This window comes from Momordica charantia (genome assembly GCF_013281855.1).
Source record: "Momordica charantia cultivar OHB3-1 chromosome 4 unlocalized genomic scaffold, Mcharantia_2.0 BLBB01000004.1, whole genome shotgun sequence".
Taxonomy (NCBI): domain Eukaryota; kingdom Viridiplantae; phylum Streptophyta; class Magnoliopsida; order Cucurbitales; family Cucurbitaceae; genus Momordica; species Momordica charantia.
Window position 1 is genome coordinate 16,861,737 of NW_028275162.1, and position 72,089 is coordinate 16,933,825.

At 38.7% G+C, this 72,089-nt stretch overlaps 2 protein-coding genes and 1 non-coding gene across 6 annotated transcripts; 2 read left to right on the forward strand and 1 right to left on the reverse strand.

Moving 5' to 3' along the window:
- Positions 1 to 4,426: 4,426 nt before the first annotated feature.
- Positions 4,427 to 15,749, reverse strand: LOC111025314 (protein CROWDED NUCLEI 1). 2 transcript variants are annotated; one of them, XM_022303156.2, is made up of 8 exons: positions 15,125 to 15,745; positions 13,068 to 13,277; positions 12,674 to 12,927; positions 8,886 to 9,156; positions 8,703 to 8,786; positions 6,018 to 8,071; positions 4,985 to 5,189; positions 4,427 to 4,900 (listed from the first exon to the last, which is right to left on the reverse strand). In XM_022303156.2, the coding sequence occupies exons 1-8, from the start codon at positions 15,437 to 15,439 to the stop codon at positions 4,709 to 4,711; spliced, it is 3,585 nt and encodes a 1,194-aa protein (XP_022158848.2). In that variant the 5' UTR covers positions 15,440 to 15,745; the 3' UTR covers positions 4,427 to 4,708. The 2 variants fall into 2 exon arrangements, with proteins under 2 accessions (XP_022158848.2, XP_022158849.2); XM_022303157.2 differs by lacking the exon at positions 4,427 to 4,900 and having other exon boundaries at positions 5,044 to 5,184; positions 15,125 to 15,749.
- Positions 15,750 to 19,373: 3,624 nt separating this feature from the next.
- LOC111025315 (uncharacterized) lies at positions 19,374 to 22,194 on the forward strand. Of its 3 annotated transcripts, XM_022303159.2 has the most exons (3): positions 19,374 to 19,674; positions 20,450 to 20,605; positions 20,689 to 22,194. In XM_022303159.2, exons 1-3 carry the CDS (start codon positions 19,553 to 19,555, stop codon positions 20,831 to 20,833), a joined length of 423 nt encoding a protein of 140 aa, XP_022158851.1. In that variant the 5' UTR covers positions 19,374 to 19,552; the 3' UTR covers positions 20,834 to 22,194. The 3 variants fall into 3 exon arrangements, 2 of the variants coding, with proteins under 2 accessions (XP_022158851.1, XP_022158850.1); XR_002603504.2 differs by having other exon boundaries at positions 19,374 to 20,226; positions 20,450 to 22,194; XM_022303158.2 differs by having other exon boundaries at positions 20,450 to 22,194.
- A 9,678-nt stretch (positions 22,195 to 31,872) lies between these two features.
- Positions 31,873 to 31,979, forward strand: LOC148211942 (small nucleolar RNA R71). The gene has a single exon (XR_015790573.1). It is a non-coding gene; the product is annotated as a small nucleolar RNA R71 (small nucleolar RNA).
- Positions 31,980 to 72,089: the final 40,110 nt, after the last annotated feature.

Genomic DNA, 72,089 nt, shown 5'->3' on the forward strand with positions numbered 1-72,089 from the left:
TAGGGTTTGTTTTAAAAGCTCTTAAACCCTAGGTTTTAGATTAAAGGTTTTATTAGAGCATACGACGACTAGATCTAGTTTTCTCTCCAGAGAAAAAAAAAAAGAAAATAAGAAGGAAGGATTTTGATACTTTCTCAAAAAAAACAATAGGTTCTCTTTCCTAATGTTTTTTGTTTTCTTTTTCTTGATTGATAAGTACCGATTATGGTCACCCAACCAAAGATTGCTCCAAGTCAAGCACGCTTAACTTTGGAGTTCTTACGATTGAGTTACCGAAAAGAAGGGTGCACCTTGTTAGTAAAGGTATTGACGATCAATTCTTTTAAGTCTTTTTTTACCATTCTTCCATGATCTCAGGATCCCTCTCTGTGGTATCGGTTCATTCATGTACCCCTCCTTTCTACTCGAGCGTCACATGAATCTGGATTCCGAATCTTGAGCCTGTGGCGTTACAGTTATAGATTTGTATCTTGGAAATTGATATTTTGTTTATTCCCAAAATATTTGAAATTGTGTTTTGTATGATTTGATAAAGTTTTGTTCGAAATTAATATTTTATTGATTTGTGAAATATTTGAGATTATGTTCTGTATGATTTGATAAAATTTGTTTGAGTTTATTTAAATATTTTGAATTGATTTCATATTGAAAGTATGTATTTGTTTAGTATATTTATTTGAAAGATATTTTGATTGATTGATAGGGCTATCCGAATATGTCATTTTTGTTTTGAGGAATATTTTGCTTATTTAGGGTAGTAGCCTAATTTGGAATTGATGAATTTCTCTTATGGCTTATTTTTTGGAAGACACTTTTAGTGGTTTGGCATTCTTTAGAATGAAGATTCATGTGTGTTATTCACTCACGTGGTCTCACACTTAAGTAATCATTCAAATTGTTCTGGTCGATATTATTTCGACAACTCTATTCTGGTCGATATTAATTCTACAACTCTGATTGAAGCTTCTAATTGATTGGTTGGTGTTATCGACGGGTAACCACGTATGTTCTATAGGTTACTCAAATAATGCATCTTTCCACTCTGATATGAAAGTTTTGATTGAACAAAAGTTTGTTTTGAAGAATTTGAAGTTTGATCGAATGAGAGTTTGTTTTGAATCAATGGAACATTGGTTTGAATCATTGAAAGTTTGTTTTGAAAGAGTGAAAGTTTGTTTTGATTGATTGAAAGTTTTGGTCGACTGAAAATTATTCTGTCTTATTTGAAGATTTTATTTTCGAAGGTCTAATTTATTTGAAAGTTTTGAGAGTTGTATTAAATGTTTTATGAGGACTTTTATAAGTTTTGATCCGTTTGTATTTTTGTTTAAGAATTTTTTGAAAGGAAAACGAATTTAAATGTTTGATATGGAAATTGTTTATTGAGTATTTTTGTACTCCTTTTTGTTTTCTAAATGTTTTCAGATGAAGGTTCGAGTGGCTACTTAGATAGTGATTGAGAAGTAGTGTTCTAGCATGAGTTGGAAAATTTTAGTCTTTTCCAATATTTTATTGGTTAAATTATGAGCCGTTCTTCTAGTTTTTCCTTTGTTGCAGTGTTTAATTTTTTACGCTTCCGCATTTTTGTTAGAATGGCCGTATTAGAAAATACAGGTTGTTACAATAAGGCTCTTATACCATGTGTTGAATTGAGAATTGAAATTGAATAGAGCAAGATCGCAGCTAAAATAGGTTGAGAATGAAAAATAATGAAGAAGAAGAAAGGGAGGAATAGGACACAATGTTTTAAGTGGAAAATTCATAAATAAATTAGGGTAAAAACTACGGGCAATGTTAGAAGAATTCCACTGCAAAAATAGGAGTATTACAAACTTTAATTTCTCTCTTATAGAGAACAAGATCTCTCGTAAGAGGAAATTCTTTCTATTTTTATCTCATAAAGTCTCGCACTTTAGCTCACTTAGAATTGGAAATTTTTTTATAGACTGCCAACCATAGGTGCCCACCTATTTATTGTCCAGACATACGTGCCTTCAAGTAAATTTTTATAACCATAAATTTGCCACATATTAGTTTGAGGCAAAGTGTAAGATCTAGTGGCCTCACTTTTGCCATATATTGGCCTTGGACAAAGTGTAAAATCTGGTAACCATAAATTTACTATCTTGGCCTTGGACAAAGTGTATGATCCAATGGCCATAATTTTGCCACGTCATGGCTTTGGATAAAGTGTTTGATCTAGTAATGGAAGGATCATTGTTGAGCAAGTTAGCAAAATATTTAATATTGTTTAATTAACATATATTACTAAACACCTTGAATAATTTTTTTTAAGTTGAGATTCAAAATTTTCAAATTTGCTACTAAAACCATATCAAAAATAATAAAAATATGAAATACAACTCTTTTTCATTCAAGTATTGTTTTAAGATTCCAAACAAACGTATCCTAAAGGACTCAAGTAAACCGGCCATTGCCTAAAGAATAACTTACCATTTTTTTCTCTTTTTTTTCCCTTTTTTTAGTTCAACAATTTCACGAGTGAGGGATGAAATCATCCCATTTAAAATGGTAACAAGATTCTTATCTACTATGCTTAAATTGACCAGAATAACTTACATAAGCTCATTAGCCATCCATAATAAAATATTATTTTAAAGGGAAAATTGCACAAATCTTCCCCAAGGTATGATTATTGTTACAATTGCACCCCAACTTTTCATTGTAAAAATTAAACCCTCAAGTTTTCATGAGTGAGAAAATTATACACCTAAATTTTTCAACTCTAAAAATTAAATACTCAAACTTTGATGAGTGAAAATATTGTACAAACAGTTTTGAATGGCCAATACTATGATGCTTGCTCCATTCTGGATTGAATTTGCTCCGGCCTTCATCTTTCCAAATTACACACCTAAGTTTTCTAATTATAAAAATTAAACTCTCAAACTTTCATAAGTGAAAAAATTGTAGGTAGATAATTTCGAATGGACATTTCAATACGACAATGCTCTGCTCTGTTCTTGATTGGATCTGCTCCAGCCTTCCCCTCCAATGTCCTCCCCTAAAACTTCTCTCTATTCTCAATTGGATTTGCTCCATTCTCTTTGGGAATGTTTTGATGCTTCGTTTAGATCAATGATCCTTTAAATCAATTTCGGTAAAGGTGAATTCGGTATTTATCAGTGAACAAAATGATGAACTGTACAAGATATCACTGCAGCTCCGATGACAATGAAGGGAATAGTTTTTACAATTGAAAAGTTAGGTGTACAACTTTTTTACTCAGGAAAGTGTGAGGGATTAATTTTTAATTTGGGAGAGCAATTTTTCCACACGTAAACATTTAAAGGTTTAAATTTTACAATTGAAAGTTTGGAATCCAATTGTAACCATCATCATACTATAGGTGTGGTTCGGCAATTTTTCCTAATTTTAATTATCCACCTATACTTTTTAGCTTAATTATAATGTTCATTTGCTAAAATAAATTTTGTTGTTGACTTCATTAATCTTATCATCGAGATCACATGGTATTAACAGCTCCAGAAGAAAACAATACCAGAGAATAAAGTCAAGCGAATGGCATATAATGCACAAAAGTTGCTCCAGAGTCCAGTGTTGTCAAATTAGGCCTAGAAAGTAGATTCTAGAATTAATCTAACCTTTAAAAAATGAAACAAAAGAAACATAAAGAAGGAAATTTCAATTTTTTTAAAAAAAATTTGGCAAGGTAAGTTAATTATTACCATAAACTTTCAATTTCATCACATTGAACCCTATAATTGAATCAATGTTGCAATCTTACCTTTGTTCTAAGAATGGTTTAACTTGATTATTAAATTTTAGTGTGTAACTTCATTGTTTGAAGAATGGTTTAACTTCATTGTTAATTTTTACTATAAACTTTCGAGAGAATTTCGGAAAGTTAAAATTTTTACCTATAACTTCTTTTGTTGCTTCCTATTGAAATGAGTCAATGCATACAACATAAGGGAAGGAAATTACAATACTTATCAAAGCCTATGGTCCAATTGACTAGTTCTTTATCAAATTCAAGGGTAAGAATTGAATTTTCCCCCTTAAAAAGAGATGGTGTTATTGAAATTGGGAAGTTGATATTACAAGAAACGGTAAAGGGAGAATAAATCAAATACAAGACAGCATCACTTGGAAAACTCAAAATGTCGCAATAAGTTGATTACTGCTTATGAAAAATAGAAACAACTTTTAGGAATTCTTTTTTTTTTTTTTTATTTGTACTGCAAAGGGCACGTTGAAAGAGGAGGCAAGCACCCTCTGAATTTATTACCCTACCCAATAATGGATAATTCAGAAGTCGGTTCTAATCATGAATATCGTAGAATTATTGCATCAGTATCACCGTCAATACCTCCATGTAGGTCCAAAATAACCCTTTGTTTCACAATCTGAGTCAGCATAGAGACTGTATACAAGATGCCAATAGAGATAAATCAACTATACATAATCATTCATCCTATTAAATGAAAAAAAATATTAACCCATTATCTTGATCCTTGGATCCGGAAAATCATCTAATTTGTAAGATTTATCTGGGTAAGATATCACATTGTTGAAGAAACTCTAATGAATGTCTAAGTTGAATGCTAAAAAGAGTTCTGCCAATGATAATATTAACAAGTCTAAGGGGCTAAAGCATCATCTTCTCCAAATCCTTTTGTCAGTGGTAATTCACAATGGAGTGAAATGAAAAAAATTGGTTTCACTAAGTTGTCAAAAAGGTCCAGATTTTCTTTCTGATCGATACTTCATCAGGTTGCACTTCGTCGTACTCATCTTCTTCATCATCAATTTTGCTTCCATCTTCATTTTCATATTCCGATAAACCATTCACTTCATCGACTGTAACCGATTTCTCCGCAGAATCATTATCTACAGCAGTTCTCAGCGATTCAACCTGGTATAGAAATCACCAGGAAATAGTACTCAATAACTAAGAACAAGGCAACCCTGAAGATCAAATAGCAAACATGATTGTTACCTGAACTACTCTATCCTTGGAACTATCCATAGTTCTGACTGTTGTAAGCTGCACCGAGTCAGTTTTTTTTCCATTCCCACCATCAACACTTCTCATCAAAACCTCCCCACTTGGTTCCACTTTATCGTTAGAGGTTCCCTCGTTTTCTTTCTCCACCACTGTCGTCAGGTTTGCTGAAACAGGAGTTGCACTAGCTTCACCTGCACTGCACAAAATTTCCTAAATTTAAGGTGGATATAGAAGTTGAAGACATATAGGCAGACAGGAAGCGTTAAGGTATGTTGGGAGTACTTTCGGCATGACCAAGAGCACTTCGCACTCAAAATCAAAAATCATCTTGGAATTCTTTGTGCGAAAGTAATGGTAGAATATTTTTGGCTCAAATGCTTGACCAAGAAACACACAAAAGCACTTGCAAAATAATATAATATCAAAGTAATCAGTTGATAAGCACTTTCCACTAGATCAATGTCACAAGTTTTAGCTTTTGCAAATGCAGAGCTGCAGATCATAAAAAGAAACAAAGAAACCAACTGGAAGAGCATTGCCAGATTACAGCAAAATATTTTGTTCTTATAATATATGCAGTTAACCGTAAATAAATTTAAAAACTAAAAAATGATTGAATAGATGAAGTGTAAAGCAAGAGGTTGAGAAGACGAAATGTGGGATCAATAGAGCGCAAGAAAGAGAGATCAGGAGGAATATGTTGATGAAAAAACTAGGAAAAGAAAATGCAATATCAAAAATTTATAGGTGATGGCATCGGTTGGCTTTTAGTTAAGTAAGGATATAAATGTTTACCAGCAACTGGACTGCTATAAAACAATTGATCAAATTTTAAAAGATTCATCAAATGTCATTCAGTTTAATTGGTAGGTTAAATGGGTTGTTATCTTTCCTACGATCTCAAGTAAAACACACACCCTTAACTGCAACGTTTCTTCATGCAATGTACCCATATCAAACATCACAATGCAAAATTGCGTCACAGCAGGAAACCAAGAAGTAAACTCAGTCGTGGGAAACTCACATCTTGTGTCGCCTCAGATTATATCGCTTATCTCCTTGTACCTGCACAGGGGCAATCTTTTGCCGCCTTTTACGCTGCCGGCCTGTTGTGATACTATCAGCACATCCTTCGCTATCATCTCCATCCTGCTCACTTCTAGAATCCACTCTGGAAGATTCTGCCAATTGTCGCTTCCTAACATTGCCAGCTCCTTTATTTAAAGAATTTGAATCACTTTTCTGTACAAGCACATCAAGATCTGATTGTCCCGCTGTTTCCCCAAGAAATAATTTTGCATCTTGAACCGTCGCCTTCACAGAGCATGTTCTAGGCAATCCGGATTTCTGTTTTCTCTCACGTTTCTGCCTATCTCTCTTTGGGTCAGTTTGTTTGGAACCTTCTGAAAATCCTTCAAGCTTGCTGTCCAAGTTGCTAAAATCATCAAATATGCGTGCATGTCCATCCTCTGCCACTCTGATGTTATCACTGAATGAAAATATTTGAGCATCAGATGGTTCATTCTCATTACAGAGAGATTGTTGTGGTTCACTAGCAATGTCAGACCTTTTCAGATCGCCAACATAACCACTAGGCTTCTCGTCTTGTAAATCAGTATTGACATGTGCAGCCAACTTCATGGAAACAGGAGGAACAACATGTCCAATTTTCTTAATAGGAGATAGGTCTAAAATCTTTCGGCTGCACCTACTAAGCCAAGACATGCAACCTCCAGAGTCTAAAGAACCAAACTCGGTAGCAACTAATTCTGTTTGTAAAGTTTTTAGAGATTCGACATCTAGCTTTGCTATAGCGTCAGAGTCTCTGAATTCTTCAGGTATTTGGAGGTCAGGAACTATAATTTCCTCAATGGAAACACCACATTTCCCGCAATTCTTATGCTTATCAACAACAGCCAAAAAGGAAACCCTATCCAGAATAAGCTTTTCTCTGTGAATTTTAAGCTCCTTACTTAGCATGTTGAGCTTATCAATGTCTTGATGAATTTCAAGATGGTCCGCTACCAATTGCTTCCTATTCAAGGAAACAACTTCCTTTTCCTTTTCCAATTGATGCCTCTCAGATGATAACTCTTCCGTTTCCTTCTGAGCAATGTCTCTCAAGCAAAAAATTTTGTTGCGCTCTCTCTCTCTCTCTTCTTCAAATGCCAGCTCCCTTTCCTGCCGTTTTATTTCTAGTTCCTCCTGGATCTTCTGCAGGTGATTCTCAAGATCCTTTCTCTGCAATTCTATATCTTGAAGTAGTTGGTTATGCTTATTTTGGGCATGCTCAGATAAGGCCCGTTGCTCATGACTCGTAGTTGAGGCAAAAAATTCTTTTTCTTGATTGACATTCTCCAACTCTCTCTGCATATAAATTAGCATCTCAGTTTTCTCTTTCCTCAGCCTTTCCTCCTCTGTCCGTTGCAAGATCTCAAATTTCTTCCTCTCCTCCACAAGATTTCTTAGTTCATTATGTGTTTCTGCTCTTTTCTCATCTAAGACTTCCCGATCTCTCTCAAATTTTACCCTTTCCTGCTTTAGATCATCATGTTCTTTCATAACTATTTTGTTCTGCAGTCTGTAACTCTCAATTTCCTGCATCAATTGACACTGTAAACGAATGTGCTCTGATCTATCTTCTTTCAGCACCTGCAATTTCTCCCTCTCCTCGTGAATTTGCGGCTGCTTCCGAGTATTTTCAGTCCTTATTTCCTCAATATCATTAATTAGAGACTGTAAGGTCTCTCTACCAGCTAGCGTTTTCAACCTTTCCACCTCCACCTTTTTCTCATCAGCTTTCAAAATCTTATCTTTTGCCTTCAGTGTCTTTAACTTTTGTTCAAGATCACCCTCTTTCTCCTTTGCTCTAAGCATCTTTTTATCCAACGCTTGTTCTTGCTTCACCAACTTTTCTTTCTCATGATTAATTTCAATATCCTTCCGTTTGATTGTGTCTACCTTTGTACTGGCTTCAGTATCCACAGACTGCATTTTTTCTTCCAAATCTAACTCAAACTCTTCTCTCTTCTTCTGTAGGATAACTCTTTGCTCGTCAAGCAGCTGCTGAATCTCCATCTGAAATGGACATCAAAAAGTATGACATAAAGAATTATATACCTTCAATTTCGATTCCATGAGATTCAATTACCATATTTTTCTTCCAACACTCCGTATTTTCCATTTTTATACTGTGAACACTTTAACAGCAATAGTCAACCTTGAATGAAAATTTAAACAGGAAATAATATGCATGAAAATCATCTCTCATATAAAGAACGATACATGAGAAATCTAGACTTGAGAGTACAAGTCCAGTGAGACTTAAAGAGGAATGTTAAAAAAAAGACCAACACAAGGACAAGCATTGCCCGTGCATCCTCTCGTATATCAAATATCTTTAAAGATCAACAAACCCTAGCCAACATGTCACAATATGAAATAAAATTGAAAGATGCTACAAGTAGTCACATTTTTAAAATTCCAAGAAAACACTCACCACAACCGTATGACTTTAGAGTAAAACTTCTAGTCTGCTACCAGGGAAAACAATTTCAATTTTCTATTTCCTTTTCCCTCCCACTCAGTATTTTTAGACTACATCTGCATTCCATGCAAACTAATAAACATTTTGGCAGAAAAACATACATGAGCCCGTTGCATGTCAACAATTTCTAAAGCGGCTAAAATAGCATGCCTTCCGACTTACCATTTCTCTCCCACGAAGGTTTTCTTCCATCTGATGTAATTCTTCTTGCTTTTTCTCTAAGAGACTTCTCGTAAAACCAGCTTCCTGCAATCATTTTTGTTGGGGGGTGGGGGGATAAAAGATCATACACATTCCCATTGCAAAAAGAATCAAATAGAAGTGGCTCATTTAATTAGAATTCACCTTCTCTTTTGATTCTACATCTGCCAATTGTCTATTTACACCATCTTCCCTCGCTTTCAAAACAGAACTTGACAGATCAATCTTCTTCTTCATCTCTTCAAGATCCTTCTCTTTCTGCTTCATAATTGTGCCATTTTCACTTACCTTCTGCTCTTTATCATTAAGAAACTCACGACTCTTTCTCAATCTTTCTTCCCATTCCTGCAACTTCTGTTGCCACTTACGTAAGCTTTCTCTTTCTTTATGGGAAGTAGCCTGATGTGCTTCTTTCCTAAAGTAATCATTAAAAATAAATAAGGAAAAAACCAACTTCCTCATGGTGACTAGTGGCATATGCACCAAACTAGGCACATAATTACCTTCTTCTACTGCAATAAAATTTACTAAAAGATCAACATCTAAGAAGTACAAACACTTCGGTTTGGGGTAACGTGTCCGCACGGACACGTGTTGGGCACTCCGACACTCTGATACTCATAGAGACACTTGTTAGCTCAATAGATGTGTGTCACACACTAATTGTACACAGTGAATATGGATTCAACACTTATTAGACACGTTTCAAACCATTCTTAAGCATAAAAGATAGACATAAATAGTAATATAGGACAAAACAATAAATTTTCAGAGAAACACGTCAAACTCATTTTTTTAAGCATAAAAATGCATAAGCTTATTGACTTTGAGTTTCCTTCCAATATAGTATAAAAGTGATGTATACTTTAAAAAATGGTATATTTAAATAAACGTGTCCGTGTCCAAGATTTTAAAAGAATGACGTGTTACCATGTCCATGTCGTATCGGTGTCTCGTGTCCGTATGCTTGCTTCTTAGATCAACACTCGTCCACTCAACTTTGACTTTAGGGTGCATCCTTCCAGCCCCCAATGTGTGTTTTTTGATTAAATGGTGGGTATCCTTGTGAATATTTTGAAAGTTGCAAATATTAATTTGAAATACATCATTTTTTAAAAATATATATATATATATTACTCACTAGCCAGATCTTGGAAGGAAAGTAATTTTTGAACACTGTGAGTGCCAGGATGTTTGGCAAGCCGCAAGAGGGTTGTTACTGTCTCTAGTTAGGTTTCTATTGCAGAATATTTTTGTAGTTCCCTCTTGGTCCCAATCAACTCCAAAATTCCAAATGAAGAGCTTTCTCATTGTTTAGTTTGGGTGGATAGCTTTCTCATTGTATAGTTTGGGTGAATCATCCTAAACATGCAAACTATCACAATATTGCAAAATTCATTAGCTCCTGGGTAAAAGAAAAGTTTCAATGGCTCATTCATAACCTTGGAAATGCTATATATATATGGCTATATATAGTCCCCAAAATAATTCCTAAAGTAACCTATGGTAAGGGTTGGAACACTCAAGTCCATCAATGCCATAAACAACCTAACCTAAAAAGTAAATGGAAAGTCTTAAAACTGAAAATACATGAAAAGGCACTATAAATTCGAAAATGGGAGTTTTTAATCATCCAACCAAGAGTTTGGAAAGTTTGTAACCATCCAAGAGTATATGAAGCTTTGAACTTAAGTTCCACCATCTTGAATGAAGCTAATGAAGCTTAAGTTGCATTTGTGTTCATTGGTATGAGTAATACATTCCGGTTCATATCACCCGTCTTAACTAACAATAATTATTATCAATAAAGATCTCTCTTCTAGAGGACACACCCCATTTCATTTAGCCACAAGAGCAATGTTCTATTCTTCAAATTACCTAGGCCAAGACCCTTCTTGTTTGTTCTAGAGAGACTTTTCCAAACTGACTTCCTTCTTCTATACCATTCTTTGCCTAAAGGAAGTTTCTAAGTTTTTTCTCCAAGGAGAAATGTTGCCTTCTAGTAGAAAAATGGTATACACCCAAAGTGGGTAAAACAGACAAATTTGCTATTTGGAGGATCATTGGATTGGAAGTGAACCCCAAAAACCACTTTCCAAGACTTATCAGGGTCGTTTGCTCCAATGACTTTTTGATTCAGCAATGTTGGGATGAGGAAATTAAAGGCTGGGACCTGAAATTTAGAAGAAATCTCAGAAAAAATTGAGGCTAGCGAACGGCGCCATCTTTCTCACCTCCTCTGTAGTTGTGTAATATTCATGCAAAAGGATTCCAAAGTTTGGTCCCTACAGAGTGATGGTTGCTATTATGTGAAGTCAGCCACCTTAAATTTGTCAGCCAAAAATGTCGTCTTAAATCCAGCCACCATAAATTGCATCTGGAAGTCTAAACTGCCAAAGAAAGTCAAGGTTTTAATCTGGATTTAGGCGGAAAGCAAGCTCAACATAAATGGAAAACTTCAATGAAGGATGCCAAATTTCTTTTTCTCCCCCAGGTGGCATGTTCTTTGCAAAAAGGACCTTGAGAGTCATGGTCGCTTATTCCTCCAGTGCTAGTATGCCTTTACTCTTCGGGCAAAGCTTTTCAACACCTTAAAGGTGAGCTGGTGCTTTCCTTTTTGTCACGAGGAGTCCCTGATCCAGCTCTTGCTTGGTTCAAACTTCAAAGCTAGACACCCATGCTAGTATTCTGTCGAAAAATGCATTGTTGGCTATTCTATGGCATTTTTTCTTTCTGGGATAAGAAACAGTATATTGATTGTGTTCTTCCTGGCTTCTCCTAGTCCTAACAAAGCTTTTTGTAATTATAGTATTTCTCAAATCTTTGCCAATTGGGAAGCTTTTTTGTAATTCCTTGGCTGTGGGGATATCTCATCTCCCCCTCTTTTGTACCTACTCTTTGATAATGAAATTTTAGTTTCTTATCAAAAAAAAAAAAAAAATAATAGTATATTGATTGTGACAAGAAGGTGAAAACAGTTTGGCTAGAATGGAATAAAAGAATCTTCAAAGGAGATAGAAAACTTTTAGGATGTGATCAAGCTTCATTCTTCTTGGCATCTTCTCTCTAAAGCTTTTGTAACTATAATCTTTTTCATATTCTTGCCAATTGGGAAGCTCTTGTTGTAATCCCTTTGCTCTTACGGGATAGCTCATCTCCCTCTTATTGTATACACCTTTTGGAATCAATATATTTCTCTGTTTCGTCTAAAAAAATATTCTCAGCATAGATCCTAAGTAAAATATAAGCTGCAGTGCTTTGTAAGACGGACTGCACTAACATTAATCAATAAGCAGGAGCTTAGCAAGGTCCATACTTCATCCTTCAAGGTTTCAACGGGATGGAATAAACAGAATAGATTTCCTTCCCGTAAATTGCTACAAGGCAACTTCCCCATATCGACCCTTTGAATTGGATAAGGCTTGAAATAAAATTAACGTCAAGTAAGGAGAAGACTTCCGTTGACAACATCGTCAATGGAAGTCTTCTCCTTTGAAGCCGCCAGAAGACTATCTTTAAGCCAAGCAATTGTCCCTAGCTCCACCCACCACCCACCCACCCACGGACACACACAAAGACCTTCCTGCCATAAATACTCCAACAAAGGCAAAAAAAAAAAAAAAAAAAAAAAAAAAAAAAAGGAAAAAGGAAAGCTGGTGACCTATTCAAACAAGCCTCATTAGGTGGACTCTTAATCATCTCATGCAAAGTTTTATTTTAAATTATTTGTTAATAAAAATTGTAAGACGTTTTGATATTGGAATTACTTCCCCATCTATACTCTAAATAAGCTTCATTTTGTTCCTTTTGAGGATTCATCATCAACCACTAATACGATCTCTAAATATCCATCGAAAGGACTTCTCCCAAATCCTATCATATCCTAGATTAATGGTTCACATGCTCAAATAAAAGGAGGTTGAGAAGAATACCCTGTGACTAAGGATATTTGCTCAGTCTGAAGCACAGTTTCACGAGCTTCAACTTCATGCATCCTCATATCCAACTCTGAACTCTTCCTATTTACCTCAGCAAGCTTGGCTTCAGCAGCATTCAACTTTTTCTGCAACTCCAAAGATTTCTCCTCAATTCCATGCATCAAAGCATTTGCATCGGCCAACTTCTTCTCAGATGTAAGTTTGATTTCTGCACGTTCCTCATTTACTTCATAGAAAGCCTTTTTAAGCTACACCAACAGCAGACATGAAAATTACTTTCGACCATAGAATTCAAGAATAGAAAATTTTGAGACGGTAAATATGATAAAAAAAATAAATAAATAAGCAAATGTGGTAATGAGGAATGGATGAGGCAAGAGTAGCATACACTAGACACATATTGCTTCTCAGCAGCTAGAGCTTTTTTCAAATTATCACTCCTCGTTTCCACTTCAGATAATGCAATTACATGTGCTGATTGTTCACGTTTGAGGATCTCCTCAGTTTCAGCTAGCTCTTGCCCTAGTTCATCATACTTTGAAGCCCACTCTTTCTTCTCCATCAAAAGAAGTCCCAAATTGTGCTGGTAATCAAAAAGCTGCCGACAAATAATAACCAGATAAAGCTATGTAAGAGCACAAAATAAGATCTAACAGAATTATACATGAAGAGTTACAAGCAACGAAGTCGTTTAATCCTATCACATAGGATGATTATACTAAAGAGTAAAGACTACAACGTTATAATGTGCATGCACCTATAACATTCAAAATGGAAAAAAGAATCCTATAACTATAACTAGCTCATTCACTAAGCTGCTCCACCCAAAGTTATCATTTCTTAAGACCAGAAAAAAAATCCAGATTTACTCTTATTCAAAATGGAATGAGCGTTCCAACTTCAAATGTATGAAATTCAACATGATTAAACAACGTACCAACATAACTATAATTGGAATAATCTTTAAAATTTCAAAAAAATGTCATGAGAGAACTTGATTTCCATACTTTTTTTTAATGAAAAAAAATCATAGTTTCAGAAAGAATTCCCACACATTGGAATTCAATATGTCATTCCATGGTTGCTTAGCCTAATATATCAAAATCTATTTTAAAATTTTTTCTTTTACACAAGTACCCTATATTGAACTCGACGTATTTCTATCACATTTCCAAGCAACTAATGTGTTTCTTGCCATCTCCAATCACTTATAAAGGATCTCTTTTACGTCCCCAACAAGTATTTCTTAACAACTACTTAAAGCTAAACAAGCCAAGAGATGTCAAAGTTGTTAAACGGCTGTTTCATAAAAATAAGATGAATGTGAATTGATGAACAAATGATCTAGCTCCCATCCTGAACTGAATTGCGACAAAGAAAACAGAAGGATTGAAGAAAGGACAACCGAATGCAATTTAGTTCATTTCCTACAGGCCACTGTAGGCTTGAATTGAAAAGAAATCCTTGTTTTTTTTCCCCAATCAAAAATTACAATGAAAGTTACAAAAATACCTCCAATCATAGAACAAAAACAGCCCAACAAAAAGCAAAAAATTACAAGAAACGCTGAAAACTGAACCAAATGACAAAGAATTACAAAATTCACTCGAATCCCAAACACTCAAAATTCAAACCAAATGACCAAATAAAAACCTACTAGGCTACTAAGAAGCAAAATATTTCTTCCTAAACAAAACTACCAAAAATATGAAGAACTCGGCACCATAGCTTGGAACTTGGAAGAAAAAAGAAAAATCTCCAATTCAAGAAAAACCAACCGCAAAAAGATCAAGAACTCAAACCAGAAAGATACTAAGGAAAAGATCAATCCTTGTTAAGAACCTTGATATCCAAATAGTCTTGAACGGACAGCCAAACTAAACACCTTTTTCTTAAACAAGATACGAAATTTTCATTTTTTATTGATGAATGAAAATAATATTGTTGAGTTCATTTCCATACTTTTTTTTTTTTTTAACAAGAACCGACGGCCAAACCGCACTTAATATTGTTGTGTCACAGAAGTGAATGCTTGGGGACAACGGCTGCCAGCAAAGAGAGATTAACAAGCTTAAAGTGGGTTTGCTAAATCCGTTATGATGCATGTCCATATGAGCATGAAAGGTTAATAATCTTGTAGATTGCCTGATTTTTCCATTTAGATATTTAAATTGTCAATGGCTTGTGTTTGTTCCAAATGAAGCTTATAGATGAGATAAAAATTAAAGTACAATTCCTTTTCACTTGTGTACCACCTACTCAAAAACAAAAAGCCAAATCAATCAACCCAGTCTGGGAATGAAAAGTGAAGCCCAGCCGAAATACAGATTTCTCTTCTTCTTTGCTTGGCACAAACCAACCAAAGTAAAGGAATGCATAAGCCATCTAATTACAGTACAACCCCAATTAATCTAAAGATAGAAAACGAGTAACATAAATGCTAACCTCGGTTTGAAGCCTTGAGGCCTTCTCAAGAAGAGCCTCCCGATCCTTGCGCTCCATTGCGGCCGCGTCCAACAACCCCGCCTTCTTAAACTTCCTCCAATCATCCATGTCCTCAGTATCCACAGCCGCCGCGGTTGTATGCAATCCGTCGGTCAGAGACCCCAACGACGGTGGTGGGGCGTCTGTTAAAGCCACATCCTTATACCCCTTCCCCTTCCCCTTCCCCACGAGTATGGAGTTAGAAACCGCAAACTTTGCTTCGCTTCGAGGCGTGAGGGATACGGCAGGCCACCCCTTCCTCTGAGGCGTGAACATGATGGGGTTCTATGCAATGTACAGAAATTGAGTCCCAAATTCTAAGAAATGAAATCGTAAACAAGCCAATCTGAAAAGAAGAAAATTGAGATGCTCCGACAATTTCCGCAGAAACCCTACTTCCACCGTTCCGCTCAATGCAAGAGGATGAGAACTGTAATACCCATTAGCGGCTTTCAGCAGTGCTGCAAATCCGAAAAGAATACACAGAAATTGACCAAATAGGTAATTGACCCAAAATTTAAAAACTTCTTTCTTACTGGAAAAATTTTTGCATGTCAGATTGAAAGAGATGAGATAATAATGATGTTGTGACAGAGATAGATTTAGCTACATCTGGCGATAGCAATAGATATAGCGGATTCGCTAGCTAATTTCCAAGAGGATTTGCATATTACCCGTGTTTAAAATGTCGATGTCGATAGAAATGTCGATGTCTCGACGATCGATGGATATTTCGGGAAAAATAGTAGAAATTGTGGAAATTGATGAAAATTTTTTGAATTAGTAAATAAAACTTCAATGGTAGTTTAATTAGCCTATAATTGATTACCTTAAATCATTAAAGGTAAGAATATGATCATTTTACTTATGAAAATGTCGATGGAAATATCGAAAAACGATTTTTTCTGATGGAAATTATTTGAATATGTAAAGTAAACTTTAATTTTGAATGGTAGTTTAATTAGCCTATAATTGATTACCTTTAATCATTAAAGGTAAGAATATGATCATTTTACTTATGAAAATGTCGATGTGAAAATTATTTGAATAGGTAAGGTAAACTTTTGATCGAAAAAAGGTTTTTTTTGCTCACTAATCATTTTTTCAGAGATATATATCACTCTTTTAAAAATCTTTTCTAACCATAACATCATCAATTAAATCAAATGATCACTACCTCCACCAAGTTAACTTAAATTTTTATTTTCTCTCTTTTTTTTTTCATTTGAATCTTTCTAAGTATTCTCCCCTCTTTTTTTCCCATTCTTCATCTTATTCTCTCTCCCTCGTCTCTCTTCATGTTTACTTCTCTCTCTTCCATCTCTTTCTTACATATTTTTACCAACTTCAAACTTCCCTTTTTTTTTCTCTTCAAATCTTACAGAATTTTATCTCTCATCTATTCTTCTCTCTGCAATTAATTTCTTCACTCTCTAATAGTTTATTTTAACAGTAGATTGCAAGTTCATATGAAAAAAAATTTCAATTAATGGAATTTTTTTAATTAAATATCAATGAGGTTTCAAATTTATTAAAAATTAAATTTAAAAAAATCTCTTTTGAGGCGACTAAAAGTAGTATTTATTTTGTAATTTGTAAACTAAAAATTTGTTGGGTTATCCTGGACTTTGCAGCAACCTAAAGCAGTTCGTGAAAGAGTAGAACTTAGATTTTCAGAAATTGTCAAGCGCTTGGCACTTTTTCCACTAGTGTGTTTCTCTCGCAAAGCTAATGTAGCAAGCAAATGGGTCGTGTTTTACAAAGAAGCTTGATATTTGCAAACCAAAATCACAACTTTATCACTCATTTTTATCCATAAAACTCAATTGCAATTTGAATCATTTCATTTCATCGAATTCGTTTTGAAAGAAAAAGTCCCTGAGGATTCGACCTTGGAATTACTTCCTTGTACTACTTGTGACCATGTATGCTTGCACGTGGCTCTTATCTTTTGAGGTAGATAATATCCTGAACAAGCTTTTGGCATCATTGCTGGGGACTTGTTTTCAAAATTATTTTAGTTTTAGATGAAGTGTTTCATATTGTGATTGTTGCATACCTTTGTTCCGTGAGATTTAATTGTTATATCTAACCTTCAAGTTCTTTTTTTTCTTTTAGCAAAAAGACTTTCTTGCATGAGTCCCTAAGGTGGTTAAGGCGAAAACAAAGATCAAGAAAACAAAAGAAAAATAAAAAAAAGAGAATGAAAAAGTAGGAGAGGTTACTTGTATTGAACAAAGAAACCAGGAGGGGTGTTTGAAATGGATGCACAAATGATGTATAATCTAAACATGGAAATTAAAATGTCCATAGCTCCTATTAATCAATTTGGTTGTTTATATTAGGGTGGCATTCGCCATTCAATTGAATACTGTCCATCTAATCCTTCATCTTTTTATTATCTAGGTCGGCCAGAAAACAAGCAAAACTTTCATCCTTATTCAAATCCATACAACCATGATTGGAGGGATCATTCAAATTTCTTGTGGGGAGAGCGTCAAGTTGAAAGTATCCATCCACATGAGTATATCCCACTAGAATTCTCGACACAACCTAAATAGAGTACGAACAACTAAGGATCCCAAAGCAAATACAATCGTCAAAAATTTCGAGCCTTGAAAAGATGATGGTAGAATATTTAGTGAGAAATGAGACATCAGTACATAACTTGGCAATCCAAATGGAGTATATGGTCGATGAGTTGAGGAATAGTCCACTGGAAGTATTGCCTAACAATATGGAAGAGCAAGGTGAGACAATGAACGTATGGAGCAAGCTTGAATACGACAAACTTGAGCTTCTAGTGGACAATGATGATCCATTAGCCCCTGACGTGATGAACAAGGTAGGAAAGAATAAGGAAGTTGAACAAAAGCAATCGGTAGAGGTAATTGAGCATAAGGTTGCAATGGACATAAACTCATCACTTCTCGATATTGGACCACTTCTCTCTTTCCCTTGATATTCTTTCAAGATAAATCAAGACATAAAGAAGAGAGCGTTGGCCATACATTTCAAGGATTAAATAGAGGAAGAAATAGGAGAGCATGAGATAGGTTAAAATGAAGAATTCTATGCAAAAGAGACGACCACAATTCCACTTTTCAAAAATAAATTCATACAAGTAAGTCACCTCCCCTCGAGTTAGACCTTAAAGCACGACATGGCAGGAGTAGAAAAGAGGTCCAATGAGCTTGAGGAAATGAGTGAAAGTTGAAAGCCTCCAACGTTCTTTAAAGTAAAATCAAGAGAATGGAAGTTTGTACATTAGTTTCATGCTTGTTTACTTTTTTGCATTTTATTTCTTGAACGTTTTAATAATTTTATTTTCTTAGTATAGGATTGGAGTTCCCAAGAAAATAAGCAAGGCAGTGAGCGTTTTTAATAAGAAGAAACAAAACAAGATTTAAATATGGAATGCCTAGAAAAAAAACGCCACATGATGACCTTTTTTTTACTCATTAGCTTAATTGAGGGGATTTTATAATCTTTGTTTCGTTGTTGACAGCATGTTGTTTTGTTTATGTGTGCTTAGTCATGTTCTTTTCTAGGTAGAAATATTTGCTTTAGTTGGACAGCATACTGAGATATTTTGTAGATAACATATTTCATATTTAGTCTTGGAAGTTAGGGTGATATAAGCATTGACATTACATAGACTCCATGCTCCATATCCTACTTCATGTCATGTTTGCTACTGCGATTCTGAATCTACTATCTTTTTATTAAGCATTCCTAATCATGAGAAATCACGAGTCTTGATTACCTTGTCAAGGGAATTTTGTGTAAAATATTTTTTTGGTATTTTTGCTTGATTTTTATGCCATTGTTTTGCTTTTTGATGAATTCTTTGTTTCTAAAATTTATTTTCTTTTTATAATTTTAAAGGAGCAAGGGATAGGGGTGTTTAAAATTTTATCAGGAGGCAGAAAAATCGAAAAACTTTTAGGGTTTATTTTTGCTGGATTTTTGTATTTTTAGTTAGACTTTTTTTATGCTAATTTCAATACTAATTTTTATTTTGACGTTTGAATTTTGTAGGATCGAGAATTTGATGGGTTCAACATTGCGCTAGGCGCAATTTAAGTAGTGAAATCCGAATTTTTAATCCAAATTTTGGGCTTAGTTTTCTTCATTTTAAGTGGGCCTAAGGGTAGAAAAGAAACATATAAATACCCACATTCTAAGCCCTCTTAAAACCCACATGCAACAAAAGAAAAAAAATCCCTAAATCTCATTTATGATTTGCGTAATTATCTCCCAAAACCAAAGCCCCCATTCAAATTTCTTCTTCAAAATCTCCAAGATTCCCTAAATCTCTCCCTCTTGACATATTCAGGTTAGATTTCAAGGATTTTCTCTCTGTTTTTGGAAGAACAACCGAAACCCATGGATGGGTCTTCCTCCACCAAGCCGCACGCAACAAATGAGAAGGGGGAAAAGAAAGTCATTCCACCACCACCCACCCCATCGGGGTTAGTACCTCTTGAGCCGCCTCTACCACCCGAAAGGTATGGTAAATTTCGTTCCTAATGAACCCTGGTATCTTTCAATTTTGAAGAAATTAAGAGATTCAAAATTTGTACCATTCCCCAAGAATGATCCCACTAGGATTGTTAAAGAATATGAAATGAATGAATTAAGAGGGTACCATGACTAAGGATTGGGAGGGAAATAGCCAAGAAAAGGTTGCGCGAGAGGGTGGAGTGAAAGACCATGAGAACTTTTGTAGCCATATAGTGGATTTAAACAAACAATGACAAGAATCAGTGGAAAGATCTAGGAAATTGAGTGATGAATTACCAGCTGTATTAGATGGCATCAAAAATCGCCCTAAGTATGAAATCACTCAACCATCCCCCATATTAGGGCCTATAGAATCATCAATACCACCTCCCACTTCTTTAACTGTCAATGTGGGTGTATAAGGGGAAAAATAGGGTAGTGGCACTCTGAACATGATACCCAGTCCCTGGAACATTCAGATTCTGCAACTGTGGAGATTCATTGAGAAGAAGTGTCAGGCGCATTCTTTGACACCACACCACCAGCCACAATTCCGGGTATTTTTTTCCTCAAATTTTGCAGAAATTAATAATACTGAATTGCCTTTTGAGTTTTGATGGTGTATAAGAGGAAAGGATAGATTAAAAAATCGCCAAAATTCTCGAGCCTGTGGAGGAGGCAGTAGGAGAAAATGTAGTGGGTGAAGAGAATGATAGAATGAATGTTGAGGAGAGAGTAGCCTCTCTTGAAAAAGATAATGAGCATGAAAATTTTCCACAGGATGGAAAACGAGGAAGAGAAGGATGATGACATCTCTCAGTTTAAGGTTCGAATGCGAACTCCAGAGTACAGTCCACACCAAACTGAAAAAGACACCACAACTCCACTCAAAGAAGGAGCATCCAGTCCTGAGGATGCCCCACAAGATGCTTCAGAGTCCGTCTATTTTTCTCCTCAAGGTTTGTCTCATTCACTTTCGAGTTTTAGTTCTTCTGACTCGAACTTTGTTGCTAATGTAGAAAGCTCAAAGGAGGAAGTTTGCTTGGCCGGAGCAGTGAAAATTTTGAAAAAAGAAAAAAAGTCGGTCTGGGAAGCACCAGACACAATTTCAAAACCGTGCACCAGGGCTGTTGTAGCACATTTGGCAGCCCAGAAATTAGCTAGTGAAGGTCCCTCCAAGAAAGCCAAGAGGTCTAAGCTAGTTGAGGGATTTGCAACCCGACCCTTTCGTGGAACCCAATGAAACGGGGAGTGAGCCCATAGTAACTGACTAACATCCAACGAGAGCCAAGAGGGTATGAATAGAGGTAAAAAAGACGGACTTTATGAGTCAAGAGCTTCTAACTGAGAAGTGTTTCGATGAGGAACAAGAACTGATTATGGAGTTCATAAAGCTCCAACTTGAACGACATGGATGGGAGACCTTATTTGCACCTCCTCAACGCATTTATGAGAAATTGGTGAAAGAGTTTTACGCTGTGATGCATTCACATAGGGGACATTTCGTGCGCATAAGGGGTAAGTTGGTAAGTTTCTCGCCCACGACTATTAATGCTCACTTGGGTTTGCCGGATACCTTCAATGCAATAGGGAATGATCTTATTGTGCATCCCTCTAATGAGCAAGTTGAGGAGGCCCGAAGGTTTGTATGTAGGTTGAAGAAATTGTGGATCGTATCACCGACTGGAATTCTGTCCTTGAAGCCACTCGATCTAAATTAACAAGCCATTGTTCGAACCTACATAGTCAATAAAAAGTTGATTCCGACCTCGCACGACTCTTCCATCAAGAGGAATAGGGTGATGATGATGCATTGCCTAATGAAAGGAATAGAGATCAATTTCAGCTAGCTCATTAGAGATCAGATTCGGGTTCGTTCAGAGAGACGGTGGTAGGTCTTCTTTGCTTTCCTGCACTAATAATTGAGTTAACTTTAAAGGAAGGAGTTGAATCTGACAATAAGGATGTGGTGACACCCAAGAAGCCGGCCACATCAATGAAGCGAGTTCGGGGGTATTCTTTGGTTGGCGAAGAAGATTTTCCTACCACCGCGACCACTCCTGAGACTCAAGTGTAGTTCCTCAAGAGAAACATAATGAGTTAATGCAAAAATACACTCGTTTATTGGCCGTTTAACATGCCACATGTGAGTTCCTCAAAAAGATTTATGGAGTTGAAGCACCTTCCATCCCAAATGATTTGAGAGCCGATCTTCCTTCGTCCTCACGGCCATCCGCTTCTACTGTTGCCTCTTCTGTCGATGATTCTTTCTTTGACGTTTAGGGGAGTATAAACCTCCTATCACTTTCTTTTCTAAACTTACGATTGTTTACGTTTTGAACTTTTAATAGCTTTGAATTTGATTAGTGAGGTTAGCTTTTATTTAGGTTAGTTTTTGTTTGGATGTTCCTGTTGTAAGACGCTTGTTTTTTCTTTAGCATGTACTTTGAGCTAGTTATAGGTTTGTCCTATGCTTATTCAGTGACATTTTTTATGAATTAATTATAGCATGCTCATTTCGTAAATGAATTGCTTTCCTTTTGTTCTTTGTTTCTATATATATCATGTAAACGAGGATAATTTAAGGGAATGAATAGGTTAAATTTCTTAGTCTTTTGATCAAGCCATATTTTATTTTCTACTTTTTGTGTGGTTCATAACGATGTGTTCTGTTTCTTTTTATTCTAAAAGTTAAACTTTTTCACTATCATATGAAGTCATTGTCCTCTTTGTGGCAAATTTTTGCATCACTAAAAAATTCTTTTTCCCAGTGAGGATATTGTTTCCCTTAAGTTTGGGGGGACAGTGCGTGTCTTTTGTTTTGAAAGATCATGTTTTTTACGTTTGGTAAAAAGAGTCGAAAGAAAATGCAAAAAAAAAAAGAGTCTTATTGTAAAAAGAGTCATGTGCAAGAAAAATGAAAAGAAAAGATGAAAAAAGAGTTCAATGAAAAATGAAGTGAAAAAAAGAGTCTTTAGAGAAAATAAGAGTGGGAAAAAGAAAAATAAAGTGAGGGAAAGACAATAGTTATAAGAAACAAGATCGACAAGAAAATTCACTTAATTTTCGCAAGTCTCACTATAGACACTCGTTTAGTTTTAAATGAATGGTGTTAGCATCGTTGAGGGTAGTAGCGTCCATACTAGGGTGACTTCGTGAAATCCATTGTTGACCGGGTTGCTACCTAAAAAGTTTCTATGAGTGGCTGTGGTTGGAAGTTAATGTTAGGACGCTGAAAACCTCAAAACCTCATGGGCTAGTAGCCGGTCTATGTGTCTTCTTGATGTTAAATTTTGAAACAAAAAGGAAGAGTGAAAACTCCTTGGTTTTTTATAAGTTTTTCGTTTTAGAAAGAAAAAGGATTTAGAATCGTTTTTTTTTTTTTTAAAACAAAGAATGGTTTATAGCATATTGGTTTGAGATTAATGTTAGTAAGTTTAGCTTGTGGAATCCTTCCTGAGATAAAAATGATTCATTTACTTGAACATTTGGATTGTGGTTCATTCATCTTCTTAGCATGTTGTTTGTTTGGGATTGCCGTTGTTATTTTTGAATGTGAAAATGACTTTTTTCCTACTTATTTTATAAAAAGTGTTTACATATCTTTAAAAAAGGATGGGAGGAGAATATTTCTGGGTAAATTACATATGGGATGTTTGGAGATAAATTGAGATAAAATGTGGTCAAACTTGGCAAAAACTCAAAGATTTCCACCTTACAGGAACTATGCGCCTGGCCTTTTTGATGGCAAGTTCGAACCAACTTGAAGCCCTATATAAGGAGAGCCTCTCTTGGCGGTTCAAAAATCAATTAGCATCTCATTCACTTCATTTTCAGTCCTAGATGATAGATTAATTTTGTTGTACTTTTGTCTCTTTGTCATTTTTATTATTTTCGAAACCCTATCCTTAATAAACAATTCTTATATTTTGTTCTTGCTTTAATTCAATTTTATTCAGATTGTACTTCATCTATTTAATTCCCTTAATATTGGTTATCAAGTTTTAAACTCCCTTCAAGCTCGAAAGAGAAGGAGGTTAAGCGTGCTAGAACTTGTGTTCCTTGTTATTATTTGAATTAAATGAATGAAAATTATTTCTTTTATTTCTTCAAGCGCTTTCTTCATTTAATTACGCAATAATTTAGTTTTCAACCTTTCCTGTGGAATAACTTGGCAAAAATTATTTAATTTTAGCACGGTCGAAAAAATCTCAGTATGCGCCTGATGCATTTCTAGGTTAGTTTCTAAAAACTTTTCTTTAAGTCGTTTTTAGGTTGGCCATTGGGGAATTGATCTATTCACCAAACCTAATACTTACAAGGTTAAGTTAGGTAAAATAATAGGAAACTAATATGGGATGTGACTTAGACCCTCTAACCCATAAAAGCAAATGAGTTGATAATTACATTCTAGGATTGTTACTACACATAGAAATATGATAGTAGGTTCTCCTAGGCTCTATAGCAACCAAAAACGGTTCGTGAAATAGAACTTAGATTTCTAGAAATTGCCAAGTAGCGCGAAATTTGATATGTGCGACCCAAAATCACAACTTTATCACTCATTTTTATCCATAAAACATAATTGCAATTTGAACCATTTCATTTCATTGAATTCGTTTCGAAAGCAAAAATCCTTGATGATTTGATCTTGGAATTACGTCCTTGTATTTACTTGTGACCGTGTACGCTTGCACGTAGTGGTGGATCTAGAAATTTTGTTGACGGGGGGCTTCATGTTAATTTATGATAAGTAATTCAAAGAATTCATAAAGCTAGCAAGATCTTTTTTGTAAATATGCTTTACGAATTTAGTCTGAATATTAGAATTGTAATAACAATTTTAGCTTTTAGACCAAGATATGCCGATAAATTTATTAGGTAAAATATCTTGAAGAACTATTATTACTTTTTTGATGACCTTATCCATTCTTTTTATAGTATCTCTCAATTTATATTTGAATTAAATCTACAAGAACATTAATAAAAATAAAATTAAAAGATAAAAGATAAAATAAGAATTATTCTCCAAATAGTAAAATTAGTTTAGTTTCATAGTACATGAATTAAAAGTTTAGATTCCAAGATTTCACTAACTATTACGTTTAAAATAACCTCAAATAGTCAAACTCATACTATATAAAATGTGAACTTAATAAAAATAAACCTTAGACAATTAATTTCTAAAGTATTGACTCTTTTAGATTATACAAAATTGAAATTAAAATTTATATAAAATATCAATACTTGAATTTAGAGAAGAAATATTACCTATATGACAATGTCTAATTAAAAACAACAATAAGCCTTGGAATTGCTACTAATAATTAGATCATAAAGGTTCCACCAACTTATATATTTTTTTCTTTTTTTTTAAATCGACATATTTAATTGTCCAAAAAAATTGACATATTTATATAGAAAATTTGTAATTTCTCATTTTTAATTAATTTTTTAAAAATTGACCTAATTGATGATTTCTTTTATGTCTTCAAAAATAAAATTGATGAAAAATTTTTCTTTTGTAAAACTCACAAAAAAAAAAATGAATAGAAAAGCACCAATTATGGAAGAAAGAAAATAGAAATTACATTAAAAAAACAAAAAAAAAGCGTGGATGTGCACAGCGACGAATCCAGGATTTTACGTTTGTGGTACAAATGCATATAAACATAAAGAAAAAAAATATATTCATTTTAAACTTGAACTTCTATTTCTACCTTACAAATTGTTGTAATTTTCACTTGTGTCGCAAATTTTATCTTTCGATAGGTTTTTCATTTGAAAATTTGTTGAAAAAAATATTTTTATGTGTCAAAAGAAAAAAGATATTAGTATAAAATAATTTATAGGATTTAAAAAAAACGACACTAGAGTTGTTTTTTATCTTAAATTTGTAAGTTTTGGTAGGATTATTTAGTAGTAGATTTTGTGTATTAATCCAACTTAATTTTGAGAAACTTGATTTTTATGAAACTAGTGAGTTTTTGTGGATTTTTTTTAATTTAATAGAGCTATAAAAACTATGTCATTTATATAAGTTTAGGATTATAACTTTAAGTTTATTAAAAACAAAGAAAATAAAAATGCATTAAAAAATAAATAATAAATAATAATGAAAGAAAAGAAAAAAGATGCATTAAAAATTGTGCTAAAAACACAAAATAAAAAACTTAACGAATAAAAATATAAAAATAAAGAGAGCACTACCTATAATCGAACTCATAACATCAGAAAAACAAAAATTAATAAATAAAGAAGGAAAAAAAATAAAAATAATATAAAGAGGGCGCTAGCTATAATCCAATCCAAAAGGTTGAAAAAAAACATAATAAAAAAAGAACAAAAGAGAAGCCGAAAAACAAAAACTAATAATAGTAAAAGAGGAAAAAAAGAATAATAAAAGAACAAAAGAACAAAAGAGAATCCGAAAACAAAAAAAAAACAATAATAATAAAGAGGAAAAAATAGGAGGGAAGCGGAAAAAAATAATAATAAAAAGAAAAAGTTAAAAGGGAAATAAAAGAAGAATGGAACAAAAGGGAAGCTGAAAAACAAAAAAACAATAAAGGAAAAAAGTATAAGGGAAGCCTAAAAAATAAAAAAATAAGAATAAAAAGAAAAAAAATAAAAGGGAAAATAAATAAATAAATAAATGGGAAAGAAAAAAAGGGCGCTTGCCAGGAATTAAGCTTGGATGCAAAGGTGGGGCACCATAAACCATGAATTGGTAAATCACTCAGCCAAACAATGATTTCTTTGCTACATAATATGCTATATTGTATTTAATAAAAATTCGGGGGCACGTGCCCCTGGTCCTCACGTGGATCCGCCCTTTGATGTGTAGGTTCGAACATAGGTGAGGAGGGATAGTGAGGTGATGTAAAAACAAATTACATTAAAAGAAACAAAAAAAATGGAGGTTCGAAATGAGCTCAGGAAAAAAAAAAGATGATGCAAAAACAAATTTCATAGACATTAATGCATTTGTATATACTATGCCTCTTCTCCATGTCTCCATTCTGATTGATTTGAGCCTCCCTTGGCCCTTTGTACATCTGTCCCTGCTTGCACATGTCTCTTGTTGTTTGGGGAAGAGAATGTTACAATCCTCTTATCTTGGACCCACGAGTAGGAGGACCCACCCATACTAGTAGAGAGTAGGTTGTGACGCTAGTGTGCAAGTGTCAGCGACAAGATCGACTGTCAAGGGCCGAGAGTGAAGTGCATGCGACCAAGCTCACCTAGGGACACGGAGGACCCCTATTGGTGCTCCAAGATGACTCATGAGATGCCCAGCCGGACCACCACACTAGCGTTGACAGAGGCTAAGTATGAGGGCCGAGGTGAACCTGGCCGAGGTCCGACCTACCGGGAAGCTCGGTAGGGCCGATGTGAGCTACTGTCGGCGGCGTGATTGTCGGGTGTAACCGTCGGTCCCGAGATTACCGGGTGTAACCGACGGTCCCGAGATTACCAGGTGTAACCGTCGCGAGATTAGCGGGACTACCATCCATAAGTAGAGGACCTCACTCCACGATCAGGTACGATGATTTCTGACCTCGAACTAAACTGGGAATCCGACCTATACTGACTTGATCGTCGGAGTGCTCACCTTTTTGTGCAGGTCCGCCCAAGTATTCAGATCGGTCCGGAGGCCGAGTTCGATCTGCAATCTGAAATACACTGTTGTGCATATCCTTGCATAAACATTTGGCGCCGTCTGTGGGGAGACAATCTAAGTCATCCCAATCCTTTTAAACCAATACGCGAGCGAAAATGGTTCAACCAGCAAACTCGACCAATACGGCAGATCGAAGGACTCTAGCTGCCAGCGATGCCCACCAGAGGGAGGTCGGAGCAGCAGTGGTAGAGGGGCAAGGTCACGACGGCCTAGCAACAGAACCCCTCTGTCCTATATGCCCAAAGTGAATCATCAAGCTTAAAAGACCAATCCCTACGGTTAAGATTTACAGTTTTTTCTAAAATGTTTTTTATCTCCCTATTAGATATTTCGGCTAACCCATTCGACTGAGGATGATATGCTGTTGCAACCCTATGACGCACATTGTATTTAGCCAGCAACTTTTGCATATACCTATTCACAAAATGAGCCCCCCATCGCTTATCAGAAAACGCGGGGTTCCATAACGCGTAAAAATGTGCTTTTGCAGAAAACGAATGACAACTTTGGAATCATTGGTAGCAGTTGCAATGGCTTCTATCCATTTCGAAACATAATCTACTGCTAACAATATATAAAGCTTACCATTAGAAGATGGAAATGGACCCATAAAATCTATACCCCACACATCAAATATTTCAATCTCCAGGATCGGGGTTTGAGGCATTTCGTGGCGTTTAGATATATTACCTGTCCGTTGGCATTTGTCACAAACCTGGGCAAACTTATGTGCATCTTTGAAAGAGTGGGCCAAAAGAACCCACTTTGCAAAACTTTAGCTGCGGTTTTGTGTCCTGCAAAATGTCCTCCATATGGAGACATATGACAAGCGTCTAATATCGCCTCGTGCTCTTCTTCTGCGACACACCTGCGTAAGATATTGTCAGGTCCTAGCTTATATAAAAAAGGCTCATCCCAACGATAACATCGAACTTCATTTAGAAATTTCTTTACCTGTTGCTTGTTGAACTCATAAGGAACTATTCGACTTACCAAATAATTTGCTATATCGGCATACCACGGAACTGAATCAACTCGCAAGAGTTGCTCGTCAATAAACTGTTCACGTATAACAGTTCCATCATCACAGAGCGGGGATTCCAATCTAGACAGGTGATCAGCAACTTGGTTTTCAGTACCCTTCCTGTCCCTAACTTCAATATCAAACTCTTGAAGTAACAAAATCCACCGTATCAAACGTGGTTTAGCATCTTTTTAAGCAAATAAATATTTTAAAGCAGAATGGTCAGTAAAAACAATGACTTTTGTGCCTATCAAGTAAGACCTAAACTTATCAAAGGCGAACACAACTGCTAACAGTTCCTTTTCAGTAGTAGTGTAATTGAGTTGTGCACCGGTCAGAGTCTTACTAGCATAATACACAAGATGCAAGATCTTGTTTTTACGTTGTCCTAACATAGCTCCTATTGCATAATCACTGGCATCACACATGAGCTCAAAAGGTAAATCCCAATTAGGTTCGATAATTATAGGGGCTGAACTTAGAGCAACTTTCAACATTTCAAATGATTTTAAACAGTCATCATAAAAAACAAATGGTCTATCATGTTCTAGCAATTGACACAAGGGTTTAGAAATTTTAGCAAAGTCTTTTATAAAGCGGCGGTAAAATCCCCCATGCCCTAAAAAACTTCTAATCCCTTTGACATTTGTAGGAGGAGGTAGCTTTGAAATGATGTCTATCTTAGCGTGGTCTACCTCTATTCCTTGCTTGGAAATTTTGTGACCCAAAACAATACCCTCTTGTACCATGAAATGACACTTCTCCCAATTTAGGACTAGGTTTGTTTGTTCACATCTCTCCAATACTCTCTCCAAATTAACTAAACATGCGTCAAAAGAATTTCCAAAAACAGAAAAGTCATCCATAAAAACTTCTAGAATATTTTCTACCATGTCAGAGAAGATGGCCATCATACACCTCTGAAAAGTCGCGGGTGCATTGCATAGTCCAAAGGGCATTCGCCTGAAAGCGAACGTACCATACGGACACGTAAATGTTGTCTTCTCCTGGTCTTCTGGAGCAATAGTAATTTGATTATAACCCGAATATCCATCTAAAAAACAATAGAAATCCTTACCTGCCAGACGGTCGAGCATCTGGTCAATAAACGGGGGAGGAAAATGGTCTTTCTTTGTTACCTTGTTGAGTTTGCGATAGTCAATGCAAACTCTCCACCCGCTCACAGTTCGGGTTGAGATGAGCTCATTCTCCTCGTTGGCCACCACGGTTATACCCCCTTTCTTTGGTACACACTGTACTGGGCTTACCCAGCTGCTGTCGGATATTGGGTATATAACACCGGCGTCAAGCCATTTAAGAATTTCTTTCCTTACAACCTCTTTCATCTTCGGGTTCAACCGCCTTTGACTCTCAATAGAGTTCTTAGCATCTTCTTCCAATAGAATTTTGTGCATGCAAAAGGCCGGGCTTATTCCTTGGATATCTGCTATCGTCCATCCAATGGCCTTTTTGTGCTTCTCCAAAATCTGCAATAAAGAATATTCATTAGTAGGTGATAAATTGGAAGCTATAATAACTGGTAAAGTGTCGTTATCCCCTAGATACGCATATTTCAAATGCGACGGCAATGGCTTCTGCTCCAAAGTGGGTGGTTCCACTATGGACGGAAGTAACGACTTGCATTCTTCTTTTTGTATTTTTTCAATAGGATTAGTCACATCTTCTGGTCCTTCTGCTATCTTATCAAGCTCTTCTTCAATCTCTGTAACTAATAAGTCATAAAACTCATCAAACATAACAGGATTCAAGCTATTTATAGCAGAGCACTCTTCAAAGTCTCCTGGTAATTTCATGGCGTCTAGAACGTTAAATTTAACCTCTTCATTATTTACCCTCATTGTAATTTCTCCCTTCCTCACATTAAAAACTGTATCCCCAGTGGCTAGAAATGGTCTTCCCAAAATAATGGGAACGTCTAAGTCTGCCTCGCAATCTAGAATGATAAAGTCTGCAGGGAAAATGAATTTGTCCACCTGGACTAAAACATCTTCTATCTTTCCCTCGGGTCTTATGATAGATCTATCTGCTAGTTGGAGAGTAACCGTAGTAGGTCTAGCTTCTCCTATGCCTAAAGATTTGAAAACTGATAATGGCATAAGATTAATGCTAGCGCCTAGATCACATAATGCCCTACCTAAGTTTTTTCCTCCTATGGAACATGGAATGGTAAAACTGCCAGGATCGTTACATTTCATGGGTAGCGGGCTGCCTACAGCTTCACTACTACATTTTGTCATGGCTACCAGTTCATGCTCTCCTATTTTTTTCTTCCTAGAAACTATATCTTTCAAAAACTTAGCATAATTTGGCATCTGTTCTAGAGCATCTACTAATGGTATATTTATATGCAAGAAGATGTGACTAATCTTTATTTTCTAAAATATCTAAAAATTTCTAAACTGGGAATCATTATTTTTCTTAACTAATCTTTGTGGAAACGAGGGAGTAGGGGTAAAAGAAGGCTGTACCTGTGGAGGAACACTCGGGGTGTCCTCATTACCTTTTCTAATATTTTCTTTTTCTGGTATCTTTACAGTTAGTTCAGTGGACGGAATCTGTACATCTGTTGTTGGCATTGTTGGTCCATCATATGCCAGTCCACTCCTGAGGGTGACAGCTTTGCACTGTTCTTTCCCTTCTCGTCTTGGTAATTCAGTATGGCCTGGAAAAGAACCTTGTGGTCTATTCTTCAATTCATTGGCGAGCTGTCCCAATTGGGTCTCAAAATTTCTCATTGATGCCGCTTGGGATTGTATCACTGCGTCGGTTCGGGCCATGTACTCCTTCATCATATTCTCAAGATTTGAGTTGTTATTTTGAACTGGTGGAGTCTGTGTTCTCTGATTGTACTGCTGTTGCGGTGGTGGGATGTATTGCTGTGTAGGTGGAACATAGGGCTGCTTGTTCTGCTGGCTCTGCCCTTGATTAAAACCGCTCGAACCTCTTTGACCTCCCCATGAGAAATTAGGGTGGTGCCTCCAACCTGGGTTGTAGGTGTTCGAATATGGGTTAAAGTTCCTATTGTTCCCATGTCCTACATAAAAAACGGAAGCAGGGTTATGTGGACAATTATCATAAATATGGTTTTCACTGCAAAATGAACAAATGAGATCGTTGACTTGGCAAACAGGGGCAGGAGTGCAATAATCCGACTGCACAGGTTGTATCGGCGTGGCTAATGGATTTTTTATTCCCAATGCCATCTCTTTCAGCCTCTGGTTCATTGTAACCATCTCTTTTTGCATCGAGGTCGCAATGTCCAGAGCCAAAACTCCAGCTGGATCTTGCTTCTTTGGTGCTGCCCTAGATCTTTGCGAACACCATAGTTCGTTGTGTGAAGCTAAGTCATTTAGGATGTCAACTATCTCGTTGAATGTCTTCTTTGTAAAGGCTCCATTGGCAGCATTGTTTAGCATCATCTTAGTAGGATGATCTAAACCTCTAAAGAAATGTTCTATCTGGATGCATGCCGGCAAGCCATGGTTCGGACATTTCCTGATTAGTTCTTTAAATCTTTCCCACGCCTCGTGAACAGGTTCACGATCATACTGTCTAAAGGAGATGATCTCCTCTCTGATATCAGCGTGGCGAGTAGGTGGGAAGAATTTTGTTAAGAACTTCTCCACTAACGACCCCCATGTGGTGATGGATCCCGGTGGAAATGCATTGAGCCATGCTCTAGCTTGGTCCTTCAAAGAAAATGGAAAAAGTGTTAGTCTCAGAGCATCGTCTGTTATACCAGGTAATCGAAATGCATTTGCAATTTGAATGAATGATTTCAGATGATCATGTGGATCCTCATGTTCCTGCCCTCCAAAATGTCCAATTATCTGCAACATTTGGAACATCATTGGTTTAAGCTCAAAGTTTGCGTGGGCTGGAATAGGGTTGACTATCCCTGAATCAAAGTTCTGAAAAGCCGTGGCGGCATATTCTCGCATTGCCACGTCTCTGTTGTCCGCCATCTAGATATGGTTGAATTCATCATTTCTTGCATGATCCCTCATATTACCGTTAACAGCAGGTGGATCAACCGGATCACGAGGTGGAATATCTGCCATTGATGTGCTCGTACTCTCTACCTCACTTTCAGGACTGATTTCACCTTCTCTCTCTTTTTGCTTTTCTAGTTGTTTTCGAAGTCTTTGCTCCTTTCAAGTTTTTCGAAGGGTCCGCTCAATCTCAGGGTCAAGGGGTAGAAGAAAAGATCTTGTGCTCATGCACTTTAACTTACCCTTGTGAGATAAACGACCAAAAATATAGAACAAAAACGGTGGATGGAAATTACACCCAACAACAATTCACAAAAATAAAAACTAAAAGAATTTGAAAATAATTTTAAAACTAAAGTCCCCGGCAACGGCGCCAAAAACTTGACTGGCGGTTTGCTGAACGCACGCACTAAGCGTGGTAACAATTATATAGATGCAAGCGCACACCTGTCAGAGTAATATAAAATGGATGGAGTATCCAAGTATCGATCCTCAAGGACTTCTAAATAATTTCCAAACTCTAAAGTTTTAAAGAATAGTGAATGTTGGAATGAGTGATTCTTGTAAAATGGGAAGTAGTCACAAATAATGGTTTTGGATTTGGGATTTGGACTTATAATGATAAAACCTAGCCCGAATTACTTCAAGTTAGCCAACAAAGAATCAAGGACATGCTAAGGACAATATGCATTTTACTTTAGAAACCAACGACTACGCTTCTCACTTGACTTATGTCTAAGCAAGTTCAAAGTCCTAAGACATTCCCTAATATGTCTATTATGAGATATATCTTAGTTTTAGGATGGAAATAGTCGCAACCTCGGGTTAAGGTCCTATGTCTAGGCTACTTAAGCGGAACCCTTATGTCTAAGGCGCTCCTCTCCTCGGTTTAACCACTCAACAATGCAAATAAGCAACCTTTTCAGTATTGACTTGTTAAGACTTACAGTGGCCTTCTCTAAATCGTAACTTTTTGGGAAAACATGTTGAGCAATGAATGGAAAGCAAAAACACTACTTCTTAGCAACCCTTTTTAGACATAAAAGGCTAACTATCCATAACCGGGCTAGAGACGGGAATTTAGAAAGACATATTGAAGAAAATACAGCAAGTAAAATGGTTGAATGTGGAATGCATGTGTGAAAAACAAAAGTTAACTAACGGAGAGTTTTTATCGGGGTTGAGAGCTTCGCCCTTCTCTTTCAAGCAAGGGGGAGTGTCACGTGCTCTTTCCTCCAAAAACACAACTCTCTTAACTAAAAATAAAGTAAAGGCAAAGGGAAGATAAGCAAAGTGCTAGATTTTTATATATTTGAATAAGTAGAAAATAACTAAGTACAAATGGAAACAAAACAAAGCTCAATAAAGGAATGTAAAGTATTCGGGATTTAAAAACCAAAAGCAACTAATGAAAGCAACTCAAAAGTACTTAGAAAGCAACAAAGAAACACTAAAAATGATCAAGAGAAGGAAGCAAGGCTGGATGAATTTGGTGGAGAAGTTGCTGGAATTTATAGCTGTGCAGAATTGGTTAGGTAGGTCCTAAAACGATGGTGAATCACCCATTTCCAACTCCTTTGACTGACTAAATCGTGCTCAAACTGATAGTGGAACACTTCTTCTACACGTATGCATCGGTTGGAACCACCAAAACGCATGGGAAGACGCGTTTCATTAAGGGCAAAGTTGGAAGAAAAACTGTTTTTTTGCAGGCACGCAGGCGCCTGGCGCCTCCCATGATGCTTTTTTCGTCTTTTTGCTTCTTTTGATTAATTTCCACTCCCAAATGGTCCTAAAATGTCATAAATACAATATAAGCCAACCACAAACCATAATATATGAATTTTGCATGAATTGGAACTCAAACGACCGAGAAAAATCCGAAACAAAGCTGAAACATAGTAAAAACAGCATCTAAAACCTTCTTTTTACGCATGTAAACAAGCGTAATCACCCTCCGCAGGTCGGCACGAATCACCGCGCCTGTCCTACCACCTGCGCACCCTCCAAGGACATCCAAGGCCACCCGTGGCCGAGGTGGAACCTCTAAGAAGGGCGCCCGGGGTCCAGCCCCGGCCCCGACAAGTGAGAACTTGGACGCACTCCAGAGAGAAATGGAGGCAATGCGCACGAAAATGCGGTCCATGGAGGAAATGTATAACGAAATGATATTAGCCGCAGGCGCAGGGTCCCGATCTGAGAACCGAGTGACGCGCGTTGGCATACGCGAGCAAAGGGGTTCCCACCTCGGCCCAGTCGAGGAGGAACATCCCGAAGACAACGAGAGCGAGGGACACACTCGCCAGAGAGGAGACCTCCGTGAACACCTCAACAGAAAGAGAGGCTCATCTCTCCGAGAAGGACAGTCACCATCCCGCTCACACAGGAGCTCCAACCAGCAGGCTGAATCCTCTCGCAACCCAGTAACTCCTGCATGAGTGATTACAAGGGAGGAGATCGACCAGCTGAGGGGCCAGCTCGACGCTCAGGTGGAGGCCTTAAAGCCAAAATGTGAGCAGAAAGAAAGTCCACTGAACGATGGCGACTTGGGAGAATCGCCTTTCACCTCGGATGTTTTGGAAGCACCGATCCCTCCGAAGTTCAAAGCTCCTACCGTGAAACCTTATGATGGGTCGAAAGACCCCAAGGATTATGTTGAGGTCTTTGAAGGCCTCATGGATTTCCAAGCGGCATCAGATGCAATCAAATGCCGCGCTTTTCAGATCGCGCTTATTGGCAGCGCGCGATTGTGGTATCGGAGACTGCCAGCCAGGTCGATCTCGACCTACTCTCAGCTGAGAAGGGAGTTCCTCGCCCAGTTCTCTTCTCGGCATTATGACAAAAAGACAGCGACCCATCTCGCCACCATCAGACAGAAGGAGGGTGAGACGCTGCGAGAATATGTCACAAGATTCCAGGAGGAGCAGTTGAAGGTCGCACACTGCTCCGATGACTCGGCCATGTGCTATTTTCTCACCGGTCTAGCCGACGAAGCCCTCACGGTGAAACTTGGAGATGAGGCCCCGACCACCTTCGCCGAGGTGCTTCAGAAGGCGAAGAAAGTCATCGATGGACAGGAGCTCCTCCGAACCAAAACCGGCCGACCAGAAGGAAAGATCGGCCGGGGCAGAAGTGGAAAAGATATAGAAAAGGCAGGTCCCAAGTCCAAGGACAAGGGATCCTTTTCCAGCGGCCGAGCTGCGTATCGGAGGCCGGAGAACGGACCTACCAGGAGCCGACCTTACGAACGCTTCACCCTGACCACGATTCCAATTTCCGAGATCCTAACGAACATCGAGGAGTCCGGAATGGAAAAACTACTCAAGCGTCCTGAGAAGCTTCGGGGAGCCCCGGAGAGGCGCAGCAAGGACAAGTATTGCCGCTTCCATCGGGAGCACGGCCATAACACGTCGGACTGCTGGGAGTTGAAGCGCCAAATTGAGGATCTAATTCAAGATGGCTACTTCAAGAAATTTGTGGGAAAGCCCAGGACCAGCTCGGCAGAGAAAAAGGAAGAGCGGAAGCGTTCAAGGACGCCGCCCCGGCGCACTGACCGACTTGCGGTCATCAATACCATTTTCGGAGGGCCAAGCGGGAGTCAGTCCGGACATAAAAGAAAGGAGTAAGCTCGTGCAGCCAGGCGCGAGGTGTGCATCATCAGGGAGCAGAGGCCGACCTGTCCAATCACCTTCGACAGTGCAGACTTGGAGGAGGTCCACCTGCCCCACAATGATGCACTTGTGATCGCTCCCTTGATTGATCATGTGGTGGTCAGGAGGGTGCTGGTAGACGGAGGCGCATCTGCTAACATCCTGTCCTTACCGACCTACCTCGCCTTGGGATGGACGAGGTCGCAATTGAAGAAAAGCCCGACACCGCTGGTTGGGTTCTCTGGAGAATCGGTCATCCCAGAGGGTTGCATCGACTTGCCGGTCACGCTTAGGCAGGACCAAACTCAGGTCACCCAAATGGCCGAGTTCGTGGTAATTGACGGTAGATCGGCCTATAACGCCATCTTTGGGAGACCCATCATCCACTCATTTCGGGCCATTCCCTCGACACTTCATCAAGTTTTGAAGTATTCCACCCCCAATGGCGTGGGCACAGTCCGAGGAGAACAGACCAATTCGAGGGAGTGCTATGCCTCCGCACTCAAAGGCTCATCGGTCTGCACCATCGAACCTCTCGCCAGTGGGGATGGGACGCTCGAGTTCAAGGCCGACCTGCCGAGGAGGGAGTTTGCCGCACCCACTGAGGAGCTCGAGCTTGTTCCTCTGCTTAGTCCCGAGAAGCAAGTAAGCATAGGAACCAAGCTGGGGACCACCGACAGAGAGGAGCTAATCCACTTCCTCAGATCCAACTCGGACATCTTTGCGTGGTCCCATGAGGACATGCCTGGCATTGACCCGAAAATTATGACGCATCGCCTCAGCATAGATCCGTCATTCCGACCTGTAAAACAAAAAAGAAGATCTATAAACAAGGAGAGAAGTGACGTAATTGTTGAGGAAGTTAGCAAACTTTTGCAAGCTAAATACATAAGAGAAATTCCGTATCCCGAGTGGCTCTCCAATGTTGTATTAGTTAAAAAATCTAACGGAAAGTGGAGAATGTGCGTAGACTTTACGAACTTAAATAAGGCATGCCCGAAAGATTGCTTTCCACTGCCGAGGATTGATCAGCTCGTGGACGCCACAGCCGGGCACGAACTGCTCACCTTCATGGACGCCTACTCTGGGTACAACCAAATCAAGATGTATGTCCCGGATCAAGATCATACCGCATTCATAACAGACCAAGGTCTGTACTGTTACAAGGTCATGCCCTTCGGGTTAAAGAACGCAGGAGCGACCTACCAGAGAATGGTGAACAAAATGTTCGCCAAACAGATCGGCCGGAATATGGAAGTGTATGTGGACGACATGCTTGTCAAGAGCAAGCAGTCTAAGTCGCATCTCTCCGATCTGACCGAAGCCTTCGAAGTTCTGAGGACATATCAAATGAAGCTCAACCCAGCTAAATGTGCCTTTGGAGTCTCTTCGGGAAAATTCCTTGGCTTCATGGTGAACAACCGGGGAATCAAGGCCAACCCCGAAAAGATTAAAGCCGTGCTCGAGATGGAGGCACCTAAGACGCTGAAGCAGCTTCAGTGCCTCAATGGCAGGATTGCGGCCCTGAACCGATTTGTTTCAAGATCGACAGATAAGTGCCTTCCTTTCTTCAAAGTCCTACGGAGGAAAGGGCCGTTTGAATGGACAGCGGAGTGCGAGCAAGCATTTCAGCAGTTGAAAAGCTACCTCTGTTCGGCACCTTTGCTCGCCGAGCCCATGCCGGGGGACAAGCTCCAATTGTACTTAGCAGTGTCTGACAGCACCGTCAGCTCGGCCCTAATCAGGCAAGAGGAAGCGCGGCAAAGCCCGGTCTACTACACAAGCAAGGCTATGACCGAAGCCGAGACCAGATACCCTCAAATGGAAAAGTTGGCTCTTGCTTTAGTCACCTCGGCCCGACGGCTTAGACCATACTTCCAAGCTCATACTGTGGTGGTGCTCACTAACTTGCCCATAAAAAACATCTTCCATAAGCCAGAAGCTTCTGGACGCCTGATGAAGTGGGCAATGGAGCTAAGTGAGTACGACATCCAGTTCGAACCCAGAACTGCGTTGAAAGGACAAGCAGCGACAGATTTCATAGCCGAGCTCACACCACCTTCCGAGCTGAGCGAGTCCGACCTACCGTGGACAATCTATGTCGACGGATCCTCCAATGAGAAGGGGTGCGGGGCCGGGGTCCTCTTGCTCGGACCAGGAGGCGAGCAATTTGAGTATGCCTTGCGGTTCGGCTTCCGGACTTCTAACAACGAGGCTGAGTATGAAGCATTTATTGCCGGCCTGCGAATCGCTAGAGCATTGGGGGCCTCTTGTGTTAAGGTCTTCAGCGACTCCCAGCTGGTTGTGAGCCAGATCAAGGAAGAGTACCAAGTCAAAGACTCCCGAATGGAGAAGTATTTGGGCAAGGTCAGATCGTACCTCGCCCAGTTTCGAACTTACGAAGTAAGCCGGGTTCCCCGAGCAGAAAATTCTAATGCTGACGCCTTGGCCAAGTTAGCATCGGCGTACGAGACCGACCTGGCCAGGTCGGTCCCCGTCGAGATCTTAGATAATCCCTCGATCTCAGAGCTAGATCTGATGGAGATCGGTGCTCCAGAGTCCTCATGGATGGACCCGATTGCGGACTTCATTAGGGGCAACTCACCACAAGACCCCAAGGAGCGCAGAAAGTTGGCAAGGCGAGCAGCTCAGTTCGCGGTCCGAGGTGGAGCATTGTACCGACGCGGCTTTTCCCTGCCTCTATTGAGATGCCTAACCCCTGAAGAGGGCCTGTACGTCCTCAGAGAAATCCACGAAGGAGTGTGCGGCAATCACTCAGGCGCCCGGTCGCTGTCAACCAAAGTGATCCGACAAGGATACTATTGGCCGACCCTCAGCCAGGACGCCAAGAAGTTCGTTAGAACTTGCGACAATTGCCAACGCTACGGAACCATAATCCACCAACCTCCCGAGCTGCTCAGCCCCATCTCGGCCCCGTGGCCATTCGCGCAGTGGGGGGTAGACATCATTGGTCCTTTCCCTTTGAGCAAGGGCCAGACCAAGTTCGCTGTGGTTGCTGTGGATTACTTCACAAAGTGGGCCGAGGCCGAGGCGCTCTCCCACATAACGGAATCCAGAGTCACGTCCTTCGTATGGACAAATATCATATGTCGCTTTGGTATACCGCAGGCCATTGTGACAGACAATGGAAAGCAGTTTGACAACGCCAAGTTCAAAGACTTTTGCAGCAAGCTTGGCATAAGTCACCTTAGCTCGTCCCCCGCACATCCGCAAGCAAATGGGCAGGTGGAGGCAGTCAACAAGATCATCAAGCGAGGCATCAAACTTAGACTGGACTCCAAGAAAGGCAGGTGGGCCGAGGAGCTACCAGAGGTTCTATGGTCGTACCGGACCACTCAAAGAGAATCGACGGGTGAGACCCCGTTCTCCCTGGCCTTCGGCTCCGAAGCTGTAGTCCCGGTTGAGATCGGCATGCCATCTGACAGAGTAGAGCATTACGAGCCTACGGCAAATGAGGAAGAGCTGCTCCTCAACCTCGACTTGTTGGAAGAAAGAAGAGCAATGACCCAGCTACGCCTGGCGGAATATCAGGGCAGAATGGCCAGACATTATAACGCCCGCGTTCGACCTCGGGCCTTTCAGGTCGGACATCTGGTCTTAAGGAGGGTCCAAACCCATGTGGGTGCCCTTGATCCGACCTGGGAGGGCCCGTTTGAGGTCAAGGGCATAGTCCGACCTGGGACGTACGTATTGGCCGATCTGAAAGGAGACGTCCTCGCGCACCCGTGGAACGCGGAGCACCTGAAACGTTATTATCCTTGAAATGCCAAAAGGGTTTTCAATGGATCTGTAAAAACTGTTTCAAAAGAATTATGATTGGAATAAATGTGATGATTTAATTTCATGATTCCGAGTTCGACTAGAAATTAAATGGGGGCCACGGACTCCCACGCGATCACATTCCAGCAGTCGGTTAAAATTCAATCCTCCAAAACTTAAGGGTACGAGGTGCGATGCCAAAACCACTGATGAACTTAAAATTCAAACCTTCAAGGTAAAGGGACGATGTGAAAAGTTCAAAATGATCAAGGAACCTGAGGGTATGATGTACGATATGAAGGACAGCTACGGACTTAGGGTTTTAGCCTGTTGACGTTTTTAAGTTAAGGGTGCGATGTTAAAAAATCCAGAGTTGGTGCAATGCATTGAATGCTAGACAGATATTCAAATTCAAACTTTCAAATTATTTTAATTGAAGGCGCGACCTCAAAAGTAAGAGGTGCGAGGTGACATTGGCTGCAGTTCAAAGAAAAAGCAAAGAAAGGAAAGATGTTGCCAACAAGTAAAAACAAATGGGAGCTTCTTCACTGAATGGAGAGCAGAGCCAAGGCTTATAGACCTCGCACCTCTGCCCTGACACTTACAAACAAAAAACAAAAGAGAAGAGAAGAAAGACAGCGAAAAGCCTCTTGAAGGGTGGTCGCCTAAGAGCCTGCTTGAGGAACGCCCTCTTGAGTGGTGCCGACCTGATCCTCTTCGAGGTCGGAGTAGTCAGAGTCCAGATCTCTGACGTACTTATCCACCAACGCTTGGGGGCTAGGGATGCCGCTGGGCCCACGCCCACTGCTCAGCATACCTCTTCTTCAGACCACCGAGATCGATCTGAAGGTCAGACATGTCGGAAGCAATGCCCTTCATGAGAAACTTGAAGCCCGCGTCAGAGAAGTCTTTGGCAAATCCATCGAAGTCAGGATGTTGCCTAAACGATTCCTCCAATAGGGCTCCATTGCTGAGACGCTCTTTCACCGTCTCCAGCTCGGCAGTCGCATGCTTCAGCTCCTCCTCCTTCGCTTCAAGCGCTTGGAGCATGTCGTCCTTCTCCTTGAGGAGTTGGAACTTCTCCTTCTCCAAGCCCTTGGTTATAGCATGGGCAGCTCGGAGCTGGGCCTTGCGTCTGTCTTCTTCCTTCTTCAGCAGCTCGGCCTTGGTCTCCACCTCGGCCTTCAAAATTTCCACCTCAGAGTGAGCCTTCAGCAGCTCATCCTTCATGGCGGAGGAAGCAGCCTCCAAGGCAGCAGAGAACTCCTCTTTCTCCCTCGCTGCCAGAACTTCCCTCCCATCCAGCTCGGCCTTCATGGCCAGAGCCGATTGAATGGAAGCAACGAACGCCTGAGAAAAGGTACAAATAAGAAGTTAGACCGAGCTACCTGTTAGGTAAATTGAGCAAAAACACCAATCTTACCTCAGCGGCGTAGTCAATGGTCCTCTGCAGAACGGACCCCCGGGTCACTTACAAATTTGGACGCCCTCCTTAGGCAGCGGTCCAAACTTGCGGCCGAGATGCGGGACACCTGGTCCCGCACCCCAGAACTTGACGGCTCAACTCTGAACCGTGCCGTCACATCGGACGTCCCGCCCATCCTGGCCTCAGGATCGTCCACCCGATCTGTGAAGCTCGCAGGCAAGACCCCACGAGCTCCGACCTCCAAGGGGGAGGTGGTCTTCTTCTTCTTCCTCCTTCGCTTCAGAGGGACTTCCTCCCTCACCTCCTCGCCCAAGGGCGAGACGTCCACCGCCTCGGTCTGATCCCTGGGGCGCTTCTCCCTCGAAGAACCCCAGAAGACTCCAGCTCGATCACTGGGGCTGGATCTTTCGAGGCTGGCCCTACCACAGCAGGGGTGGCAGGTTTCGAACTCTGGGCGGCCTCAAGAGCATGGGCTCGGCCCTTGGACTTGCGCTTCACGTTGCTTGCAAATCCGCAAACCATGGCTGCAAAATAAAAACAGGGGTCAACACGAGGTTAGAGGAAAAATGAGGGAAGCAAGCTCGGCATACCAAGTTCGGAGTTCGGCCTTGAGGATTCAATGGGACGAACTGCGGGGTTGTAAACTAGCAGCCCGGACTCAAGCAGCAGCTTGTTGGTCACCAAGGTTTCGACCTTCCTACCCCTCGGAAAACGCTCCTTGTAATATTTCAGCGTGTCGAAGGAGGCTTGCGTAAGCTCGGGGACTGGTCGGACTAAAACTGCACAAAGACAAAATTTGAGTCAGACCTAGATAACACGAAAGAAAGTTATCACAAGAAGTAAGAACTACTCCGTACCTAGGTTCCTAAACCTAGTGGGAACGTCAAAGAAGGAACGACCTGACTCGTCCTTTGCAAGCCATTCCCCAGAAGCGTAGAACCACTTCCTCACCCATCCCTTGATGGAGGTCGGCCCCTTAACTATACCGCATGCGCCTTTCCTTGCGCATATATAGAACCGACCAGGCTTCTTAGCTATCCTTTTCGCTTCGAAGCACGCGAGGAGCTGGTCTACGTCTAACATCTCGGCCTCTTCATTATCCCGAGCTCATAGCCAAAAAAGGATGGCCAAAGCGAAAATGACACCCCACCCATTGGGGGCCACTTGAGCCGGAGCCAGCCCAGTTCGGAAAAGAAACTCTTGGACGAAAGGGTGAAGGGGAAGTCTGAGGCCGTACTCAAACATTTTGAAGTAAAGAGTGACCCATCCCTCTAGAGGATTGTCAGCTCTCTCCCCCTCCTCCGGAATCCTAAGGAGGATGTTCTCAGGGATAGCGAACCCCCTACGAAGGGATCCGAGGTAGTGCTCAGGTATCTTAGAAGGGTATTCCAAACCCTGACCCGAGGTGGAGGCATGACTATCCTCCCCGTCATCGGAGAACCTAAAGTTTTCTATCTCCTCGAGCTCGGACTCTAACCTACGAGCTAAATCCTCATCGGATCCTAAGTTGCTGCTAAACGAGGACGACATGGCAACCACGTTCGAAAGAGAAAGTGAGGGAAGAGACCGACCTACCAAGGGTTCGAGCTACCTTCAGATCGAACTCCAAGAATTCAGGGAACGTAAGGTATGACCTGAAGGATTGGGGGTATTTATAGCTCGTCGGAAAAATTTCCCCACCGTACACGTGTAATCAACGAGCGGCTAGGATCCTCCCTAAGATCCGAAGCGTCGGAATATTTGAATATTCCAACGATAAATCTACCGCAACGGTTATATTTTCCCACAAATAGGAAGTCGCCACGCGTCCAAAGCACGTCGAATGAACTTCTCTGCCAGGTCGAGATCGGACCAGACAGAGAGGGGGCCAATGTTTGGGGAAGAGAATACCCTGGACACGTGGATGACCCCTATTGGTGCTCCAAGATGACTCATGAGTCATGCCCAGCTCGGACCGCCGAGATCACCACCACTAGCGTTGACAGAGGCTAAGTATGACGGCCGAGGTGAACCTGGCCGAGGTCCGACTTACCGGGAAGCTCGGTAGGGGCCGATGTGAGCTACTGTCGGCGGCGTGATTGTCGGGTGTAACCGTCGGTCCCGAGATTACCGAGTGTAACCGACGGTCCCGAGATTATCGGGTGTAACCGTCGCGAGATTAGCGGGACTACCACCCATAAGTAGAGGACCTCACTCCACGATCAGGTACGATGATTTCTGACCTCGAACTAAACTGGGAATCCGACCTATACTGACTTCATCGTCGGAGTGCTCACCTTTTTGTGCAGGTCCGCCCAAGTATTCAGATCGGTCTGGAGGCCGAGTTCGAGCTGCAATCTGAAATACACTGTTGTGCATATCCTTGCATAAACACTTGTCTTTTGAAGTAGAGAATATCTCGAACTGGACCATTACAATCTAGTGATTAGAAGAAACTCATCCTTCAAGAATGTCACATTGGTTCCCCTTATGTTAAAGGTCATAACTTCTGGCTCACGCTGACGACTTCCCTTAGCAGGATGTAGTGCACCAACCCACTGTGGAAAATGAATTCAACATCTATGTGGTCTATTGAATCTTTGAGGCCATTGTATTGCTTTATGGTCAACAACTTGAACATTGAAGGTATCTTTTCCATCAAGATTTCGTTGCTAAATGGAGAGTTAGCCTATTCCATTATTTCCTCCAAGTCGCGACACGCATTATCTCAAGTTTTTCATATATTCCCCAAGCTCATCTTCAAGTTTGTTCCTGCGTCATCTCTATGCCTCCTTTTCGATGTCAGTCAGGAGCTTTTGTGCTTGACACTCAAGAGGTTTCGTAGGTCCAGGTGATATTTTCCCTTTCTTGTTGTGTAGGTCGTCAAAAGGGGTGAAGTTGGACTGCCTATCTTAAGTTCGGGTTTAGGTACTACTACGTATCAGAAACCAAATCATATCCAACCGATTGCCAAGCGCAATGGAAGTTTGCAGGATTAGAATCTTTGATGGTTGCTTTTAATTAAAACTAGTTTAGTACCACGTGCAATGCACCTAATAAAAATTTTAATTTTATTTATTATAAAATAATTTATTTATTTTTGCAAAGGAAAAATAAAATAATTTATTTAACTAAATTAGTATGTTATTCAAATTATAAAAATATCATAAGTTTGTTAAATATATTTTAATTTTTATAATTAATATAATGGTAAGACTTTTAAAGATTATTATTATTGATAATCGATCCATTACTTAATTTTACTATTTATAATTAATTAAAAGCTTCGTAAGGACATGATTTTTTTCAAAAAAATAAGATAAATTTGTGATTATGATCAATAAATTATTATTCTTTCACCAAACCTCTTAAATAAAAAATACATTAATTTTAAAAGAAAAAGAAAAAAAACTAAAGTAACAAAAAAAACATATAATACTTAAATAAAAAATACATTAATTATAAAAGAAAAAGAAAAAAACCAAAGTAACAAAAAAAAAACATATAATACCCTAGCTATGGGCTCCTTCCTTGAAATAAAATTGCTCACTTGATAATTGATTGACTAATATTATTACTGAATGAGGTAGAAATTTATATCATTTGCGTCGCACAAAATCAATCAAATACCGCCAAAACAAAAGAAAAATTTTGGCACTGTAATCAACAAAACAAAGGAAATTATTGTAACTATATATCAAAAACCCAGATTTCTAACGTGAATGACCATGGGGCTTCGGTCACTAGCTCGCCCATCATTAGATCACCAGTTTTCTTGACAATATGTCTATAGGAGTCTTTATACTTTCAACTTCATGATTGTACTCTAGAATCACCGTTGCAGAGACAAAAAGTCATGGCTCCAACAAAAAATACTTCATCACAATGTGGAATTGTAACGACACACAACTTAGGATTCAAGATATAGATCCAACACGTCTTCTCTTGCAACTTGAATATGTCACTCGTCTTGAGATGTCTTTCAAGATTGATTTTTTTTAGAGCACTGAGAAGAATGAATGGAGGTCTTAGTATGTGCGCAAAATGGTGGAATAAAGCTTAATTTATATAAGTAATAAATGATTAAAAGTTACAAAACTTTAGAAATTCGATCATGAATGTTTTTGCATTCCAACCTTTTATATTCCATATATTTAGTATTATTAATAATTAATTATCTATATATTTATAATAGTTTGCTTAACTTCTATTATAAATAAATATTTTATTTTATTCATTATTAAATTCAAATGGTGGTTAGCAAACTTCTCCCATTTTTAAATAAATGCCCCTTTTAAAATATTTAAAATTAAAATTAATCTTATTTTATAGATTAAAGTTAATTTTAGTTATTGGTTTGTAATTAAACAAAAATTAAAAGGTTATAATGGTCCTAAAATGTTTGTTAGAGATGATGCCTTTTTAATATATGGTGTACTCCATTGGATCTTTCCAAGATCTACAACGAATCAGCGTGTGGGTGCCACTTAGAAGAAAGAAGGAAATTTTTGGCGATGTGAACCTCTAATTCAAAAACACCAAAACCCTCCACTACTACAAATTGAAGTTTTCGTGATGCTAGATAATAGTAAAAAAATGTTGGAAATAAAAAAAGTCACAAAATGTAAAAAATGCGTTTCTAGTGGGAAAAATAGAGTTTTTTCGGATTTTTAACTTTTCGTGACGTTTTTTAACCGTCACGAAAAGTTGGACAAAAAATACGTTTTCGTTACGTTTTTTAACGTCACAAAAAAGTGAGGCGCTTTTGCTGGAATTGTTTTACTTTTCGTGACGTTTTTCTAACCATCACAAAAACTTTGAAACTTTTAAGAAAATGTTGGGTTTTATGTCCTAAAACTCATAGTTTGTAAATGTCATATATACTTTTATCATTAAATAAAGTTGTTATTGAAGGTTATAATCAATAAGTAGTTATCAATCCAATAAAATGTTCTTACTAGATCTAAATCCAATAAACTAAGGATCCTAGACTGTTACATGAGACTCAAACTTTATGTAGAGACATAATTATGGTTCAAGTTTGAATTAACAGTCTAAATGGTCTATAGTATAGGAATAAGGTTGAACGCCTTATTCTAGGGACACTATGGATGCGGCCCACTTTATAGCTAGTACAAACGATGTGATCTTAATTTGTTCATGTGAAGACATGCGAGTGGGGGTATCCCGTGCAAAGAGTTTGCATAAGACCGGACTATGAGATAATCACTTTTACTTTATAACACCGTTTACTATCTGAAACTGACTATCTCGACTTTGATGTTCTTACTAGATCTAAATCCAATAAACTAAGGATCCTAGACTGTTACATGAGACTCAAACTTTATGTAGAGACATAATTATGGATCAAGTTTGAATTAATAGTCTAAATGGTCTATAGTATAGGAATAAGGTTGAACGCCTTATTCTAGGGACACTATGGATGTGGCCCACTTTATAGCCAGTACAAACGATGTGATCTTAATTTGTTCATGTGAAGACATGCGAGTGGGGGCATCCCGTGCAAAGAGTTTGCATAAGACCGGACTATAAGATAATCACTTTTACTTTATAACACCGTTTACTATCTGAAACTGACTATCTCGACTTTGATGGCCTAGGTAACTCGATCTTAATCCTGAGCTAACTATGAACTTCTGTTTACTCGAGATTATCTTTAGATCTGCATGGGTGAGAGCAGCTCAACAATGCTGGCTCAATAAGCCTCCCATTTCAGGGGTAAGACTAGGTAGATAGTGATTACGCTTGTTTACATGCGTAAAAAGAAGGTTTTAGATGCTGTTTTTACAATGTTTCAGCTTTGTTTCGGATTTTTCTCGATCGTTTGAGTTCCAATTCATGCAAAATTCATATACTATGGTTTGTGGATGGCTTATATTGTATTTATGACATTTTAGGACCATTTGGGAGTGCAAATTAATCAAAAGAAGCGAAAAGACGAAAAAACACCTCAGGAGGCGCCAGGCGCCTGGGAAGCCTGCAGAAAACAGTTTTTTTTCCAACTTTGCCCTTAATGAAACGCGTCTTCCAATGCGTTTTGGTGGTTCCAACCGATGCATACGTGTAGAAGAAGTGTTCCACTATCAGTTTGAGCACGATTTGGTCAGTCAAAAGAGTTGGAAATGGGTGATTCACCATCGTTTTAGGACCTACCTAACCAATTCTGCACAGCTATAAATTCCAGCAACTTCTCCACCAAATTCATCAAGCCTTGCTTCCTTCTCTTGATCATTTTTAGTGTTTCTTTGTTGCTTTCTAAGTACTTTTGAGTTGCTTTCATTAGTTGCTTTTGGTTTTTAAATCCCGAGTACTTTACATTCTTTTATTGAGCTTTGTTTTGTTTCCATTTGTACTTAGTTATTTTCTACTTATTCAAATATATAAAAATCTAGCACTTAGCTTATCTTCTCTTTGCCTTTACTTTATTTTTAGTTAAGAGAGTTGTATTTTTGGAGGAAAGAGCACGTGACACTCCCCCTTGCTTGAAAGAGAAGGGCGAAGCTCTCAGTCCCGATAAAAACTCTCCGTTAGTTAACTTTTGTTTTTCACACATGCATTCCACATTCAACCATTTTACTTGCTGTATTTTCTTCAATATGTCTTTCTAAATTCCCGTCTCTAGCCCGGTTATGGATAGTTAGCCTTTTATTTCTAATAAGGGTTGCTAAGAAGTAGTGTTTTTGCTTTCCATTCATTGCTCAACATGTTTTCCCAAAAAGTTAGGATTTAGAGAAGGCCACTGTAAGTCTTAACAAGTCAATACTGAAAAGGTTGCTTATTTGCATTGTTGAGTGGTTAAACCGAGGAGAGGAGCGCCTTAGACATAAGGGTTTCGCTTAAGTAGCCTAGACATAGGACCTTAACCCGAGGTTGCGACTATTTCCATCCTAAAACTAAGATATCTCTCATAATCGACATATTAGGGAATGTCTTAGGACTTTGAACTTGCTTAGACATAAGTCAAGTGAGAAGCGTAGTCGTTGGTTTCTAAAGTAAAATGCATATTATCCTTAGCATGTCCTTGATTCTTTGTTGGCTAACTTGAAGTAATTCGAGCTAGGTTTTATTATTATAAGTCCAAATCCCAAATCCAAATCATTATTTGTGACCACTTCCCATTTTACAAGAATCACTCATTCCAACATTCACTATTCTTTAAAACTTTAGAGTTTGGAAATTGTTTAGAAGTCCTTGAGGATCGATACTTGGATACTCCGTCCATTTTATATTACTCTGACAGGTGTGCGCTTGCATCTATATAATTGTTACCACGCTTAGCGCGTGCGTTCAGCATAAACATCCCAGTCAGATAGCTAGGGACATAAGGTGCAAGAAGGAATTCACTTCTACCCAATTTTGGGATAATAGAGAAGTTGTTCTCTTAAGGGCTGAATCCAGGTCTTGAACAATTGGCGCCACCCTCATCAAAAGATTTAAGAGGATTTTTTGATTTGATAGTTGGACTACAAATCATTGTTCATTAGAAGTTCAGTGGGACTTAAGGAACAATAGGTAATTACAGGGGTAAAATGGTATTTTGACCCAGATGTAATTACGAACAACCTATGAAGGGTCGACTTACCGATCATGGTTATATCAAATGGACATAATATATCTACAACGAGGAGAGTGCAACTACAAGCTTTAGTGGAGTGACCCGGTAGTTAACGAATGTTGGTTAACTAGGTTAAACAGTTTAACCAGTTAATCTCGGATCGTTGGAGCTCGTGATCTGTAGGTCCATAAAGTCTCTTGGCTAGCTCATATAGGAATAAACTTGGAATAATTTGAAGGAATAATTCGAATCGTACGAATTAGGTTAATCATATGAGATATGATTAAGTAATTGATATATGATATCAATTGAGAAATTTGGTCAAAATATTTAAATAGGATTTAAATATTAAAATTATGAATGTGGATTCATAATCGGGGGCATGGATTTTGTCAAACAGTCAGATTTCGAAAAAAGTCAAATAGTTGACTTTGACCAGAGAAAGTCAAAAGTTGATTAAGAAGATTAAAATAATGTTTTTAACCAAGTTGGTGGAAAATTCCACTAACTTGTTGAGTGAAATATTTAAATAATCTCAAAAAATTCACTTTTTGACACTTAACCATGACATGCCTGAGTGAAATGTGTGTTGTAAGCTTTTGGTGAACTTAGACATGCCATGCATGAGTGAAGTATGTGTTGTAAGCTTTTGGTGAACTTAGACATGCATTTTGACACTTAGTCATGCCATACATGAGTGAAATATGTGTTGTAAGCTTTTGGTAAACTTTGATATGCAATAATTGCATGTAATTTGCCTATTTAAGAGACCTTTGTTTAAACATTGAAAACTCTTGGAACCTTTGGTCATTTGATGGTTTTGAGAAAGCTTACATAACTCTTTTTAACTCCATATTTCTCTCAAAAAATAGTCTCACCACTCTATTCCAAGCCTTGAGAATAGCTAGAAAGACCTCTTGGTGGTCATTATTGAAGCTATTTGAAGAAATTTGAAAAGATACAAAGGTAAGTAATTTTCTCTACCTTTCTCTAAGCATCATAATGTATGATCATGCATGTTAAATCCTAGGTTGTAATATGCATCTAGATTGTTATTTCGATCATTACTCGCTTTCGCTGTGCATGAATGTATATTTTCCATCAGAAAAACGTTTTCTGTGACGTTTAATAAATGTCACAAAAAAGAGAAGCGCGTTTTTGACGAGAAAAGACAAAGTTCTTCAAATTTCTGGTTTTTTCATGACGTTTAAAAAATGTAAAATTATTTTTTCGTGACATGCAAGAAACATCACGAAAACATGAGACTTATTTTTTGTGGGAAAACCAAAATTTTTTGGCTTTCCGTGACATTTTAAACGTCACGAAAAGTTGGAAATCTATATTTTTGGTAACGTTTAAGAAACATCACAAAAAGATGAGGCTCATTTTTTGCAAGAAACCCAGATGTTTTGGCTTTTTGTGACATTCTTTAAACGTCACGGTAAGTTGGAAAACTACATTTTCCGTGACAGTGTGACCCATTTTTTGGCTGGAAAAGACTGGCTTGCAATCCTTTTCGCGACGTTTGAAAAACATCATGAAATGGGAGCGATTTTTTTTGCAGGAAAACATGAAGACTTACGAATTTGCTGTCATTTGTGACGTTTTCTTAAACGTTATGAAATAGCGAGCCGTGTTTTTGGCTTATAAATCATTCTCTATTTATACTCATATTTTTTTTTGTTCATTTATGACATTTTATGTCACGAAAAGTGAATATGTAATTTACAATTTTTATCCTATTTAAAAAATGTTGTAAAATATTGAACTCATTTTTTAAGTGAAACAACAGATATTTACAGCTGCAGAATTTTTGGTACTTTATGACGATTTTTTAACGTCACCAAAGATAGTAAAATTTCAAGATTTCATGAAACTTAAAACGTCACAAAAGGTTTCACACGTTTGTTTTCCATTTCGAAATACTTTTTTCTTTTATTATAGATCTTTTTGTTCGTGGATAAAGTGAGTTTTTCTTATGTTCTGTGATTATTATGAATTTTTGTTGGTTTGTTTAGCTTCAAATGAGTCAGATGGGACAATTATTATGAATTTTTGTTGGTTTGTTTAGCTTCAAATGAGTCTGATGTGTCTGTCCCATCTGTAATGCCATATGTTTTCAAGGTAAAATATTGTTTCATGAAAAATTTGATCAAGTCTATGAAGATCACCAACGAGAACTGACTCTATGGACGAGTTGAGACGAATGCAGGATAAGGATATAAACCTAAAAATTAGGCAAGAGGTCTCTATTTATAGGTTGAGATTTCATTATTGAATTGCGCCTGTTGAAACTAACTTAGGCGGCCAATGTAAGAGTTGTTGGTCGACTAAGTTGATATCTCAAGCAGATTAGATATGAGAGTAATTAAGGTCCACTAAACATTAAATATGTGTCTTGGCTATCTCTAATAGTTCGATTCGGTCCCTACGAATATCCAAGCGATCATAACTTGCATAAGTCAGTCAGGTGTGAGTAATTATGCTGAATAAACTTATTTAGTATTGATTTTGTTCTTGTGTGTTTATATAAATTAAGGTTCGTTTGATAACCATTTCATTCTATGTATTTTGTTTTTGGTTTTCAATTTTTGAAAAATAGGGCGGTTTGATAATCAATTCAATTTTCTGTTTTTCAAAAACAATTTTCAAATTCTATGTAATTTTTTTTTAAAATAGTTTTTAAAAACATATTTCTATTCTTCATAATCTCATTTTTCTACTGATACTCCACTTTTTTTTATTTGACATATTTATCTCTAACAAATTTATTTCTCACTCTAAAAAAATTTTTCTTCTTACATTTCTCTCTAATAGTTTTTTCTCTCTCTCAAATTTTTATCTCTATTTATTTTTACTTTTTATTTTTCATTTTGTCCTAACAGATCACTCTCATTTCTCTCTCTAAAAATATAATATTTTTCCAAACTTTTTCTCTCTAAAATTTCATTTTTTATAACTTTTTCTATTACCAATCTATTTTTCTTCTTAAAATTATATATTCTTTTCTCATTTAATTTTCTTTTACTGTAACTTTTATTTCTCATTGTATTTATATATATATATATATTTTCTGAAATATATATTTCAAATCTTGTTTTTATCTCTAATTTTTTTTCTCACCACAATTTTTTCTTTTTCTTTCTAATTTTTTTCCTCATTAACAATGTTTCATCTCAACTTTACTAATTCTCTAAAATTTTTATCTCTTTATTTTTAACTTCTCGTTTCACTATTTTTTTCCTAAATAGTTTTTCTCTATCAACTCTCTAAAATGTCTCTTTAAAAAGTTTATTTCCATCTCTCTATTTTCATGTCTCTATATTAGGGATGATAAAAATTTCTACAGGGTCGGGTCCTCGCTCCAAAAATAGGAAATGCATGTCCCGACCCCGATCACCGTCTCCAAATCCATTTTTTAAATAGTTAATATCTATTTTATTAACATATTTACTAAACTGTGAATAAAATATGAAGTACTTTTTAAAACTAATTATTTATACTAGTAAATAATAATTCTAAAATAATTAATATATTTATTACACTTTATAATTTTTTAAATTCTAAACATAATTAAAATTAGTTAAAAAATGGGTAACTTTTCGCGCAAGTGTGCCCGTCTCCAAATAAGGATTATTTAAACTGGAACTTGATTCCAAATAATTGCAAATTTTATTTCTAACTTTTTTCATTTTATCTATATATTTCAATAACAAAATTTTCCATAGATTTGTTTCCTTCCATCCAAAAAGATTTAATTACTGCTTAAAAATGTGAAATCTTGGAAAAAAGAAATAAGAGAAAAAAGAAGAAGTCGATTTAAGGATCTTTAAGCTAATTTGTTGGAATTTGCTACACCCATGGCCATGATTCACTCCTCACAAAATCAAATTTCTCTCCCGCTTTGTATATTCATCCAACGAGCACCCCCAGCCCCATCTCTCACGATTTCTCTCCCTCTCTACCTTCTCCATCGCGCTCGTCTATACCTTTTTTTCTTCCCCTCTCGCAGGCAATCATTCATCTCATTTCCCTAGCTCTCGTTCTTCAACCCGTACCTCACACTGACGGTCGCAAGAAGACAACCTACTCTGACGAGACCCACGACCTCACTTCTTTATAAGCTATTAACAGGTTTTTTCTCGCTCAATCTCTTTTGGGTTTTCTCCCTCAATCTATTTTAGGTATCAATCTTTTCTCTATTTTTTATTTTTTCAAAGATTAGAGTTAGGGTTAATTTCAATTTCGTTTCAACATCTGGTTTGAAGGCGTCATAACTGGGTGTCTCCTTTGGCAACAAGCAAGCAACAACATTTTGGTATGATTTTGGGAAAATAAAAAAATACTGTTCTAGTAACTATTATGTGTTTGCTTTGAGCATTATTCTTCATCTCTCTTGTGCTATTTATCTTATTTTATTTTGAAAAATAAAAAGAACATCAATGTGAACTTCTTTTGAAAGTCGGATAGTGTTGCTGAATAGGGGAGATTGAAGAGTTTTCCAAAAAGAAGTAGGCAAATGTAGGGTAATATATGAAAAAGAAGATGAGATTTGAAAAGATAACGTAACATGTACAAATGAGGTTAATAAAAGAATGGAAGAGATAAGTTTTATGTAAGTTGTATTAAATGGGGGAGCATGAATAGAATAGGCAAATGTAGGGGAATATATGAAAAAGAAGATGAAAGATTTAGAAAGAAAACATAATGGGTAGAAATGAAGTTAATAAAAGAATGGGAAGCATGAGTTTTGTTGTACAATTGAGGAATTAAATGAAAGGTGAAAAGCTAAACATAATGTGTAGAAATTGAGCTAATAAAAGAATGAGAAATTAAATATAGGGAAAGATATGAAATTTTTGTTGTATGTTGGATTTTGTTGCATCATTTAGAGCTTTGATTCATTATTAGTGGTTTCTCCTTCAACTTCATTATCCCGGAGTTTAAAGGAAGATTGAAGTTCATGTTTTATAGTTGAATTTTGTTGTAGTTTTCATCCATGTATATTTTTTATGCTATAGATGAATTTTTTATCCAACTTCTGAATTAGAGCTAATTAAGCCATCACCATGAAAAGATCTAAGAAAGTGAAGCTTCTTGCATAATACTATCTACATGAAGGAGATAAAACTTTTGTAAAACAGATTCGTTTGTAAGATATGGACGGATGTTGTACAAACTTTTTGTGATATAAGCCAATAGCAGATCCTTGCATAGATGCCTATATCATGTAAGTGTCGTGACTTCTAATGAGATCATCAGTACAAGTAAATTGTCATATTGCTAATGTTTGACTTTTATTTTATTTTGTAGATACTTATACAATAAGCTGGTGAAGCAAGATGCATCACATTTGTATAAATTTCTAGATACTGGATCACTCTCGACATATCCAATCTGTTGAAAGAATCACTAACAGAAAGTTTGACAAAAAGACTTATGTCAATGGAGTCAGGTCAATTGCTTCTTTTTCCATACAATAGTGTGTAAGTCCTCATCATTTGTATAACTATTGTGCTTAGTGTGCCTATTTTAACTTGTTTTGTAATTTCAATTCATAGATCTCATTGGATATTGATCGTAATTGATTATTCGAAGAGCATGGTGTGTCTAATAAACCCCTTAAGAAATCATCTCAATAATGATATCATGGATGTCGTTAACCGGTATGTAGACGTCACCTAACGATTATAAGCTTAAAACTAGTCGGTTTATATTATTATTGTTAATCGGCTTGTAGGGCTTTCAATAAGTACAACAAAATAAAAGTAGAATGGAAGTGTCTACCCTTCTTTGTTCCGTTTTGTATGTAAACCAATTACACCTGGCATGACACAAGTACCCAGTAAAATTTTGTGTTCTAAACTAAAAAACTAAAAATAGTAAATAGAAAGTACTCAATTTCACAAAATTGCAAAAACTCATTCTCTAGAAACGATGCAAAAAACTCGATGAGCAAAAATTCACTACGCAAGCATACGCCATTGTAGGTAGTAAGTAGTGAATCCACTAGGAGGACTGATTAATGAAATTTTGATAAAATGGAGACCCAACCAAATGCTATTCAATGCAATTAAGCTATTTGTAATAACAAATTTAATTGCAAGCTCGGCGCAAGGAAATTAAATTCTAATAATCTTTAGACTATGAAGCCACAATTTGACAACAGTTAAGACAATAATTGATTGAGTACATTACTGTAATTTATGGAATTTCACTACTATTTTTTTAAGCCTCAGCTGCTATGCGATGCTATAACATTATGCATCAAAACTGCACTGTGTGTAGTAAGGGAAAAATCATAAATAAATGCCCGAAAATTATATCTAATTCCCAAATTCCAATTCTTAAGTAAAGTTTAACATATGTCTATGAAAACCTAGCTTTATAACATTGGATTAGCTAAATTTTTCAAAGTTTACAAGCCAAAAGTATATGTCCTATACCCTTGAAATTATCCCCAGAGCAAGACATGAACCTATTTGTATTCCTTATGTTAAATCCACTAATTTCAACTGTTTCAATATTAAAACAAGCTAATATTCAATCCTAAGTTGATAACTCGTAAAAAGGAAAACAACATGAAGCACACATAAACAAACTACACCACTTAGCATTCACATAACAAGAGGACCCTAAAATAGAGTTATGGCTCCATAAATTCTAGCCTAAAAGAATTAGTTCATGCTGAAAATAAAGTGTAAAAATAGAAAATGAAAGGTACCAGAATCCATTGCAAGCCCTAAAATGTTCACGATGAGAAAACACTCAAAAGAGATAACAAAAACTAAGAAAACTGTAAAATATACGAGGGAAGAAGAGATTTTGATTCTACAGCAACAACACCTCGCAACATGCTTTTCTTTTTTTTTCCTCTTCAATCGTTAGGCTTCAAAACAAGGGGCAATAAAACAACCATTAACCAAATTACAATGAAAGATTAAATGAGTAAAAGACATTAGAAAATGACGAGATATAACCCAAAACCTGACTCCTAATTAAATTTAACAATAAACTCACTAAAATCAAGATAAAAATGTGCTTTTCATTAATTCAACTTTAACCAAGAATAAGTAAGAGAAGATGCTAAATTAATCTCATGAACAATGGATCACAAAAAATATCTCATTTGATGGTCCTAAATAGCCTTCTTTCACAAACTAGTGCTTTTGAAATTGTTGGTTACATTACCATTTTTTCGATATCTACTAACATAAAGTCATAAACAAACAAATTATAAACTTGTGTTAATTATAAATTAATCAAAGAATGCAAATGATCCAAAAATTAGAGATTTGGTTCTAAATTAATCAAGAATGCATGAAAATGGTTCAACAATCAGAGATTTGGTTCTAAATATCGGAATGCAAATGTTTCAACAAAATTCTATTGAATCGAATAATAAGACACAAGGGAGCAACAAAAGAAACTAGAAAGATACCCGAAGAAGGATTGATTGGGGTTGATTGTTGTTTGAAAACCTACATATTTTCATTAAATTACAAAAAATTGAATTAGTTAATAAGGTAGATGTAGGAAACAATTCTATTGAATTAAGACTAAAGAGAGAAAATATATATATATACGAGATAAGCACAGAGGCGCAAAAAATCCAATTGGAAACTTTGACGATAAAAAGAAAACTAATAGGTGTAGAAGAGCCTGACATAACAGGAAAAAAATAATAGATAATAGGGTTTATCCAAAAAAAAAAAAGTATTTTGGTCCCTCAGTTGGAGCTTAGATTTCTATTATGTTTTAAAAACTAACCGTTTGATCCTCGACCAGAGTGGCTCTAAAAAGTTTTTGTCAAATTTCTTTTAGTGTCAGAATTCGAGGCTTTGTTCTTGCTGTGGGGAGAGCTTGAAGAATCGATTGTTCTCGCTGATTAAACCAAATTGGGAGGATTTGGATTATGCCCAGAAGGGGAATTTGATTTCTGGGGGGGAAATTGATGCTCAATCGCCGGAATATGTCATCGGGAACCGCCAAATCTCCACGTGCCAAAGAAGGGGTTGTTCATGAGGATGATAATGTTGCTAAAAATGGGAATTTTCTTGAATTAACTGAAGATCTGAGCTCTTGTGATGAGAAAACAGTTCAAGTTGGTTATGAGAAAGATGATGAAAATTAGCTTTAACAGGCCCTCATCATCTGGAGTTCTACATTGACTGGGGCGACCATTGGCGGCTGATTCGAGGATCACTATTTCATAGATTCTCCACTTAGAAACTTCTCACGCACGATTTTTTTAAATCTAAGTATTTGGTTAAAAAAAAAAAAAGGGCACAAATGCCATTAATACTTCAAACTTCTACATCTCAGTTTGACTCCAAAGATCTTTTTGAAAGTTTTTTAAATTTAGTGATTATAAAAACCTATGCTAAGTGTATTTTAACCAAAAAAAAAAAAAACAATCACTTGAATATAATACGGTAGCATTAATACTGGTAAGCTAATTCATAGCATGGCATAACTTTCATTTCCTAAAATAAAGTTAAAAATCACTTTAATTGGGTCCCTCAAATTTAGTAGATTGAATAACATGAGGTGGTTATAAACTACAAAGGACAACTAAAGTTGGGACCAAACAAGTGGTTTTCAACCCCAAGAAGAAGAATATACCATTACATTATTCATCTGAGGATGAAGCAGAGCATATTTTTCTTAATTTTCATATTGTTTCGTTGCTGAAACAATAGAATAGGAAAAGAAAAAAAAAAGCTTGCAGCCGTGCTTATACAAGAAAACAAGAAGGCAGAAGAACATCAACCAGAGGCCAATCAGGAAAAATGGCAAATAATCGGTGAGTCGTAAGCAATATTAAACTGAAATGTTACCTTTTGTTGATGCGTGGATTTCGGTCCTCCGGTTCTCCTCCTCGCACACACCTAACTTGATTATTCGAGGCTAATACCTGAAAACCAAATCGAACTAGACCGGTGTGACCCTAGTCACACGGGTTCCGATGTCTAAGTTAGCAAGAGAATGTTGTGAAAGTAGTAAACTTCAGATGATCTTTACCTCTAGGGTTGGACCGCTACTTATAGCCGTGAAGTAGTTCCAGAACCTTCCGTAGCCAAACCTAATGCGATGCTTTTGGTCTCATTGGGAGTATAGCTTTTGTCGTGTTATCTTTTCATGTCAGGCTCATGATCAAGGAGAATGCAAGTTCCTCGGGGTCCGTGCCGAGAATGTCTCGGTCTAACGGCCAAGGATCGTGGCCCGAACCGATTGAGTTGTCGAATCGTTATGGGACCCGTGGCACCCTAGTCGTAGTGAGTTGTCTCATCTTCACGAGACACAAGAAAGTTGCATGTCGATTTTCCCTTTCCTTGCAAGACCCGAGGCAACCTTCCATGCAATTGTCACATCTACAGTAGACCCGTGACCTTGGGGTCACGGGGTGTTGGGTACCGAGCCGAGAAGTCATGGGGTGTAGGATACCGAGCTGAGAAGTCACGGGGGTGTTGGGTACTGAGCCAAGAACTCATGGGAGTGTTGGGTACCGTGCCGAGAAGTCACGGGGGTGTTGGATACCGAGTCGAGCACGCCTCGGTTCATTGGGTAAAGACCTCCGGACCGAGAACCGCACCTTGAGCTAAGGGCTATTTAAACCCCTTCATCCTCCCCATTTCTTGTCAACCTCCCTACAAGGTATTCCTTTATTTGCTTTGTTTTTTGTTGTATTTTCTCTTCATTGCTGGCCTTAATTTCGAATGGACGTCCTCGGATGATGGGTCATCGTCGCATCCTTTGTCGGAATCTCAATCCTATCGTCCGTTTTGGGTGGATAACTCCACTCTTACGGTGAGGGAGTTCGAAATACCGTATCCCGAATTCAGTTAGCCTTCGTCTTCCGAATCCGGGAGAGAGTATTGACCGTTCTTTTCCCAGTGAAGTTGTATTTTATGCAGCGATGTTCCAATTTGGAGTCCGCCTACCGTTGCCTCTTTTCCTTCAAGATTTTTTAGCTTTTAATCAATAAGCTCCTTCCCAAATTGTCCCGAATGGGTGGTCTACTTTGATTAGTTGCTTTATTTTGTGGTCGTACCTCGGGGGCGAGCAACCTCTAACCGCCGCGGACTTTATGTCGCTTTATTACCTAAAACACAACCCCGAGGATAACTTTCATTTTTACGTTAGTTCCCGGAACCAGGTTCTAGATATGGGTCCCTCTTCAGTGAAGCATTAGAAGAACAAATGGTTCTTTGTCGGTGGTGATTGGTTAGCCCGTGACGAGAGATGGTTGTATTTTCCCGTCCCAACCGAGTGTAGGGAGTTGGGTAAGTAGCTTCCGAGCTCTATCGGGACTTTCGTAGATATCGATTCTGATATTTCTTTTCCTTGTTGGCAGTTTCTCGCAATTGTGAGCTTACCGTCGAGGCGCCCACTTTTTATCATACCGTTATCCAGCTACCGAGTATCAAGCGTTGGGGCCCAGATTTGGTTACGGAGCAAAACTTAGTGGATTTTGGCTTGGCTCCCCCTCGTAACTCTCCAGGTTTTTGTCGAAATCTTCTCTTCGTTTTTCATGAAAGTCGCTTTTTACCTTTATCTCTATTTGTAAAAATGTCGAGATGGAGTGCTTCCTTGTACGAAAGAGAACGCCGTCGAAACGCTCGAAGTTTGAGGGTCGGCTCTAGTCGGGCTTCGGATATCGAAGTGACTGATTTGACCGAGGAGGGACTCCCTTCACAACAGGCTCGATCTTCTATGCTTCCGACAGCTCCGAGGCGTTCTACCTAACTTCATGGGACGTCTATCCCGTCCTCCCCTCGAGGTCATCCAGGGAGCTCCTCTCAAGCTTCAATCTTCCCTTTCTCTGGCCCGTATAATGCTGATGCTGACGGGACAACTTACCTGGAAAGAGCATTTAGTCTTTGGCGACTCATCGAGCGGGTCAAATTTTGGCCTGTCAAATCCTCAGCACAGCATCAGTACGTGCCTTAGCGATCTCCACCAGGTGAGCGCTTTGTAGCTTCAAGTATTTGTCATAGCATTTTCTCCTAATGTCGATTTCTGTCATTGGCAGGTTTTCAATCGTCTGGTGGTATTCTTGGGTCAGGTTGCTGATGAAATTAACCACCTCTGCTGCCACTATGCCCCTCGGGAGGAGTTGGAACAGACTCTTTCTTCCTTGAACCAAGCCAATAGCCTTCTGGAGAGTACCCAACGCGAGTTGGAAACGGAGAAGAGAAAATCTCGAGATGAGCTGGCCAACCTGCAGATGAGGCTTGACGAGGCCAATGCTCGGCTCTCTAACTCTGAATTCTTGGCTGGAGAATTCAGAAAAACTCAAGAGTACATCGACCTGCAAAATTCTGTCATGGAGTGCGGCGTTTCCTGGTCTCTTCCCAGGTTTCTACCCAGCACCCTAACATTGACTTTTTATTCCTCCCGGAGCGTTTTAGAGCCGAGCGTGATGCTCCTGACGACATGGATGACGACGACGACGAGTAATAGGGTAGCTTGAGAGGGTAGTGAGTTGCTTTACTATGTTTAGCATCCGGTTGACTTTTATGTGCTTTGTCACTATCTTCGCTTGTATTTCTTTTTCGAATTATCAATTAACCTTCTATTACCAATAATTATTGGCTTACGGCTCTAACTCTGATGGAGTTGACTTTGTTGCTTTCATTTTCATAGGTTTCTAACCCTTTGGCCATAGCCAATGGTTTTATACCTGCTTGTCGTTTTGGATTTCTACTCCATCTCATGTTTTAACCGTGCTAGGTCAATCGACCCGCTTCTGGTTTGGCCGTGTTGAGATTTGTTTAATTGTTCTTTCCAAATGTGTCGATTAATGTAGATTCGTGCCTCATCGCACCCCAAGTAACAGAAGAAAGGAACGTTTCTGCTTTCAAAATTGTCGATTGCTTTCAAAATTGTCGATTAACGTAGATTTCTGCCCCATTGCACCTGGTCAGCGTCGACCAGTGGTCGGACCCGAGCCCTGCTTGGCCTGTTCGGTTCGAGCTTGTTTTCTCAGCATGTTCGGCTCGAGCTGGTTTTACCAAGCTTGTGTCGCCAAGTAGTCGGTCATGACCTATTGCCCCTACTCTCGAGGCAGTGTATTGTCGATACCCTTTGAGAGTATGTTTATAGACGAGGCAAGGTGTTTTATCAAAGTCGCTTGGCATCCAGTTTTGGATTTAAAAGACAGAGTTGATAGGGAACCAAGCTAATGGATACTTTATTGAATAAAAGAAACAATAATTGGAAATCTTGCTAAAAGTAGAAAAGAAAAACAACCACACTAGAAGAGAAAAAGGAAAGATCAACGGCCACCCTTAGTAGAAGTCTTGAGGTTCCCCTCATTCAAGTATAGTAGCAGTCCCGCGACACTCGTTTCTCTCCTTTAATCTCTCCTACTCCACCCGGTGTTGGGAACTTCATGGACTGGTGGTATGTGGATGGTATCGCTTTGAGCATATGCATCGTCGGTCTTCCCAATATTGCGTTGTAGAAGGATGTGTAGTCAACGACCAAAAGGTCCACCATCTTGGTGACACTTTTTGGCCCACTTTCGAACGTTACAGGCAACTCTATTCTCCCCTCGGGAACGACCCGTTCCCCTCCAAATCCTATCAGTGGTGCTGGGCTGCTCTTAAGCACATTTTCTCCTAAATCCATGGCTTTGTAGGCTTTCAAGGAGATGATATCTACTGAGCTACCCCCATCCACCAAAATTCGATACACTCTCACATTTGCTATCTCAGGGTGATAACCAGTGCATCGTTATGAGGGTGGAAGAGGTGAGTCGCCTCGTCCTCTGAAAACTTGATCGTCGCAGACTGGTCCGCAACATACGCATGGTAGACCTCATTCTGTCCGAGGTTCGCCTTAGCTTCTCGCACATCTTTCTTTCTTTTTCTCCCAGATTCTCTCTCTATTGGGCCTCCCATTATAGTTCGAATCTCTCGAGCAGGTGACTTGTCGCTCTCGCCGTTTTGTGTCGCTTTAGGGTCCTCTACATACTTTTTGAGGTACCCCCTTCGGATGAGCCCTTCCACCTCTTCCTTGAGGTCAAAATAATCATGGGTTGCATGGTCATGATCCCTGTGGAAAAGGCAATATTGGACTTTACTTCGTTTAGTTGACGGTGCCTTTGTAACGACCCAGAATTTTCCGCACACCTCTAGGTCACATTAACTACCCAACTAATCAAATTTAACCCCGGCTACATCCTGCCAACTTCCTATGCACACAAACTTATAAAATCAAGTTCCAATCCTCATCAATTTTACGATAAATCAATCTCATGGAATAACATTCAACAACATTCGTGAACCACTTCACGAGGCAAGGTTATTATTCAATCTATATGAATCTAAACAAATGGAATAAAATTGAAATAGGCACCTATCCCGAAGCAAAACTAACAACAAGGGAAAAATCTCTCAATTATTCAAATGCAAATAAACCGTTTATTGGTCACAACATCAGGCCCTAACCAATGAATTAAACTAAACATGAAAACTAAGCAGCCTATGGTCCTCGCTCGTCAGGTCTCCTCCGTCCCATCACCACGGTCACCCACGAGTCCTTCACCTGAAACAAATCATTGTAGAGGGGGGGGGGGGGTGAGTATATGAAATATACTCCGTAAGTAGCCCTCACCAAGCACACACAAACATCATGCTCATAACCATAAAGGAAACATACATCGTCATGCTCTATCATTACAGTAAGCGAACAACCATAGACATGCTCTACTATTACATTATACATTCATCCATAAACATGCTCTATAAGACCCGATGCTAACCACAATCATATGAAAACAACTACCGTCCACTTGGCTCCCTAACACCTCAAATACATCTATGTTCACCTCAGTTATTCAAGCTCTTCAAAACCATTCTATTGGTAGTGTCGGCCCCTGACCATTTATACCCATAACCCCGACACAAGTGCATCCACCCTCGACCATTTATACCTGAGGCCTCGATGCATTTTTACCCAAGGCCCCAATAGTTCTCCTTTTGAAAGACTCCTCGCATCGACCCCCGACCATTTATACCCGAGGCCTCGACGCTCATCTTTATCCAATATTGGCGTATCGACCCCCGACCATTTATACCCGAGGCCTCGATACCCAATTAGTGACGTATCAGCCCTCGACCATTTATACCCGAGGCCCTGACACCCACCCATTCACTTCATAACCTCTAAAACTCCACATATCATTTCTAGCCTCCAACCAAGATTCCAGTACTAATTCCCTAATAACTCCAACCACCACAACGCCCATAAACAACACCACCACTAGTATGATTTCAATGCATCTCTCAGTTCACCAACACAATTCAGCATGCTTCCACAACATAAACATCATTCTAATAGCAAAACAATAAACCAAACATGCTTTCACAACAAAGCATAGTCAACAAATTGCAAACGATTGGAGCCCAACACAATTCATCCAAACACTTAATATCCAACGTTCATATCCAATAAGCATTGCCAGACATAATAAACAACTCATGAGACACGCCAAACACTTCATACAAATTCAGACAACAAACATTCCCAAAATAAATCCACTTTAACGAACATTCCCTATAAACATACATCATTCTACAATAGATCTCAGCAGCTCAACAATACAAAATTCCCACTATTATCACCGACGGACATTCAACACTACCCATGCATACAAACCAACATAAGCAAGAGTTACGCTGCACAACAATGTATCAGAACCAATATTAAACGTCATAAACAGCACATCGGTAACCAAATAACAAACATCAACGCACGCACCCACCCTCGTGCTACTTACACAAAGTTCTAATTCGCCACTAAAGCTCGCCAAAAGGGTTCCTAAATCCAAAAGCAACCACACTTGTGTCAGAAACCAACTCAAAACATTTAATTTGCTTCGAAACTATGTTTTTGGTGAACCTTTACCTACTAACTCACAGTAAAACCTCTTGGGTTAAGAGTGGGTCGACGTCAAAACAGAGTCGGAGGGGATGGGTAACTCAAATCAATCTTCGTTTGGGTGTGGGTCAATGTCAAAATGTATCGAAATGAAGACGTCTTCGCGAATCTGCTACTGTTCGCGTCAGATTGCAAAAAGAACGAGTCGCCGGAGCTGCTGTTCGTCAGAGGCAGCCGTCAGGGGTTGCGCACGTCGCCGGGGTTGAGGTTGTAGCAGCAGGTCGTCAGGACCGCCGTGGAGCTGACCTGTGGGTCGTGCGCCGCCGTGACGGAACGCCGCTCGTCGCACACCGCCGCGAGTAGTGCGGCCGTGGAGATGTTGTTGCACTGTCGAATCCGACTCGAGCCCGTCGAACTCCAATAGACCCGTTCAGATGGGGCCGAAATCCTGGGTCGTCGCAGATCTGAGGGACGCGGCCGCCTGGGTCGGACACCGTCGTTCGTGTGCCGCCGCGAGCTGCTGCAGGAGGACACCGGCGTGGAGCTCACTGCTACTGCTGTGCCGCTTCGCCGGGGAAGAAGGGGCCGCCGGCTGGAATGCTCCAAGAAGAAGAAGAAGAAATTTGGGGGGGGGGGGGGGCTGTCGGCTAGGGCTAGGAATGGGGAAGAAGAAAAGGAAGAAAAGAAGAAGAGAAATGTTAGGGTTCCCTTTTGTTTTGTTTTAAAACAATTTTCCCTCAATGAAAGCCCAATCATCCAAGCCCAAAGAAAAAGGAGTCCATTCCCTTAAAACAAGACCCAACATACAAAGTTCGGTAAATAATAATTTAATTGGATTTTTAGAGCCCGATAAATATAGATAATTTAATTAACAATCAATTTAATATTAAATGAAAAATCCCCTGTTTCGAGACCAACTAACCTGAGGGACTTGGGGCGTTACAGCCTTCATCTTTTCTGGCCATTTAAGCAACCTTTGGTCTTTGATCTCCATTAGTACTTAATCGAGTGGAACGGTGGTCGGTGTATACTTTCGAATTTTCGGGGTAGATCTTTCTGGTTACTCCGATCTCTCTTCTCCCATCTCGACCATTGTGCCTTATCTCCCGACCTCTCCCTCTTTTGGTCGGACCACTTTCCGTCTGGCTCTCTTTTTGAGTAAAAGAACTCACCAGCGCTCATGTACTTCTGAGCTCGGCTCAGCGCCTCCGAGAAGGTACTTGGTGTCTTTTTTTAGAAAGAAAATGACAAATGCTCATCCCTGATGTCGGACATTGTTGAGATTTTCTCTACCTTTAAAAAGATTAGAGACTCGTGCAAGCGCACACGGTCACAAGTAATACTCGGAAGTAATCCAAGGTCGAATCCTCAGGGACTTGTTGCTTTTCAAAATCAAGTAATGCAGTGAAATAGTTCAAATATTCAATTGTGATTTAGGAAGAAAATAATGGTGAAATGTTGTTGTTTGGAGTTTTAACTATAAGGCTATTTAATGAAACTCAACCTCCTTGTCTCCTACCTTAGTTTTGATGCAAAACATGGAAAACACACTATGTTGGGAAAATGCACCAGGCGCAATTCCTGACTTTTCTTGGGATTTGAGTTCTACTCTTTCACTACTGCTTTTGGTTGCTGCAGAGACTAGGGTAACCTATAATCATATTTCTATGTGTGATTACAATCCTAGAGAATATCTACCAACTCATTCGCATTATGGGTCAGAGGACCTATTCCTAGGACCATATTTTATGCGCTTATTCCTAAGTCACATCCCATATTGGTTTCCTATTATTTTACCTAACTCACCTTTCCCAAGGTCGGGCTTTGGTGTATAAATCAAGTTCCCACTGGCCAAATGGAAAAAAGATGTAAAGAGAAGTTTTTAGAAACCAACCCAAAAAAGTGCGAGGCGCAATCTGGCCAAAATCCCGAGCGTGTTAAAAATCAAATCTTTTGACTAAGGCATTCCACAAGGAGGTTGATAACTAATTTAGAACATAATTAAATGAAAGTAAATGCACGAAAACATAAAGAAAGTATTTTTCATTGAATTTAAATGAATAAACGAGCCGTACAAGGAGTTCTAGCTTAACCCTCTTCTCTCTCGACCGTGAGGGAGTTGAAAGTCGCTAAAAAACTTTAAAATAACAGAATGAACAAGAACAGAAGTAAGAAACTGAATTAAAAGCACTACGAAAGGTAAAAGCCTGAAAAACAAAGAAATGAACAACTAGAACGTGAACATAAACCCTAAAAACGTGTTCTACAACTAGAGAGCATCTAGAAGAAGATGGAATGAAGCTTGGAAGGGATGATTTGCTGAGGGATGGATGACTTCCTTTTATAGCACCATAGGTTGGTTGAAACTCCCTTCCATTTTAGGTGGAAAAGAGTTGAGATTCACTTAACCACCACACTTGGACTTGGACTCACGGTTTTAAACATGTGGGAAATGTTCTCCTTGCCCTTCATTAATCAAAACGTGCGTTTTGACAAATTGCCCTCCAAAAATGCGCCAGGCGCAATTCTGCAAAAGACAGAATTCTGTTATTTTCTTCCAACTTTGACCGCATTTATCTCATATTTTTTCTAAAGTACCATAGTTTGACTTTTATGCATAAATAATCTATGTATGTTCTACTTTAAGAATATATGGTCCTTTTTGGCAAATAATAATGGGAAATGGGTCAAAAACGTGGTTAAACAAGGCTACCGACACATGTTTCTGCAGTAAAAAGTCAACCCTAACACACCCCCAAACTTAGCCATTTGTTTGTCCTCAAGCAAAAACAACAACAACAAATCTAAAACAATCAACATGCTGAAAATATGAATGATCAACAATCCAAATGTTCTCAGTGAATGAATGATACAAGTCTCAGGAAAGGCTCCACAAGCTAAACGTCCTAACTTTACTCTCAAGCCAACAACCATAAACCATCCTTTGTTTTGAAAATAAAAACGATTCTAAATCTTCTTCTTTTCTAAAACACAAAACTCTTTTACAAAACCATGGAATATGCACACTTCCGTTTTGATTAAAAATTTTTAACATCAATTGAACCGGCTTCTAGCCCCTGAGGTTTTCAACACACTAACATCGGTTTCAAACCACAGCCACTCATAGAAACTTGTTAGGTAGCAACCCGGCATAAAATGATGTCGACAATGGTTTTCACGAAGTCACCTTAATATGTAGGCTACCACCCTCCAAGATGCTAACGCCACCCATTTAAACAAAATGAATGTCTATAGTGGGACTCGTGAAAAAGTAAGTGCATTTTCTTTCCTCTATGTTTCTTACCACTCTTTTCTTACTCTCACTTTTATTTTTCTTTCCCCCACTCTTATTTTCACTCATGACACTTTTTTGACTTGCTTTTCTTCTTTGGACTCTTTTTCATACTCTTTCTTTCGAAAATTTTTTTCTTGCATATGACTCTTTTATTGCTTGCATTTTCTTTCTTGACTCTTTTTTCCAAAACATAAAATGCATTTTCTTTCTTGAAACAAAAAGACACACACCGTCCCCCCCCTCCCCCAAACTTAAGGGAAACAGTGTCCTCACTGGGGAAAGAAATTTTGAGAGATGCAAAATTTTGGCACAAAAAGGACAAGACAATTCCAAAGCAATGAAAAAGTTAAGGTTTTAAAACAAAAAGAAGCAGAACACAGTTTTATAACCAAAACAAAAAGATTGGAAAATGACTCATGGCTTGATCATAAAACTAGGAAATCTAACCTATTCATGCCTTTAAAAATCCTCATTGACAAGATACCAAAACAAAGAACAAAGGAAAGCATTTCATTAAAAAAATGAACATGTTGGTAATCTTAGAAAAGATGCATTAAGGAAGCTAAGGACAAGCTAGTAGCTAGAACAAGGAAGCATGCAAGCTTGAACTTTAAACATATTCAAAAACACACTTTATAAAAATTCCTAACAGCACAACATCCCAACACTAACCTAAAACAAAAACTAAACTAAACAACCTATCATGCAAACTAAACTAAACAATCTAACATACAAAATCAAGATCAAAATATCAAAACAAAAAGAGGGAGATACTCCCCTATTCATCATCGGAAGACTCATCGTCGTTGGAATCGGTAGGAAGATGGAAAGAAGATGGTAAATCGGCCGCCAGCTCATCGGGGAAAGAAGGTGCTTCATCACCGTATATCTTCTTAAGGAAAACACATGTAGCATGTTGAGTGACTAACAAAAGCTCATACTTGTGCCTAAGCTCGTCATACTGCTCCCTAGTCACCACCCCTCGGGTCTCGGGATCCGCGGCGGTAGTGGGAGAATCTTCCTCTCGAACAATGGAATACCCCCAAACTCTTCTTAGAGATGTGAAAGGCTTCTTGGGTATCACAACATTGGCATCAGCGGCTTCCACTCCCGCCTGCAAGCATAACTCAGTTATTAGTCCAGGAAAAACAAGTAGGCCTACCATTTCTCCGAGCAACTCCGTATCTCATTTCTTATGAGTTCCCCAAAGTTGAACTCAATGCCCTTCATGAGAATGTACACCATCATCGCCCTATTGCGCTTAATGGAGGAATCGTGAGAAGTGGGTATCAACCGGTTCTTCACCACATACATCCAAACTGTCGCTTGCTCATTAATGTCAAGGGGCTTTAAGGAAAGCTTCCCCGTGGTTGAGATAGTCCATGTCTTATGTGGTCTACAAATAAGTCTACGCGCCTCCGCCACTTGCTCGTCCGATGGATGCACCAAAATTTCATTACCTATGGCATTAAAGACATTCAACAAACCATAGTGAGTATTAATAATGGAAGGCGAGAATTTTACCACTTTACCCTGTACTCTCACTACATCCCCTCGGTGTGGGTTGATGGCAACGTAAAACTCTTTGACCAAGTCCTCTGATACACGTGTAATGGGGGCAAACAATGTCTCCCAACCATTCTCCACAAAGCCTCCTCCTAACATATTCCGGCACCGGCTCTTGGGCCTCATCAAAACCTCTCTCAAGGAGGATATCACGTGTTGTGAAGGTGGGCTTTCTCACCTCCAATCTCACCCTTTTTACTCTTGATGGTGTCTGCTCGGTAGAATCGATATCCTCTTCATTGGCCTCCTCAAGTGGCTCTTTTGCCTCTCTTTGCACCCTAGCCCTCTTGGCTTTTTTAGATGGACCGGCCTCGGCTTCTTTTTGAGCAGCCAAACATGCTACAGCGGCGCGGGTTCTAGGCCTATAAATTGCGCCTGGCGCAATTTCCGCCACTTTTTTCTTCTTTTGTGTTTTCTTCACCACTTCGGTCAAGCTCACCTCCTCATCTGAAGTCTCTGCATTAGCAACAAAGTTTGGGTCAGAAACATTCAAACTCGACAAAGAAGGGGTCTTACCTTGTGAAGAAGAGGAAGATGATTCGCCATGGCCTCACTAGGGACATCCACAGGACCAGATGTTCCTTCTTGCTCTTTTGTAGGGGGCTCTTCATCAACTTGCTGAGATTCGTGCACCGGAGTTCGTACTCTCACTTCATATTGGAAGATATCGTCATTGTCTTCCTCGTCCTCAAACTCGTCTCCATGCACTTCTTGGGGTAATTCTCCAAAATCTTCATCTTCTCTATCAGCATTCAATTGTTCTTGTGCTGCCCCACTGTTTCCATCATCCTCCAATGGATCCTCTCCCCTTGCTTCATTCAACGCTACCAAAATTTCTGCAATTTTCGACGTTGTCCTTTCCTGTTCTAAATCATCAAAAACTAGGGGCTTTTTAGTCAAGATAGGATCTGGAAAAGATGGAGACAAAATACCTTGTAGAGTAGCTGGTGGAGTCTCATCAATAATTGCGCCAGGCGCAATTTGGCATTGAATTTCGACTGTGGCTGAATCTGAATGCTCCAAGGGCTCCGTGTCGTGTTCTGAATCCCCACTACCCTGTTCTTGACCTTCAACATGCACAACAACAATAGTGGAAAGAGGGGGAGGGATTGACAGTTCTAAAGACTCGGAAACGGGGTTATCTTGAGAAAGATTCATCCTACGACGTATACTCATGCTATTTAACTCAAGTTGAATCTCCTCACTCGCTTTCTTTGAGTTTTCCATGAATTCTTGCCATTTTATGTTTAATTCCTCAATTTTTGCGTAAACCCTCTCATTCTCTTTGTCCCTTATTTCGTTATTTTTACTGAACATCTCCGCCCTCTCTTGAAGTCTAGCTATTTCTTCATCTAAAACAGCACCTTTTTCCTCTAAAGATTGATTTTTTCGAAGATAGACATTATTAACTCCTCCTAATTTCTTCTCACTATGACCCTCTTTATTAACCCTAGCATCTTTAGATTCCATATTAATTTTTTCAGAATTTGTACCACCTAAGGATTGATTTCTCCTAGGGTTCATTCTTATAGCTTCCTCATATTTTCTTCTTTGTTCCCTAGGATCAAAAACTAACTTTTCATGAGAAATCCTAGGAGGTTCAAGAGGAATCATACTCGGTTTGGTTGGTGGAGGCAACAACACTCTCTTCTTTTCCTTCTCTTTGTCGTGTGGCTTGGAGGAAGATGAACCTTCCATGGTTCTTGAGTTTGCTTCACGATCGACAACGAAAATCCCTCCAATAAACCCTAAAAGTGCCGAAAAAGAAAGAGATGAAAGAGACTTTGAGAATCTTTGAGATTTCTTGAGAGAAGATTTGAAAACAAGTGAGAAAATTATGGTAAAAATCGTGAATGGGGTGTTTTCAAATTCTAGGGCTTTTTGTTTTATGTTTTAAAAGCTATTGATTACGCTTGTTTACATGCGTAAAAAGAAGGTTTTAGATGCTGTTTTTACTATGTTTTAACTTTGTTTCAGACTTTTTCTCGGTCGTTTGAGTTCCAATTCATGCAAAATTCATATATGATGGTTTGTGGTTGGCTTATATTATATTTATGACATTTTAGGACCATTTGGGAGTGGAAATTAATCAAAAGAAGCAAAAAGATGGAAAAGTACCTCAGGAGGCGCCAGACGCCTACGTGCCTGCAGAAAATATGGTTTTCTTCCAACTTTGCCCTTAATGAAACGCGTCTTCCAATGCGTTTTGGTGGTTCCAACCAATGCATACGTGTAGAAGAAGTGTTCCACTATCAGTTTGAACACGATTTAGTCAGTCAAAGATGTTGGAAATGGGTGATTCACCATCGTTTTAGGACCTACCTAACAAATTCTACACAGCTATAAATTCCAGCAGCTTCTCCACCAAAGTCATCAAGCCTTGCTTCCTTCTCTTGATCATTTTTAGTGTTTCTTTGTTGCTTTTTAAGCACTTTTGAGTTGCTTTCATTAGTTGCTTTTGGTTTTTAAATCCCGAGCACTTTACATTCCTTTATTGAGCTTTGTTTTGTTTCCATGTGTACTTAGTTATTTTCTACTTATTCAAATATATAAAAATCCAGCACTTTGCTTATCTTCCCTTTGCCTTTACTTTATTTTTAGTTAAGAGAGTTGTGTTTTTGGAGGAAAGAGCACGTGACACTCCCCCTTGCTTGAAAGAGAAGGGCGAAGCTCTCAATCCCGATAAAAACTCTCCGTTAGTTAACTTTTGTTGTTCACACATGCATTCCAATTTCAACCATTTTACTTGCTGTATTTTCTTCAATATGTCTTTCTAAATTCCCGTCTCTAGCCCGGTTATGGATAGTTAGCCTTTTATTTCTAAAAAGGGTTGCTAAGAAGTAGTGTTTTTGCTTTCCATTCATTGCTCAACATGTTTTCCCAAAAAGCTAGGATTTAGAGAAGGCCACTGTAAGTCTTAACAAGTCAATACTGAAAAGGTTGCTTATTTGCATTGTTGAGTGGTTAAACCGAGGAGAGGAGCGCCTTAGACATAAGGGTTCCGCTTAAGTAGCCTAGACATAGGACCTTAACCCGAGGTTGCGACTATTTCCATCCTAAAACTAAGATATCTCTCATAATAGACATATTAGGGAATGTCTTAGGACTTTGAACTTGCTTAGACATAAGTCAAGTGAAAAGCGTAGTCGTTGGTTCCTAAAGTAAAATGCATATCGTCCTTAGCATATCCTTGATTCTTTGTTGGCTAACTTGAAGTAATTCGGGCTAGGTTTTTTCATTATAAGTCCAAATCTCAAATCCAAAACCATTATTTGTGACCACTTCCCATTTTACAAGAATCACTCATTTCAACATTCACTATTCTTTAAAACTTTAGAGTTTGGAAATTATTTAGAAGTCCTTGAGGATCGATACTTGGATACTCCATCCATTTTATATTACTCTGACAGGTGTGCGCTTGCATCTATATAATTGTTACCACGCTTAGTGCGTGCGTTCAGCAAACCACCAGTCAGCTATTAAAGACATAATTGGGTTTAAAATTGGGCCTCTTTTTGATTTAAAAACAACCCAAAGC

Bases quoted from the DNA above. Each gene is read 5' to 3' on its own strand.
- LOC111025314 (XM_022303156.2), bottom strand. From the start codon at position 15,439: ATGTTCACGCCTCAGAGGAAGGGGTGGCCTGCCGTATCCCTCACGCCT. The intron at 12,928-13,067 runs GTATGCTACTCT...CTGTTGGTGTAG, and splicing joins AGAAGCAATATGTGTCTAGT to CTTAAAAAGGCTTTCTATGA. The intron at 9,157-12,673 runs GTATTCTTCTCA...TGATTACTTTAG, and splicing joins CAAATATCCTTAGTCACAGG to GAAAGAAGCACATCAGGCTA.
- LOC111025315 (XM_022303158.2), top strand. From the start codon at position 19,553: ATGGATGGGTCTTCCTCCACCAAGCCGCACGCAACAAATGAGAAGGGG. The intron at 19,675-20,449 runs GTATGGTAAATT...AATTTTCCACAG, and splicing joins CCGCCTCTACCACCCGAAAG to GATGGAAAACGAGGAAGAGA.